Source organism: Phocoena phocoena, chromosome 20 (genome assembly GCF_963924675.1).
Source record: "Phocoena phocoena chromosome 20, mPhoPho1.1, whole genome shotgun sequence".
Taxonomy (NCBI): Eukaryota; Metazoa; Chordata; class Mammalia; order Artiodactyla; family Phocoenidae; genus Phocoena; species Phocoena phocoena.
The window spans coordinates 1,889,600-1,961,688 of NC_089238.1; the positions used below are offsets into that span (position 1 = coordinate 1,889,600).

Below are 72,089 nucleotides of genomic sequence, written 5' to 3' on the forward strand. Positions count from 1 at the left end.
CTGGAGGATATTATGAAACATTAAAACAACAATTAAAAACAATTACATAGTCTTCCTAAAAAACAGAACTTGGGAAGCCACTATCACCTTGACACCAAAACCAGACAATGACAGTAGTTAAAAACAAGCAAAGAATGACAACTACATATCATCAATCAAGAGATTATAGGAAAACCTGCTCAAAAAAATATAATCAAATGGAATGCTTTAATATATATTAAAAAATTTATACTCCACAACCAAGTGGGGTTTATTCCAAGGATGCAAGGCTGGTTTAGTATTCAAAACTCAATGTAATACACTATATCAATAGGCTAAAGAAGAAAAACCAGATGATCACATTAACTGATGGAGCTAAAGTATCTGACAAAATCCAACATTCATTCATGACAGCAAAAATCTCAGCAAATTAACAGAGGGAAACTTTCTAGACTTGACAGGAAAACTCTATGGAAAAAAAACCACCTTACAACTAACATTGTACTTGATGAAAAACTGACCATTTTCCCCCTAATATCAGAAACCAGTCAAGGATGTCCTCTCTTACTACTCTTACTCAACATCATACTGAGAGTCCTAGCTAAGTGCATAAGAAAAAGAAATAATACATATACAAATAGGAAGAAAGAAAACTATTTGCAGTTGACATTTCTATGCAGAAAATACCAAGGATTCTATCCAAAGAAATGGCTAGAAATAACTGAGTTCAGCCAAGGCTGCAAGATACTAAAATATCACCCCCCAGAACAATTATCTTTCTGTATACTACTAAAGATCATGTGGAAATGAAAGTTTAAAACAATGCCAATAGGGAATTCCCTGGCAGTCCAGTGGTTAGGACTCCTCGCTTTCACTGTAGGGGGCCTGGGTTTTATCCCTGGTGGGAGAACTAAGATCCCACAAGCCTCGAGGCAAAAAAAAAAAAAAAAAAAAGCCATTTACAAATCACTAAAAAAAAAAAAACCCCAACAACCTAGACATAAACCCTAACAAGAATGTACAGAACCTGTATTGATCAATGTTATAAAATGGTAATGAAATATCAAGAATTACTTAGATACATGAAACACCATACTATGTACTGTGTTCATGGTGCTGCTTTTAAACAAACTGCTCTACAGGTTTAAATCAATTTCTATAAACACGTGAGCAAGGCTTTTTTGCATCCTAAGATTTATATGGCAAGTCCAAGGAACTAGAAAGCAGAGTTAATTTAAATAAAAAAGTATTCACTTTACCCAATAAAAAGATTTACCGTATAGTTACAGAAATTAAACAACAGATTGAATCAATAAAAAGTCTGAATGTTTGGTGTTTAAAACCACCAAAAGAACCGTTTGTTTTTTAAAAAAACCAAAGCCTGAAACAGTCTTAACTGGTGCAATAAAACGTGCCCGTGTGTCATATGTGTATCTTTATCTACTTAAATACCTGGCTTCAAGTGTCTAACTCTCCCAATACTGGACAGCAACGAATGTATATATAAGACACATAAAGGGTCAAGGCCCTTTGCCTGTGAAATAACATTCCCCTCACCCCAAGTAAACTAAGGGATCCATGACAAAGTGCCATAACCTTGATAGAGAAGTCTCAAACTATGTTTGCATTTCATTTTTTCATCTAAGTTTCCACCTTCGTTTTATAAAAATTCCTGAGATAACACTACAGTGTAAACTAAGGGAAAAACGTAGCTAAAGTTTTCCTTAGTGCACAATAAACACTGGTCTCTCCCTCACAGATGAACTCTCAGATGTAGAGTAAGGCTCTAGGCTGGGTCAATTTCTACAATGCGTCTTTACACAACTACTGATGATCCGTGACAGGTTTTCTCACAGAGAAGATACTTGTGGGGTTTCTCTTTGGTATGTACGATCAGATGTAATGGTAGGTGTTTTCTCCTGCAAAAGATTTTCCTCGGTGTTTACATTCAAAAATTCTTTCCCCAACAGGAGTTCTCGGAGGGTGACTGAGGTTTGCCCACTGGTGAAGGTTCTTCCTACATCTGTCACACTGACAGGGTTTCTCCCAGTATGAATCCTTTGATGCTGAGTGAGGGATGAGCTGCGACTGAAGGCCTTTCCACATTCACTGCACTTATAAGGCTTCTCTCCGGTGTGGATGATGGCATGTCGAATGAGGTTTGTGCTCCAGCAAAAGGACTTCCCACACTCCATGCATTCATAGGGCTTCTCTCCACTGTGAATCCGCTGGTGCCTGGTGAGGCCTGACCTGCGGTTGAAGGCCTTCCCACACTCCGTGCACTCAAAGGGCTTCTCCCCAGTGTGGATGCTGAAGTGCCGAATGAGGTCTTTCCTAGTGCTAAAGGCTTTCCCACATTCTTTGCACTCAAAAGGTTTCTCTCCAGTGTGGGCCCGTTTATGCAAGATAAAAGTGGAGCAGTGGGTGAAGGCCCTTCCACATTCAGTGCACACAAAAGGCTTCTCCCCAGTGTGAATCCGCTGGTGCCTCTTGAGGTATGATCTGTGGTTGAAGGCCTTCCCACACTCGAGGCATTCAAAGGGCTTCTCCCCAGTGTGGATGACATAGTGGTGAATGAGGGCTGCGCTCTCACAGAAGGCTTTACCGCATTCACTGCACTCATAGGGCTTCTCCCCAGTGTGAGTCTGCTGGTGCCACACGAGGTATGACTTGTGTTTAAAAACCTTGCCACATTCAAAGCACTCATACGGATTCTCACCACTGTGGATGATGTGATGTCGAAGGAAACCTGGCCTATGTCGGAAGACTTGCCCACATTCTTTGCACACAAAGGGTTTTTCCCCGGTGTGTCTCCTCTTATGTAAGACAAAGTTGGAGCGGTGGGTGAAGGCCTTTCCACATTCATTGCACTTGTAAGGCTTCTCTCCAGTGTGAATCCGCTGGTGTTGTGTAAGGTAGGACCTGCGGTTGAAGGCCTTCCCACACTCTGTGCACTCATAGGGCCTCTCCCCGGTGTGGATCATGTGGTGCTGGAGGAGGTGTGTGCTCTTAATAAAGGTTTTCCCACACTCTGTGCATTCATAGGGCTTCACACCAGAGTGAATCTTTTCATGTCCAGCAAGAAGGTGTTTCTTGTTAAAAACTTTCCCACATTCGCTGCATTTAAAGATACTTTCCTCTTCCTGAATCATGTGATCATTACCAGATCCACATAAGTCATGGTCATGGACAGCACCTCCTGCAGGGACCAGCTCCTCTACAATCCTTGAACACACACCACCAGCTGTCCCTAAGCTGCCATGTTCAGGACTCATTTTCTCAGGAAGCTTCTCCCTCTGGGGGTCCATCCCTGGTCCCAAGTGTCCTTCCTGCATTTCCAACAGCCCATTCTGATCCTTGGCTTGTCCGAACTGGGAGTCCCCTGGGCCTCCTTGTATTAGTTCCTGGATAGAGGCTCCCTCAAATAGGGTTGGCTCACAAGTGGTAGGTTCTGTGGTCTTGGGTTTTCCTTTGTCAACTGAAAGAAACCCAATAAACAAGGCCCATTAGTAATACCAACAAGGAAGAAACAAAATCGGCATTTCAGTGAAAAAGATAAAGATGAAAACAGTGCCTCTGTGTCTGTTTTGCTACCTCTGAATCTCAACATTGTAACTTCTTTCTTTCTTGGTCATTAGACTGCTGACACCTTGAAAGCCAGACCCAGTAAGAGAGTCTGCAATGGACATAACGCCACAATTTCACAGGCTTGGCTGGACAGAGTAATAATGCCTCTGTGGGCTTTCAGTTTCCTTTAATCAAAGACATCCCATGTTGCTGTAAGAACACGAGGAAAAGGAAATTCCATAATGGTACAGTGGTTAGGACTCTGTGCTTTCACTGCCTGCCAGGCCCAGGTTCAATCCCAGGTGGGGGAACTACAATCCCGCAAGCCAAGTGGCACGGCTGAAAAAAAAAACACACAAAAAAACCCACTAGGAAAAGGCATCTAATGCAGCCCTGATAAAGGACAGAAAGTGTATAATGCCAATTCAACTATCTCCAAAGAGAAGTATGGTCCTTGCCCCAGCTCTAAGGAAGTAACCTGTAAACTGGGTATCTCCAGAGAGACAGGCATGTCTTTGTTGTTCATGGTGAGTCCCTAGGGATGTACATGATACTTTACGACAACAGATGACTCACTATGGGCCCCTAGATAGTTTATGCTAAAGAGATGACATTAGGTCTGGGTAAGGTCTGGGCACAGCAGAAAGACCAAACATGTAATTAGAAAGCTGGGGCTTTGAACCACGAGTTATCAGCTGGATCTCTGGAAAGGGAAGAAGGGTGGAGACTGAGTCCCATGTACAATGACTCAATCAATCATGCTTCTGTAATGAAAACTCAACAAAAATCTGGATACCGAGGCTCTGGTGAGTTTCCTGGGTTGGCAACACTCCGTGCACATACTGCCAGATATCGATTCCAGGAGGTAACGAGACGCCGAAGACACGGAAGCTTTGTGTCTGGAACACCTCCGGACCCTCTTCTACTCTGCATCTTTTGCCTGTAACAAACACAATTTGTGAGCATAACAGGTTTTAGGGAGTTTTGTGAGTCTCCTAGCAAATCACTGAACCTGAGGGTGGACTGGGAAACCCCTCGACTTGCAGATGGTTCACAACATCTGGGCAGACTTGGCAGTCCTGGAGTTCTGTATTTCTAACCTTGAGTTTGGCTAACTGTCTGCAGGAAGAGACCAGGGGAGTCCTACTGGCACCACTGGAGTTGCCAGAGAGGAGGTGGGAAGGACACTATAGCCTTAGGACACAGAATGTACAAAGGCCCCCCAGGCCATGAGGATGGTATTGACAAGAATCCAGGGAAACTGATTCCCATGGTTTTGATTTGGGTTACAGTGAGGACTCCCAGGACAGGGCTCATAAGGCAGGAGGTGAGCAGGACTGGGATGGACACATTAGGTCTGTTATGCCCCAACAGTTTGGTGAAAAGACTAGAAAAATACACATGATCTAGACGGAGAAAATATTAATAGTTTACTTGAAAACATTAAAGAGGAGCTATACCAATGAAGAATTTAACGTGGGGGGAGGTGAAATTGGAGAAAGATGGTCAAAAGGTACAAAATTCCAGTTTTAAGATAAACAAGTCCTAGGGATGCAGTGTACAACTCAATAACTGTAGCTAACACTGCTGTATGCTATAAAGAAGCACTGTTAAGAGAGTAATCCTAAGAGTCCTCATCACAAGGAGCAATTTTTTTTCCTTTTCTCTTTTCCTCTTTACTTTTTTTTCTATCTATATGGGTGTCAGCTGAACCTACTGTGGTAATCATTTCACAATATATGTAAATCAAACCATCAGGCTATATGACTTAAAACTTATACAGAGGACTTCCCTGGCGGCACAGTGGTTAAGAACCCACCTGCCAATGCAAGGGACATGGGTTGGATCCCTGGTCCGGGAAAATCCCACATGCTGTGGAACAACTAAGCCCATGCGCCACAACTACTGAAGCCTGCGCGCCTAGAGCCCATGCTCTGCAACGAGAAGCCACCGCAATGAGAAGCCCGCACACTGCAACAAAGAGTAGCCCCCACTCGCCACAACTAGAGAAAGCCCGCACGCAGCAACGAAGACCCAACACAGCCAAAAAAATAAAATAAATAAAAATAAATAAATTAGACAAGCCTCTTAGATAGCCTCATCCACCAGAGGGCAGACAGCAGAAGCAAGAACTACAATCTTGCAGCCTGTGGAACAAAAACCACATTCACAGAAAGACAAGATGAAAAGGCAGAAGGCTATGTACCAGATGAAGGAACACGATAAAACCCCAGAAAAACAACAAAATGAAGTGGAGATAGGCAACCTTCCAGAAAAAGAATTCAGAATACTGATAGTGAAGATGATCCAGGACCTTGGAAAAAGAATGGAGGCAAAGATCGAAAAGGTGCAAGAAATGTTTAACAAAGACCTAGAAGAATTAAAGAACAAACAAACAGAGATGAACAATACAATACAATAACTGAAATGAAAAATACACTAGAAGGAATCAACAGCAGGATAACTGAGGCAGAAGAACGGATAAGTGACCTGGAAGACAGAATGGTGGAATTCACTGCTGCAGAACAGAAGAAAGAAAAAAGAATGAAAAGAGATGAAGACGGCCTAAGAGACCTCTGGGACAACATTAAATGCAACAACATTTGCATTATAGGGGTCCCAGAAGGAGACGAGAGAGAGAAAGGACCAGAGAAAATATTTGAAGAGATTAGTCGAAAACTTCCCTAACATGCGAAAGGAAATAGCCACCCAAGTCCAGGAAGCGCAGAGAGCCCCATACAGGATAAACCCAAGGAGAAACACGTCAAGACACATAGCAATCAAATTGGCAAAAATTAAAGACAAAGAAAAATTATTGAAAGCAGCAAGGGAAAAACGACAAATAACATACAAGGGAACTCCCATAAGGTTAACAGCTGATTTCTCAGCAGAAACTCTACAAGCCAGAAGGGAGTGGAATGATATACTTAAAGTGATGAAAGGGAAGAATCTACAACCAAGATTACTCTACCTGGCAAAGATCTCATTCAGATTCGATGGAGAAATCAAAAGCTTTACAGACAAGCAAAAGCTAAGAGAATTCAGCACCACCAAACCGGCTCTACAACAAATGCTAAAGGAACTTCTCTAAGTGGGAAACACAAAAGAAAAGGACCTACAAAAACAAACAATTAAGAAAATGGTCATAGGAACATACATATTGAAAATTACCTTAAATGTGAATGGATTAAATGCTCCAACCAAAAGACACAGGCTTGCTGAATGGATACAAAAACAAAACCCGTATATATGCTGTCTACAAGAGACTCACTTCAGACTTAGGGACATATACAGAGTGAAAGTGAGGGGATGGAAAAAGATATTCCATGCAAATGGAAATCAAAAGACAGCTAGAGTAGCAATACTCATATCAGATAAAATAGACTTTAAAATAAAGAACGTTACAAGAGACAAGGAAGGACACTACATAATGATCAAGGGATCAATCCAAGAAGAATATATAACAATTATAAATATATATGCACCCAACATAGGAGCGCCTCAATACATAAGGCAACTGCTAACAGCTCTAAAAGAGGAAATGGACAGTAACACAATAATAGTGGGGGACTTTAACACCTCACTTACACCAATGGACAGATCATCCAAACAGAAAATTAATAAGGAAACACAAGCTTTAAATGACACAATAGACCAGATAGATTTGATATTTATAGGACATTCCATCCAAAAATAGCAGATTACACTTTCTTCTCAAGTGCACATGGAACATTCTCTAGGATAGATCACATCTTGGGTCACAAATCAAGCCTCAGTAAATTTAAGAAAACTGAAATCATATCAAGCATCTTTTCTGACCACAATGCTGAGATTAGAAATCAGTTACAGAGAAAAAAACGTAAAAAACACAAACACATGGAGGCTAAACAGTACGTTATTAAATAACCAAGAGATCACTGAAGAAATCAAAGAGGAAATCAAAAAATACCTAGAGACAAATGACAATGAAAACACGAAGATCCAAAACCTATGGGATGCAGCAAAAGCAGTTCTAAGAGGGAAGTTTATAGCAATACAAGCCTACCTCAAGAAACAAGAAAAATCTCAAACAATCTAACCTTACACCTAAAGGAACTAGAGAAAGAAGAACAAACAAACCCCCCCAAAAAAAAGTTTGCAGAAGGAAAGAAATCATAAAGATCAGGGCAGAAATAAATGAAACATAAACAAAGAAAACATTAGCAAAGATCAATGAAACTAAAAGCTGGTTCTTTGAGAAGATAAGCAAAATTGATAAACCATTAGCCAGACTCATCAAAAAGAGGGAAAGGACTCAAATCAATAAAATTAGAAATGAAAAAGGATAAGTTACAACAAACACCGTAGAAATGCAAAGCATCCTAAGAGACCAACTACAAGCAACTGTATGCCAATAAAATGGACAACCTGGAAGAAATGGACAAACTCTTAGAAAGGTATAACCTTCCAAGACTGAACCAGGAAGAAATAGAAGATATGAACAGACCAATCACAAGTAATGAAATTGAAACTGATTAAAAATCTTCCAACAAACAAAAGTCCAGGACCACGTGGCTTCACAGGTGAATTCTATCAAACAGTTAGAGAAGAGCTAACACCAATCCTTCTCAAACTATTCCTAAAAATTGCAGAGGAAGGAACACTCCCAAACTCATTCTATGAGGCCACCATCACCCTGATACTAAAACCAGACAAAGATACCACACAAAAAAAGAAAATTACAGACCAATATCACTGATGAATATAGATGCAAAAATCCTCAACAAAATACTAGCAAACAGAGACTCTGGGATGGCTCACACCAAGGAGTACTTCCCTAAACTTCTGCGGTCAGTGTCCTTGTCCCCACGGTGAGCCACAGCCTCTCCCTGCCTCTGCAGGAGACCCTCCAACACTAGAAAGATGGACCCCAACCTCCAAACTTGATTCATATGTTGAACCTGAAGACAGTTCACACACCAAGAGAATCTGACAGAACGTCACCACATGAGGGACTCCTGGTGAAATCAGTTTGTGGAAACAGACTAAATTTTCCATATTGGATCAAGGATGGCAACACGTTAAAAGAGCTGAACAAAGAAAGAAGACATGAGAGGAGGGTACAAAAGACAGACACTACTGGGATCACAATGAATCTGAGGTCACAAAACTCTACCCCATGCTGCTTCTGGGCCTTGGAGCTCCATGTTATTTTTCCAGCACACCACCTTCCATTCCTGATGAAGAATGCTACTCATCAGTATAAAGAAAAAAGGAGATGAGGGAACCGCATGGCCACCTAATGATGGTGGTCCTGAACCGAACATGCATCTCTCTGAAGTATGCCTGTTATCCCACCAATAAAAGAAGCCAGCATGACAGAAGTGGAAGCAAAAGAGATTTGAAAGTACAACCTTCAGAAATTATCTTGGGGAGAGAATTAACATTGAACACAGTAACTATAATTATGACGCACTGCAAAGTTTGACACTAGTAACCACCTAAACTTATCTCCCTCTTTTGATTTCTGCTCTTCCCCCAGCTCTTTAGTATTCTTTGTGTACTTCTTTTTTCATCTCCTTCAAGGTTTTACTAAGGGAACTTATAAATTGTCTCATTCGACCTCAAAAACAAAACAAAACACTAACAAACAGAATCCAACAACACATTAAAAGGATCATAAAAAAATTAATTTAAAAAAGTAAAAAAAAACCAAAAAACTGTATTCCTATCTCACATTATACTCAAATTCTACCTCAGACCAAAAAGAGTTAAATGTCAAGTGCCAAACTTAGAACATCTTAGAATAAAACAAGAATATATTTTTGATATTGGGGATAGAGCAGCATCTATAACTGATAAAAGTATCAAGAATGTACAAAAAAAATCCCTACAAACAAAAGAGAAACAAGGTAACAGAAACAGGCATTTTCCATGAAAGGACATTTCAAAGAAGTTGTTTCTCAGTATCCACAGCAGATTAACTGGTTCCAGAAACCCCCTGCTCAATACTAAAATCTGCAGATGCTCAAGTCCTTTATATAAAATGGTGGAGTATTTGCATATAACCTACACACATCCTCCTGTGTACCTTAAATCATCTCTAGATTGCTTATAATATCTAATACAATGTAAATGCTATATATTGATAAATAGATGCCAGCACAAGGCAAATTCAAGTTTTTTTTTTTTTTTTTGCAGTATATGGGCTTCTCATTGTTGTGGCCTCTCCCATTGCGGAGCACAGGCTCCGGAAGCGCAAGGTCTGCGGCCATGGCTCACGGGCCCAGCCGCTCCGCAGCATGTGGGATCTTCCCAGACCGGGGTACGAACCCGTGTCCCCTGCATCAGCAGGCAGACTCTCAACCACTGTGCCACCAGGGAAGCCCCAAGTTTTTGTTTTTTTTTTAATTTATTTTTTTGGCTGCACTGGGCCTTTGTTGCTGCATGTGGGCTTTCTCTAGGTACGGCGTGCAGGCTTCTCATTGCAGTGGCTTCTTTTGTTGCAGAGCACAGGCTCTAGGCGCACGGGCTTCAGTAGTTGTGGCACGCGGGCTCAGTAGTTGTGGCTCACAGACTCTAGAGCGCAGGCTCAGTAGTTGTGGCACACGGGCTTAGCTGCTCGGTGGCATGGGGGATCTTCCCGGACCAGGGCTCGAACCCATGTCCCCTACATTGGCAGGCAGATTCTTAACCACTGTGCCACCAGGGAAGCCCCAAATTCAAGTTTTGTTTTTTTGAACTTTCTGGTATTTTCTCTTCCCCCCAATGTTTTCAATCTGTGCTCAGTTGAATCTGCAGAGGCAGAACCTGCGGATACGAGGGGACAACTGTACAAATGGGCCTATAATCACATGATAAGGTGCTAAAGGTTGTGAATGAGGGAAATGCAAAGCAAGCTCACCTAAGATATAATTTTGTGTCAGTCTGTTAAGCAAAAATTGAGGAGCCTTACAGCATCAAGGACTGAACAGGACATAACTGGTGGAATCTGGAGAATTATAAATAGGTACATCCCTTTTAGAAAACATTATCACCTAAACTTGAAAATTTGCATAACCTATAATCCAACAATTTTACTCCAAGAAATAACAAAAGACAAGCCTAACCGTGTGCAAGATGACCAATATATATGAATGTTCTTGGCAGCACTGTTTGTGAGGGTGAAAAAATGTAAAAAATTAAATGCCTCAGAGAGTGGATGAATACAATATGAAATAGGAGCATTTTTTATTCGCTTCAAGTGTAAGAAACACGGGCACATTTTTACCTTGAGCAGAGCAAGGATGAAATTGCTAAACAAGCAGAAAGTAAGTGAAGAAATAATTTCCCTAAAAGGTGTACTCTAGACTATGGTTCAACAACTGGCCATGGCCTGGGCCAAGACCTCTTCCACTAGGTGAAAGGAAAACTATAAACTGAGAGTCTGAATGAGTGTGGAAGGGTAGAAGACCAAGCAAGACAAGGGGATAGATTTTTAACATGAAAACTTGCTGACACATGAGGGGTCACAGGCTGAGACACCTGTCCTGGGGAAGTGGTCACTGCGAGGATGGCCGGATGTAGGGGCCGATAGAGGTGGAGGGGTGAGGATACAGTCTCTGGGGCTGTATCCAGTCTCCAACCTGCCTAGACGGCAGGACTGTGCGCTCTAACTTGGGAGAGGAAGGAATGAGCATCGTGACGGGTTCCTTGCCAGGCATGCTGACTGGGTGCCTCTGAGATATTCAGGTGGAGAAGGGCAGAGAGCAGAGGGCAGAGGCTCGGAACTGCCTCTCTGAGGGGCTGTCGACGGGCTGCACACAGACACTCGCAGGCTGGTGGGGCCACCCGAGGGACTAGGAGGGAAAGAGCACGACTCTGCAGGGGTCCCATCACCACACACGGTGGCCCCAGTACCCTCAAGCAGCCCAGATGTGGGGCACAGCAGGACAAGTGTCACTGTCAGGTTTTACCAAACAGGAGGAGTAGGGAGACATGCAACAAGGGAAGGCTTCTTGAGTGTCTGGACGGACAGGGTGGGAAAGGGGAGGCAGACGAGAGCTGGAGAGGAGCTGGGAGAGGAAGGAAGGCCCTTTTCCTCAGAGGTCAGAGGGAAACGTGAGATGCATTACTCATTACGATACAGGGACATGAATGACACCAACGGCTTACTTCCCACGAGCCACTGACTGCGGCGCAGACGCTGTGCTAAGCGGTTTTATGCTTTAACGCGTTATGTGACCACGTCCCCAACAACCCGGAGACGGAGCAACTATCAGGAACAGACTGAGCGCAGCAGACCACACTTGCCAAACCATCTGCTCCTCCACCTGGACACATGGCTCAGCCCCATCTCCCAGCCCCGTCCCCCGAGTGTGGCCAAGCGCCTAGTGCCTGTCAGTGGAAGCGGGGGGCTGGTGTTTGTGCGAGTCTTCCTTGCCCTCTCACTCTCCTCTGCCTGCTGCAGGAGGTCAGGACAACCTTCAAGCCACATGCTGACGGCAGAGTGGACCCAGGTTCCTGAACAGCTGTGTGATGCACAGTCACACGGACCGGGTGTGCCTCAGAAAAAGTGCTTCCAGGGACATCCCTGGTGGTCCAGTGGTTAAGACTCCGAGCTTCCACTGCAGGGGTCACGGGTTCGACCCCTGGTCTGGGAACTAAGATCCTGCACGCTGCGAGGCATGGCAAAAGAAAGAAATACAAAAAAAGAACAAGTGCTTCCACATGCTGAGCACCAAGATGCTGAAGTCTGTCTGACATGGCAGCTAAGATTTAACTTAGTCATACGTATATATACAAAGACACAATGAGATCCCGAAGTTCACTAGGGCCACAGAGCTGGTGATCGGTGAAGCCCAGGCAGCTGGAGCCCAAGACAGCTTGAGGCCCAGGCAGCTTGAAGCTTGAAGCCCAGGCAGCTGGAGCCCAAGACACATCTCAGCTCATGCACCCCTATCCTCCAGGAGGACAGAGGGACCTGGGGTCAAAGGGCTCCGTGGCCTCCAGACCACCACAGAGGCCCGAACAAGACGCTTCCCCAAGGAACCAGGGCCAGCGACCTCCCCCTGCAGGGTCTCCCAGCTGCCCAAATCTTGGCTCCTACCTGGACAGGTGCTTCGGGAGAGGTCTTTCTTCACAGTCCACAGCTTCTGCCCCTGCTCCAGCTGGAAGATCAGCTCAAATCTGGGAACAGGACACCCTGTTCATGGAGAAAGGAAGAAGACACTAGGATTTCTGTGAAAACAAAGAAAACCCCTCGATCTAGTGTGGGACTTCAGGATGTGGACAAGACCTCTGAATGAAGCTGATTCCATCCACAGAAATCCTGACCTGGAACCTGGAAACCAAGGTCAAAAATACCAATGTTGCAGCTTCCCTGGTGGCGCAGTGGTTAAAAATCCGCCTGTCAATGCAGGAGACACGTGTTCAAGCCCTGGTCCGGGAAGATCCCACATGCCACTGAGCAACTAAGCCCCTGTGCCACAACTACTGAGCCTGCGAGCCACAACTACTGAGCCCGTGTGCTGCAACTACTGAAGCCCACATGCCTAGAACCTGCGTTCCCAACAAGAGAAGCCCACAATGAGAAGCCTGGACACCAGAACGAAGAATAGCCCCCGCTTGCCGCAACCAGAGAAAGCCCGCATGCAACAACGAAGACCCAACGAAGCCAAAAAAAAAAAAAAGAAAAAAAAAAACACCACCAATGTTGGGATCCAAAGACTTTAGACTGCAGTGCTGGTTGTGTAGACAACACCTATTCCCTTTGACCTCCATTGCACAGAGTTCCAACTCTATTCAGCTGCAGCCAAGAGACACAGAGAATATGACCGCCTCCTTCCAGAAGGTGTTTACTAATTAACCCAAGTGAATTTCAACCACCTGTGCATTAAAACCTCCTGAGATGTCTGGTTCACATCCAACTGAAACCAAATAGGGACTTCCCTGGTGGCACAGTGGTTAAAGAATCCGCCTGCCAATGCAGGGGACACAGGCTCAAGCCCTGGTCTGGGAAGATCCCACATGCCACGGAGCAACTAAGCCCGTGCGCCACAACTACTGAGCCCGTGTGCCACAACTACTGAAGCCCACGCACCTAGAGCCCATGCTCCGCAACAAGAGAAGCCACCACAGTGAGAAGCCTGCACACCACAACTAAGATTAGCCCCCACTCGCTGCAACTAAAAAAAAGTCTGTGAGCAACAACGACCCAACGCAGCCAAAAACAAATAAATTTATTTATTAAAAAAAAAAAGAGAAAGAAACCAAATCTCTGCAGATGAGGCCTGGATACCTACAGATTTAAAAAAACCATCCCAGATTCTGGCATCAAGGGAGGGCTGAAAACTCTGGTTTCCACCAACTTGCAGGTGACCTACACCAGCCCTCTGGAGGAGAAAGCTCTAGTCCAGGATGGCTGAGTGAGGGGACCGGCCAGTGCTGTAGTCCTGCAGCAGCCTGGGTCGCCTGTGAGGGAACCTGCCCGAGGCCCTAGACCAGGAAGAAGCAGACAACTGGGCTGGCACCCACCAACCCGGTAGCCAGCCCCACCTCTGAGCTTCCTACTGGTGAGATAATAAATTTCCTCCAGGGTGAAGACTGAGCCGGTGTGTCACATACAGCCAAACACAGATGCAGGGGAAAGACACACAGACTCGGCAGGAAGTCGACGGCAGAGGTGCCAGGACTCGCCGACAGCTTCTCTGTCAGGTGCAGGGTTCATCAGTCATCACTAAGCAATGTGCTCTCCTGTGTGCTCCGTGCTCAGCACGGGGCTCAGCGACAGCAACTAAGACCTCCCTTCAGCTGTCAGGAGTCACGTTCCCTAGGACCTCAGGGCCTTTGCACATGCTGGCCCTTCTCCCTGGAAGGCTGTTCTCTACCCACCTTGCTCCTTCCAGCTACTTCTCTTTGGGTCTCAGCTCAGGTGTCACTCCCTGAGAAGAGTCTGCTGAACAGTGGCTGAGTCCACATGCTTAACCAATCCACCACGTCACTATGAACTTTTAACCTTAATAATAATTGAAAAGTTAACATTTATAGGGTGTTACCATGTCCCAGGGACTGTACCAAGCAATTTAAATGCATTACGTTGTTTAAAATGGATGGAATAATTTAAAGAACTCACATATTTAAAATATTGACTCTTTTCGGTCAAAGTAAGGTATGTCTCCATTGAGCTAAGTCTTTTTTTAGATACCCAGCAAAATTCTGAAGAGCGCTCCTCCTGTCTAGGTCCGCAAGGGCTGTGAGTCCCTAGCTGCCACCTGATCTGGGAAGAGACGGAGCACTTAGTCTGTCTCGCCATTGTCAACACACCAAGTTTCTGGGCTGGTGACGCCGGGGCAACCAGGTAACTGGCTACTGCCTAACGCCGAGGCCCCCCAGTAGACGGTTGGGATTCAAGTGTGATCAACTGAGCCAACAACACTGAAGTCCATGGGGGGCTGCTCAACTGAGCTGCCCACCACCCTGTGAGAGACTGATGGCACTGCCTGCCCTCTGAGGGCACACCTGGCCAGAGTCCAGGCACTGGTCCCTGGAGCAATACAGGGATGCGAGTGGCATAGGGCACCCCCCTCACACATGCCATGGCACAGAAGAGGCTTAGACTGCTTCACAGGCAAACCTTGCCATGGCTGCTTGCCTTACTGTTGTTGCAGTTTGCCCCAACCACGTAGCGGATAAGAGATCCCATCTCTGGAGACTGCTAGTTCAACGTATAATGGGGGGAGAAATAAAGGAATAAGGAATATTGTTTTTGCTGCCCTCTGAGACACCTGAGGATGTTTCTCAACCTACTCCAGATTGTGTAAGCCTGGCCAGTGTGTCCGGCACTCGTGAGTGCTGCTGCAGACCAGCACGTGGAGAGCTCTTCCTCAACACCAAACTGTCACCCCGTCAGGACACTGCCACCACCACTGCTGTCCTGAGGCATGAGCCCCAGCCCCTCCCTAAAAAGGCAGGCTGCCACTCACAGTGGTTGCCACTTGGGACTGCTAAGAGCCTACCAGGTAAATACCCAAATAAAAGAAAGAAAAATGGTGGTGGTGGGGGCGGAAAGGTGACCCCCCCACCCCCCAAAAAAGATTTTGTTTGGAGGCAGAAAAAAAAGGAGTGGGGAGGAAGGGGCTCGTTATGCTGTGGACCAGGGCCATCCAGGGGAGAGGCTGCATCTTGGAGGCCCCAGGCCCCTCCACCCTTTCCTCTCCTCAGCAGGAGACAAACTAAAACTAAAAACCAGGGTTTTAAATGGCTGAAAAGCTCAAAAGGAAGAAAGAAGGGAAGGGGGCACATTATTAATCTTACATATCAAGCAAACGCCAGGTCTAGCAAACATAATACTGGTTCTAGACTACTTATTGATTTATAAGCAGTAACAACAACAAAAAACCCTAGATAACAGGGAGAGAATAAAAATTTAAATAACATACAACATATAACTAAGTTAGAACTCTGTCTATACTGACCCAATTGGAAATCCAAAATTTATATACTAAAATTTATATAATTATTATATAATAACTACATATGGTATAACAAAACTTATATATCAAAAAAATTTTATCACCAAAACAAAACAGAGCACTAATTGGTTTGTCTGACTCCACAACACAGGTTCTAAATTATCTTTAGAATTTGCTAAAATGCATCAACTGACAAAACTTCATGAATTTAATACAGGGCTCAAATCATAGTTATACCTGGGGATCCCACTAAAATGAAACACTACTCCACCACTGTAAAAAGTACCTAAATATTAAAGAGAAAAAATAGGTATATCTTACTTTGACTGTAGTTTTACCTGAATTTCCTATAGCCCTAGTACCCACTGTCCTAAAGTATCCCATATTGGGCATAGATGCTCTGACACAATACACAATTAAAATAATTTTTTGGCACTTACAAATTAATTGGCTTGATAAAATGGGACCCTACAGACCCGAGTTAAAATAATAATTCAGCCCAATGTAAGTTGAAAAGGGGCCTTTGGGGAATAAAACTTTTATGTAAGACCTAATTAATCAAGGGGTGGTGATCCCCACTGCTTCTCCACGTTGACAGCCCAGCTGTGCGTGTTCTTAAACCTAAAAAAACACAGGGCACCTCGCTGTGAGTTACTGCAATCTTAATGCCATGGTCCCATCTGTTAGGGTTCCTGTTACTGACTGAATTGTGTCTCCCTAAACTGCATGTGTTAAACCCTAATCCCCAGTGTGATCCTATATGGACTTAGGGCCTTTAAGGAGGTAGTTAAGGTTAAATGAGGTCACGGGGTGGGGCCCTGATCTGGTAGGACCCATATCCTTTTAAGAGGAAGAGAAGGCCTCTCCAAGCCAGATGAAAAGTCAGGTAAGGACACAGCAAGAAGGTGGCCAGCAAGAGATCCTTATCAGCAACTGAACTGGGACTTCCAGCCTCCAGAACTGTGCAAAAATAAAGCTGCTGTTTAACCATACAGTAATGGCAGCCTGAGCTGACTAACAAGATCCACACACCCAATACCCACTATTATTAGAACCCGGTAATTGCTCTTCAATTACAGATCTGGCTAACGTGTTCTGCTGGTGTGTATTTTGACAGCCTCTCAACCTCGGTTTGCCTTCGCTCTGAAGGCAAATAGGACTCCTCCCCAGGCTGCCCCGTGGGGTGGCTCAACAGCTCTGCCAACACCCACCCCCTCTGCAGCCAAGACCTCAGCTGCACCCACCCACCTCTCTCCAGGAGCACAGGCGATGTTATATCAATGACAACCTCGTCTAAGGAGATTCATTTGACACGCTTGTGACAGTGAGTCCAACACCTTTTAATCCTTTGGGGACTAGTTTTAGACAAAAATACTATTCAGGGGCTTCCCTGGTGGCGCAGTGGTTGAGAGTCCACCTGCCGATGCAGGGGACACGGGTTCGTGCCCCGGTCCGGGAAGATACCACATGCCGCGGAGCGGCTAGGCCCGTAAGCCATGGCCGCTGAGCCTGCGCATCCGGAGCCTGTGCTCCGCAGCGGGAGAGGCCACGGCAGTGAGAGGCCTGCATACTGCAAAAAAAAAAAAAAAAAAAAAAAATACTATTCAGTATTACTTTGGGTCTGCTGGCCACATATTCCTCATTTATAAATTTTATTTACTCTCCCTGATGCTGATACTTGCAAATCAGCCCGACTTAAATGGGACTCCCTCCAACAAAAGCTCTAAAATCTGCTCAAAATACTGTTAAATAGCCAGTCCCATCAGTGTCCTCAGAGACTCCTTCACCAAAGAGGCTTTGACAACCTCTTCTCACACCTCCTCGAGTTTCTGAATCACCTACCGGGGCCACAGATGCCCAGACTGTCCCCTCAGCTTGGTACTATATGCTACTAAAACAACAACTAACTATACACAAGGCTCTCCGGATAATGAAGGCTGTTGCAGACCCCGAGCCACTGACCGCCACACCCAGCTGCCCATCAAGCTTTGGATCATGGCAACAGCACATCACAAGCTCAGCACAGCTCCTGAGGCCCCAGGACAGGATGGAACCCAACCTGGGCCCTCTGACATATTCCTCTTGTAGGACAAGGTGGGTCCTTGCCAGATGCTGTGGTGCTGGAGGAGGGCACCCCTCCCCACAGCCCTTGGCTACCTGGGGAGCACCTTGGGATTAAGTGAGTGAACAGTTGTGGGAGTTTGTGGATCTCTTGCATCCACAGCACATGATGGAGCTCAGTAGATTGATGCTGCTTTCTATCCTGTAGCCAGAATGTCCAAATAAAAAATGGGATCTAAGAAACATTTCTTGGCCTATTCAGGGGGTCATCTTAGTACTAGATGCCCTGATCAACAAACGGCCTCCTCTTCACATTCATTATAAACTGCTGGGCCATTGCTTAAAAACTGCCTCCTTCAGGGTAAAGAAACTCTTGTCTCACCAACACCCCAAAAGTAAGTAAGTCAAAATCACATGTCCTTACATTTATAAAGGCCACAACGATAGGCCTTGCCAGGAAGCTCCTTACTCCCTTTGGAATTACAGACATTACTGACAATAACCAAGATACACATTTCACTTCTCAAATTACACAATGCTGGGCTCTGGAGAGAAGTAGTCAATAGAGCTTCATGGCCCCAATAGGCCCCAAATAGCTGGTTTAACTGAAAAACGACGATTTCCTTAAACAGCTCCTTTTCAAACTCCAGTCTGACAAACAAACCCCTCATTGGGCCTCTATCTCACCCCTTAGCCTTAACTCAAGGCTCCTTGAATCACATACCTTTAAAAATGTCCCACTGCCCTTTCCTACTCTGGAAGGGAATGTGCCTCACCTCTATGTACACAAAGACTCGTTCTACAGGAGGTCATTCACACTGTCTCCCCTGCAGTTACACACAGAGCTTCCCATCATTCCATGAGGCTGGAGACCAGAAGGAGGGAGCACACGCTCCCGGCACCCATTAGCCACAGACTGCCCCACAGGCCAGGCAGCTGGTCACCTGATACGGAATCCATTTGCCCTGAACTTCAAAACAAAACAAACCAAACCAAACCTTGAAGAGCAGCCATATGGCATTCTGGTAACTGTTGCTCTTACTATAACTGGTCTGGGTACTTTCATTGGTTTATAAGTCAGAGGCCTGAACCCTCTGAGGAAGCCACTGTTTCAACCAAACACGGCAAATACTGAGGCCCACATCAAGTCAAGTGCGTACGTACCCACTTGCAAAGGATACCCTGCCCCACGTCCCAGAGCAAGACCTCACTGATGAAGATGACTTCGCCTGGGGACACGAAAACCTTCACCCCAGCAGATACCCATGGACTTCCTCTCCTAAGACAGAAATCAGACCTGGGACCTTTTTGCTTTCTTCTATTAGGGATTCTATCATGTTCCTGAGCTGCTGTCTGTGACCCTGGTATATGCCTCAATCTGCCAAAAGGGAAATCTCCAATTTATAGCTGGTTGGTCAGGACAGGTTGTGAGGACTTGTGACTGACATCTGAAGTGGGTGGGTGGGTGGGAGGTGGAGGGGCTGTCTATGGGACTGAATCCTTAATAACCTGTGGAGTCTGTGCTAACTCCAGGTAGTTAGGGTCAGAATTGCCTGGTATGGAAAACCCAGACGTTTTATATCAGAAGTGTTATGAGGAAAAAAGATTTTGTTGGTTTGTTTTTTAATTAATTAATTAGTGGCTGCATTGGGTCTTCATTGCACATGGGCTTTCTCTAGTTGCAGCGAGTGGGGGCTACTCTCCATGGCGGTGCACGGGCTTCTCATTGCAGTGGCTTCTTTTGTTGCAGAGCATGGGCACTAGGCACGCACGTTACAGTAGCTGTGGCACACGGGCTCAGTAGTTGTGGCTCGCGGGCTCTAGAGCACAGGCTCAGTAGTCGTGGTGCATGGGCTTAGCTGGTCCTCAGCATGTGGGATCTTCCCGGACCAGGCTCGAACCTGTGTTCCCTGCATTCAGAGGCAGGTTCTTAACCACTGCGCCACCAGGAAGTCCCATGTTTGTTTATTTTTTACAAATACCACACTAACATGCACACACATGTATACATACAAAGCCATACTTTTAGCACACCTTATAACTCCTGAAAGATTCTCTTAAACACTCCCTAAATTACATATCGATTTTCTTGGCTAATGCTACATAAATGGGAAACTTAGTTATGAGCCTGCCTGCAAGGACTTCCTGTATCTCTACTTATGTTCTTCTTTTTCATTCTCAAAATGGTTTTCTATACTCTACAAGACAACTTATGCCATACCTTCTAAAACTCTCCACTATTATCCCCCAAAGTTTCCTTAATATGATGTGAAATATCAGAGCACACCCTTCATGTGCAAACCAAACAATCCAAAACCACACCCTTGCCCACCTCTTTAAACCTCACACACCAGGCCACTATTCCTCCTGCCTTAACTCAAGCAGATCCAGGTTCCAGACAATTAGGGACACCCCTAGTGCCCCAAAGCCTGTTGGAAATATTCAAATCTCACAGATACTAATTAATACAGTGGGGACCCTGTGACAATTTCAATGAGTGGAGCATGAATAGTGCCTGAACAGTCCTGACACCTGGTCAGGGCTCAGGGTACCTGCACAGTGACAGTTATCAATTGCTTATTAAAAGTGACCCACTTAATAAATGTTTTCTTAGATTTCTTCAAAAAGGGAATCCCGCATTACTCTGATAAATAGGAAACCCGGGGTCACTTCCGTTGATGGCAGGTCACCATGAAAAAAATGCAGAAGTGAAATCAAAACAGTGTTCTTAAGTTCCAGAGAGCTCAGATGCCTGCTGCTCAGGGCTCCTGGCCTAAGGCTACTGCCTCTGTTGACAAGGGGAAAGTAGCAACAGTCGCAGGGGTAGGGAGTGTGGGGAAGGCAGACTATGTTAGAAGGGAGCACTAAACAAACCCAGACTTCCCGTCAAACACATTCAGGAGGCAGGAAGAGAAGAAATGATGGAATGGTTACATCAGGCTGTATCGCAATGCCAGCTGAACAAGTGTCCCTGCACTCTCAGAAATAGGGTTTCTCAAGCTGACATGATAATTTAGGTCAAGATAATTCTTTGTTGGAAAGGTGGGGAGGAGCCCATCCTGCGAATTATAAGGATGGTGTAGGATCCACGTGCAGATTGTAATAACCAAAACTATCTCCAGATGTTGCTGAGTTTCCTCTGGGGAGCAACATCATCTCTGGTTGAGAACCACTTTTATGGTTATAAATAGGATGATGAGAGAAAGTGAGAGGGATGGGTGGACGGACACTCCATGAAGTCTGGTGGTCAGAACACAGCTGGTGAGGAGGTGGCAACTGGGCTGAGAAGGGGCAGCCATGTAAAAAGCCAAAACGGAGAGGGCAGACAGCAGAAGCAAGAAGAAATACAATTCTGCACCCTGTGGAAGGAAAACCACATTCACAGAAAAATAAAATGAAAAAGCAGAGGACTTTGTACCAGATGAAGGAAGAAGATAAAACCCCAGAAAAATAACTAAATGAAGTGGAGATAGGCAATCTTCCAGAAAAAGAATTCAGAGTAATGACAGTGAAGATGATATGATGCAGGACCTCGGAAAAAGAATGGAGGCAAAGTTCAAAAAGATGCAAGAAATATTTAACAAAGACCTAGAAGAATTAAAGAACAAACAAACAGAGATGAACAATAAAATAACTAAAATACAGAATACACTAGAAGGAATCAATAGCAGAATAACTGAGGCAGGAGGACAGATAAGTGACCTGGAAGACAGAATGGTGGAATTCACTGCTGCGGAACAGAAGGAAGAAAAAAGATGAAAGGACTTAAGAGACCTCTGGGACAACATTAAATGCAATAACATTCATATTATAGGGGTCCCAGAAGGAGAAGAGAGGGAAAAAGGACCCGAGAAAATATCTGAAGAGATTATAGTCGAAACCTTCCCTAACCTAGGAAAGGAAATAGCCACCCAAGTCCAAGAAGTGCAGAGAGTCCCAGGCAGGATAAACCCAAGGAGAAAAACGCCAAGACCCATAGTAATCAAACTGACAAAAATTAAAGACAAAGAAAAATTATTGAAAGCAACAAAAGAAAAACAACAAATAACATACAAGGGAACTCCCATAAGGTTAACAGCTGACTTCTCAGCAGAAACTCTACAAGCCAAAGGGAGTGGCATAATATATTTAAAGTGATAAAAGGGAAGAACCTACAACCAAGGTTACTTTACCTGGCAAGGATCTCATTCAGATTCCAAGGAGAAATCAAAAGCTTTACAGACAAGCAAAGGCTAAGAGAATTCAGCACCACCAAACCAGCTCTACAACAAATGCTAAAGGAACTTCGCTCAGTGGGAAACACAAGAGAAGAAAAGGACCTACAAAAACAAACCCATAACAATTAAGAAAATGGTAACAGGAACATACACATCAATAATTACCTTAAATGTGAATGGGTTAAATGCTCCAACCAAAAGACAGAGGCTCACTGAATGGATACAAAAACAAGACCCATATATATGCTGTCTATGAGACCCACTTCAGACCTAGGGACACATAAGACTGAAGAGGGGATGGAAAAAGATATTACAAGCAAATGGAAATGAAAAGACAGCTGGAGTAGCAATACTCATATCAAATAAAATACTTTAAAATAAAGAACGTTACAAGAGAAAAGGAAGGACACTACATAATGACCAAGAAATCAATCCAAGAAGGAGATATAACAATTATAAATATATACGCACCCAACGTAGGAGCACCTCAATACGTAAGAGCACCTCAATACGTAAGGCAAATGCTAACAGCTATAAAAGAGGAAATAGACAGTAACACAGTAATAGTGGGGCCTTTAACACCTCATTTACACCAACGGACAGACCACCCAAACAGAAAATAAGGAAACACAAGCTTTAAATGACACAGTAGACCAGATAGATTTAATTGATACTCATAGGACATTCCATCCCAAAACAGCAGATTACTTTCTTCTCAAGTGCACACGGAACATTCTCCAGGATAGATCACATCTTGGGTGACAAATCAAGCCTCAGTAAATTCAAGAAAATTTAAATCATATCAAGCATCTTTTCTGACCACAACGCTATGAGATTTTCAATTACAGGGGAAAAAACGTAAAAAAAAAAAAAAAAAAAAAACACATGGAGGCTAAATAACACGTTACTAAATAACCAAGAGATCACTGAAGAAATTGAAGAACTCAAAAAATACCTAGAGACAAATTACAACAAAAACACGACAATCCAAAACCTATGGGATGCAGCAAAAGCAGTTCTAAGAGAGAAGTTTATAGCAATACAAGCCTACCTCAGGAACAAGAAAAATTTCAAATAAACAATCTAAACTTCACTTAAAAGAACTAGAGAATGAAGAACAAAACCCAAAGTTAGTAGAAGGAAAGAAATCATAAAGATCAGAGCAGAAAAAAATGAACAAGAAAATAGCAAAGATCAATAAAACTAAAAGTTGGTTCTTTGAGAAGATAAACAAAATTGATAAACCATTAGCCAGACTCATGAAGAAAAAGAGGGAGAGGACTCAAATCAATAAAATTAGAAATGAAAAAGAAGTTACAACAGACACCACAGAAATACAAAGCATCCTAAGAGACCAACTACAAGCAACTGTATGCCAATAAAATGGACAACCTGGAAGAAATGGACAAACTCTTAGAAAGGTATAACCTTCCAAGACTGAACCAGGAAGAAATAGAAAATATGAACAGACCAATCACAGTAATGAAATTGAAGCTGTGATTAAAAATCTTCCAACAAACAAAAGTCCAGGACCACATGGCTTCACAGGTAAATTCTATCAAACATTTAGAGAAGAGCTAACGCCCATCCTTCTCAAACTCTTCCAAAAAATTGCAGAGGAAGGAACACTCCCAAACTCATTCTATGAGGCCACCATCACCCTGATACCAAAACCAGACAAAGATACCACAAAAAAAGAAAATTACAGACCAATATCACTGATGAATATAGATGTAAAAATCCTCAACAAAATACTAGCAAACAGAATCTAACAATACATTAAAAGGATCATACACCATGATCAAGTGGGATTTATCCCAGGGATGCAAGGATTCTTCAACATACGCAAAACAATCAATGTGATACACCATGTTAACAAGCTGAAGATTAAAAACCATATGATCATCTCAATAGATGCAGAAAAAGCTTCTGACAAAATCCAATTATGATAAAAGCTCTCCAGAAGTGGGTATAGAGGGAACCTACCTCAATAAAATCCATATACAACAAACAGTAAACAGCAAACATCATTCTCAATGGTGAAAAACTGAAAGCATTTCCTCTAAGATCAGGAACAAGACAAGGATGTCCACTCTCGCCACTACTATTCAATATAATTTTGGAAGTCCTAGCCACGGCAGAGAAGAAAAACAAAAGGAGTACAACTTGGAAAAAAAGAAGTAAAACTGTCACTGTCTGCAGATGACATGATACTATACATAGAAAATCCTAAAGATGCCACCAGAAAACTACTAGAGCTAATCAATGAATTTGGTAAAGTTGCAGGATACAAAATTAATGCACAGAAACCTATTGCATTCCTATACATTAATGATGAAAAATCTGAAAGAGAAATTAAGGAAACACTCCCATTTACCACTGCAACAAAAAGAATAAAATACCTAGGAATAAACCTATCTAGGGAGACAAAAGACCTGTATGCAGAAAACTATAAGACACTGATGAAAGAAATTAAAGATTACACAAACAGATGGAGAGATACACCATGTTCTTGGATTGGAAAAATCAATATTGTGAAAATGACTATACTACACAAAGCAATCCACAGATTAAATGCAATCCCTATCAAATTACCAATGGCATTTTTTACAGAACTAGAACAAAAAAATCTTAAAATTTGTATGGAGACACAAAAGACCCTGAATAGCCAAAGCAGTCTTGAGGGAAAAAAAACGGAGCTGGAGGAATCAGACTCCAGACTATACTGGACTTCAGACTATACTACAAAACTACAGTGATCAAGACAATATGGTACTGGTACAAAAACAGAACAATAGATCAATGGAACAGGATAGAAAGCCCAGAGATAAACCCACCTATGGTCAACTAATCTATGACAAAGGAGGCAAGGATATACAATGGAGAAAAGACAGTGTCTTCAGTAAGTGGTGCTGGGCAAACTGGACAGCTACATGTAGAAGAATGAAACTAGAACACTCCCTAACACCACACACAAAAATAAACTCAAAATGGATTAGAGACCTAAATGTAAGACTGGACACTATAAAACTCTTAGAGGAAAACATAGGTAGAACATTCTTTGACATAAATCACAGCAAGATCTTTTTTGATCCACCTTCTAGAGTAATGGAAATAAAAACAAAAATAAACAAATGGGACCTAATGAAACTTAAAAGCTTTTGCAAAGCAAAGGCAACTACAAACAGACGAAAAGACAACCCTCAGAATGGGAGAAAATACTTGCAAACAAATCAATGGACAAAGGATTAATCTCCAAAATATATAAACAGTTCATGCAGCTCAATATTAAAAAAACAAACAACACAATCAAAAAATGGGCAGAAGACCTAAGCAGACATTTCTCCAAAGAAGACATACAGATGGCCAAGAAGTACATGAAAAGCTACTCAACGTCACTAATTATTAGAGAAATGCAAGTCAAAACTACAAGGAGGTATCACCTCATACCAGTTAGAATGCTCATAAGAAAATCTACTACTTCCCTGGTGGCGCAGTGGTTGAGAGTTCACCTGCCAATGCAGGGGCACGGGTTCGTGCCCCAGTCCGGGAAGATCCCACGTGCCGCGGAGCGGCTGGGCCCGTGAGCCATGGCTGTTGAGCCTGCGCGTCTGCAGCCTGTGCTCCCCAATGGGAGAGACCACAGCAGTGAGCGGCCCGCGTACCGCAAAAAAAAAAAAAAAGAAAATCTACAAACAAGTGCTGGAGAGGGTGTGGAGAAAAGGGAACCCTCTTGCACTGTTGGTGGGAATGTAAATTGATACAGCCACTATGGAGAACGGTACAGAGGTTCCTTAAAAAACTAAAAACAAAATTACCATATGACCCAGCAATCCCACTACTGGGCATATACCCAGAGAAAACCATAATTCAGAAAGACACATGCACCCCAATGTTCACTGCAGCACTATTTACAATAGCCAGGTCATGGAAGCAACCTAAATGCCCATTGACAGACTAATGGATAAAGAAGATGTGGTACATATACACAATGGAATACTACTCAGCCATAAAAAGGAACGAAATTGGGTCATTTGCAGAGACACGGAGGGATCTAGAGACTGTCATACTGAGTGAAGTAAGTCAGAAAGAGAAAAACAAATATCGTATATTAACGTATATATGTGGAACCTAGAAAAATGGTACAGATGAACCGGTTTGCAGGGCAGAAACTGAGACACAGATGTAGAGAACAAACGTATGGACACCAAGGGGGGAAGCGGCGGGGGTCGGTGGTGGTGTGATGAATTGGGAGATTGAGATTGACATATATACATTAATATGTATAAAATGGATAACTAATAAGAAACTGCTGTATAAAAAATATATATAGAATTAAATTTTAAAATTCAGAAAAAAGGGGCTTCCCTGGTGGCACAGTGGTTGGGAGTCCGCCTGCCGATGCAGGGGACGCAGGTTCGTACCCCGGTCCGGGAGGATCCCATGTGCTGCGGAGCAGCTGGGCCCGTGAGCCATGGCCGCTGAGCCTGCACATCGGGAGCCTGTGCTCCGCAACAGGAAAGGCCACAACAGTGAGAAGCCCGTGTACCGCCAAAAAAAAAAAAAATCAGAAAAAAGAAAAGAAAAGAAAAGCCAAAACGCCCAAGCACACTCACCAGGCACAGAGAACAGCAAGTGGAGAGGCCCAAGGCAAGTATGTTAAGTATGTGCACAGGAAACAGCAAGACGCTGGCATGACCAGAGCAGACTGAGCTCAGGGAAAAGTGTGGGGAGGTGAGTGAAGGGTCAGCAGGGTCAGATAATGGGCCTTCTTATTTTTAAAATTTTGTTATAAAATATCTAAATATGTCAAACGTTTCCTAATTTTGTGTAACCTCTTCTCATTAACACAGAATACAATCCCAATTCTCTAAAAACAGGCATGTCTTACCCTATGCCCTGGATTTACAGCTCTCCTTTCCCTCAAACTGAGAGGTCTAAAGTGATTATCCTCAGGCTGCTGTTTCTCCACCTTGGCTCTCTTGCCCTTGTGGGCTGGATCAACCTTTGTTGAATGGGGCTGTCTCGTCCATCCTCAGGTACTAAGCAGCATCTCTGGACTCTAACCTGCTAGATGCCGGGACCACCCACACCCCAGGTGTGACAGTCAAATGTGGCTGCAGACTTCCAAATGTCACCTGGGGATAAAACTGCCAAGTACTGAGAAGCACTACTCTCTCTCAGCTTCTCTCTCTTGGACTAGCAGAGGATCTTGGCCAGGACTCAGGGAACAAGAGACAATCATGAAGGCACAGGAGAACAGAAAAGCCCCATAACCGAGATCCTGTGGTTTAGAACAATACCTGTTGGCACTGAAGGCAAACACCTCCCGAGGCCCCACCTGCCTCACCCTCTTCCTGGAGACCATCCCATCACTCACAGCCCTGTGGACTGGGTTGCAGGGGATACGTGAGCCCACCAGTCCCACCCAGTCAGCTCCCTGTCTGGAATGTGAAACAAGAACCTCAGACAGAGGCCAGTCTGTGCTGGGCACTGGGGTGGAGGCTCAGGGAAGTATGGGCTCAGGTGGCCACTCCTGCCTCAGGGACAACCCCCTAGAGCCCAGCAGTAGAAAAAGAAAAAGTAACAATGTTAAGTATGCAAAGAAGTAAAAACAAGGCATCTGGGGGCCACAGAGAGCAGGGACTGGGGTGGCCACTCCTGCCACAAACTTGCTGAGACACAAAAGCCATTCTGAAAAAACAGACATGAGCAAAGCTAGAGGGAGAAGTCAGGACAAGAGATCCAGAAGCCGGCATACTCCTGGTGGTTCCCAGTCCTTATTTCAGTCCCATGTGGCCCAACTGGAAATTCTGCCTTTGGGTTCTGAAGAACACCCCCATTTCCTTCCACCACCTTTTAGGAGCCAAAGGGGAACTGTTTCTTGCTCAAAGAAACACAGAGATAGCAGGCAGGAAAAGATGAATCTCAAAAATGACTGAAGCTGTAGGGGAAAGGGTAAGCTTCTCGATCAGCCGGGCATGGAGCCAGAGCATGTCTGACAAGGAGATAGCAGGTCCTCTGCATGGCAGAGTGGCAAGGCCTTACCCAGAGACACCAAGAGCCTGCAGTTTTCCAGCATCACCTCCTGGTACAGGGTCCTCTGAGCCGGGTCCAGCTGCCTCCACTCCTCCTGGGTAAAAGTCACGGCCACATCATCGAAAGTCACAGACACCTGTCAAATAGAGGTAGTAGTGCTGACCCTGGGGCTGTTGGATGGGATCAGAGCTTGTTTCTGGAAGGCTGTTAAAGGTGCAGAGAGATCAAGACCCTAACCACTTAGCACCTCCGGAGGGCCAAGCTCTAGGCTGGGCTGAAGTGGAAGTGGACAATGTTTTGGACATAATACAGTAGTGTAAGAAGAAAGAAGTCTCCTATGCCGGAGCCACTGGAAAGTCACACAAGACAATGGAAGTGATGTGTGGGCTGTCAGACGCAGACAGGAGAGGCTGTAGGACCTCAGAGGAATGAATAATGATAATAACAGTATCAATAATGGTAACAACAACAGTACCTGAGCCTCCCTGGTCCTGCTAGCTGCCTGCCTCATGGTGAGGGCTGCACTTCCTGGTTAAAGTGATTAAGAGTCCCCAGTTCTTTCTTCACTCTCTTGTTAACATCCCAACTCTTGAAACCTGACACTTAGCAGCTGTGTTACCTCGGAGACATCACTTCATCTCTCTGAGCCTTGGTTTCTGGATCAATACAACAATCGTTCCCACTTCACTAATATCAGTTGTGACATTTAGACAGAAATTATTCAATGTTCGGTGTGCTTGGGGATTTTCATTAATTGTCCCACAGCCCCTTAGGTAAACATCTCCATGCCAGCCGACGACACGAGACTAAGGGAGCTCCACCAAATCCACCAAGAGTCTTGTGTCTTACAAACGAGGAGCAAGATTTTAACACAGTTAACCTTGATACGCGGTCTAATAAAGTAACCCGACACGCTTCCATCGTCAACATGAATACTTAATGACGAAGTTGTGAAGCATTTACACCAATTGTGGCTGTTAAGTCCATTTCATCACGCCTGAAAATATTCCTGTGAACATGCACAGAGAAGCAGAGCCTTCATCATTGACCTCCCTGGAGAGACCCCTGAAGGGGTGGAACTACCTGGGTAATGGCAGGGCCTGGACCAGCTTCCCACACCCTCCTGGGTCTCCCAGACTCCGGGGAGGTTCCACAATGAACCATTAGCCGCTTCCTTCCTGAACCCTGACAGCACTTAGCCCTACGCCAGGAATACTTCAGGACCAGAGAGCACAAATGGCTAAAGATAACACTGGCTTTGGCCATGAGACTGGCCACAACGTCTGACCTGGCTGAAGGTGAGTGGAACATTCGACAACAGACTACAGGACCTCGCCCTCCCCAGACACGTCTTAACATTTAGGAGGCACCATGGCAACCTCACAGGCCCTCATGGGCCTTGTGAAACAACCAATATACCTTGGCTTTGTCCATGCGCTTATCTCTCCCTCCATTTCCCAAAGCCACCGGGTGGAGAAAAGCGGGGGCGGGGTGGGGGCAGGGTACATCCCTGCAGCACATGGCGGAGTTCGGGATTTACTATGATGGAAACCCCTGAAGGATACATCACTCATTTTTCCACAACTTACTGAGCATATGTCAGAGACCCAACAGCTTTTAGGACCAAAGATAAATTAAGTAGCAAAGCAGCTCCACACGCCAGACCACACGACCACGAAGACAAACCCAGGGGATGCCTCCCTTCCGGAACCGTCTCCGCCCTCGGAAAGAAGCAGCTCCGCAACCAGCGTCCACTCACCTGTGTCTTGTGGGTCGGCGCCGCCGCCATGATGGGACCCTGCGTTCCAGCCACGCTGGGAGAGGCGAGCACCGGGCGGCCTGCTGCTCCTCGCCTCCGCCCCGCCTTGGCCGGGCGACCTCGGCTGACAGCCGCTCTCCGAGAGAAAGGCGCACCAGACCTGGCGCCGCCCTCGGGAACTGCGGGGACGAAGGGCGGGTGCTGAGGGCCCGGAGAGGCCATGGCCCGGCGGGCGACCAGTGCACACGCCCGTTTAGGGAGTCACGGCCCGTTCCAAGGCACGAAAGGAAGTCCCATCCCCCTTTCCTGCTCAGTCCCCACGAAATGCCCTAGTAGCCACGCAGGCCAGCTCTCGGCACCTAGAAGCCACCCAGCAGCGAAAGGCTGAGGCAAATGGCGTCCTCTGAGAGAAACCGGAAGTCCCACCCACGTACGTGCGCCGCAGGAAACGCCTCTACGACTGGCCGTCATTGGCCAGCGACCTCCTCAGACGCACAACGCACACCTCTGGGTAATGTAGTCTCCCCTAGATCCGCAGAAGTGAGGAGCGCCTTAACTGGGGGGAGGGAGTGGGGCGGAGGGAGGAGAGGGAGTGGGGCGGAGTGGGGGGGAGGGAGTGGGGCGGAGGGAAGGGGTAAGGGGTGGGTCTTCCTCCACCTAAGAGCCACGGGAGGAGCTGAGCGCCGGCCCAGACCTGTTTCTTAACAGTGGGTTCAAGTGGAGAGGACTAGGCGGTGGGGGCGAGAGCGTCCATGCTGTGCCTCGGGGAAATTGAGGCTTGGAATGCTGGGACAGTCGCCCAGGTGGGTGCAAAGGGTGTAGGGCTGTGACTAGGCTCGCAGCCCGCATAGTGATTTTTCCCCCTTCCCCTCCTTACGCTTTCCCAGATCCTGTTCTATTTTTTAGGTCCCCAAACAGGGACCCAACCGGGATCCACAGAAGTGAAAGCACGGAGTCCTAACCACTGGACTGCCAGGGAATCCCCAAGAGCCTCTTCTTGAAACCTAGCAGGGCCCTGTGGAGCCTTCTCCCACCCCTCCCCCGCAAGCCTCTCTGCGTCCCCTACTTCTTGTCTGTGGAAAAAGCTTTAGCGGACTGGGCCTCCCTCAGTTCCAAAGAGTGGGCTCAAACAGTTAATTATTTAAGGGGCAGCAATGGGAACAAAGAAGAGGCATTCAAGGAGGGAAGGGGATAATAACTAAAGCAATAAGTCAACCTTTGGGATGGGGTCACAAGACCATAGTTCTCCTTAAGGAAAACAGTTAACAATGTCTGATGCATGTTCTTAAGTTGTTTTTATAGAACCCAGACTCCCACCAGGTGGAAACTGCTGACCTCAAACACATCAGAAGCTAGGCTGGTTGGAATCAGAAGACTGATGGTGAGATTCCTGAAACACCACCCTGCTACCTCACCACCAACCGAAAAGAAAATTGTCCATGAGCTGATATTGCATCCTAGGACCCTCTCCCCTAACGGTCTTTAAAAACCCTTTCCTGAAGCCATTAGGGTGTTCAGATCTTTTTGAGCATGAACTGCCTGTTCTCCTTGCTTGGCACCCTGCAATAAATGCTATACTTTCCTTCACCACAACCCGGTGTCAATAGATTGGCTTTGCTATGCATGGAGTGAATGAACCCGAGTTTGGTTTGGTAGCATTCTAGGGGAACAGATTTTTAAAAAGTAGCTTCCCTGGTGGTCCAGTGAGTAAGACTGGGCCCACTTACCCAGTGGGTAAGACTCCGTGCTCCCAATGCCTTTGCCCCCCAATGCCCCCCAATGCAGGGGGCCTGGGTTCAGTCCCTGGTCAGGGAACTAGATCTTACATGCGTGCTGCAACTAAGAGTCCACATGCTGCAACTAAGACCTGGCGCAGCCAAAATAAAATAAATAAATATTTTTAAAAGTCTTTTAAAAAAAAAAAAGGTAGCTTAAAAATTCTCCTGGGGAGGAAACCAGAAGGCCCATCTTGATACACAGCACACTTGTCTACTGCACCCTCCTGAGTCTTCTTTGGCCCAGAGCCTCCTTCATATGTAGTTGGCCTAGATCACCTGAGGAATGGATTTTCCATCCCCTGGGATGGGGAAGCCACATGTGGAGGAGACTTGGAGGGAAACTCAAGACTCCAGTTTTAAGCATGGTCAATTTGAAATGTTTATGAGACTACAAAGTATGTGTCACTTAATCATTTCAACCTATGACTGAACATTAGGAGAGAGTTCAAGCTTGGATATATAAATTTGAGAGTTGTTAGTTTACACTGTTATTTCAAGTCATGACTAGATGAGACTGTCAAGGGAATGAGTGTAGTCTGGAGAAGAAAATGATCAGAGCATGAACACTGGACCAGCCTGACTTCATTAAGTGGCTGATGACAGGAAACCAACAAACTCATGTCAGAGCTTCTAATGTCCACCCAGAGGTATATTAGGGAATTTTAGAAGTCCCCATCGATGATTTTTTTTCATAACTGTGGAGCTGAAAGAGTAAAACGCACTTTTTTTTTTTTTTTTTTGCGGTACGCGGGCCTCTCACTGTTGTGGCCTCTCCCGTTGCGGAGCACAGGCTCCGGACGTGCAGGCCCAGTGGCCATGGCTCACGGGCCCAGCCGCTCCGCGGCATGTGGGATCCCCCGGACCGGGGCACGAACCCGTGTCCCCTGCATCGGCAGGCGGACTCTCAACCACTGTGCCTCGAGGGAAGCCCGTAAAACGCACTTTTCATGATTTCAGTGTGCATACACATTGAGAAATGGAATCAGAGAGTGCAGAAAATGCCCTTAAGGGATTTAATTTTTTTTAAGATGAGAGAGAAGTATAGTGACATGATGTTAATTATGTCAAAGGAATGAAGAGTGTATGATATGAGTCAGTTCTGCAGAGAACTAGTGGAATTTACATATAAACATTTATGTGTGTATATATATGTACATGCAATATATAAATAAAATACATTATATATATATGAGATTTATTTCAAGGAATTGACTTATGCAGTTGTGGGGCCTGGCAAGTCCAAAATCCATAGGGTAGAGGACAGGCTGGAAACTCTGTAGCCAGAACTAATGCTGCAGTCTTGAGGCTGAATTTCTTCCTCAGGGAAACCTTACTTTTCCTCTTAAGGCCTTTCAACTGATTGGATAAGGCCCAACCACTTAATCAAAATAGAATCCTTTGCTTAAAGTCAACTGATTGTAGATGTTGAGCACATCTACAAAATACCTTCACAGCAACACCCTAGATTAGTGTTTGATCCAATAACTGAGTAGTATAGCCTAGTCCAGTTTACACATAAAACAAGCCATCACATTCCACTCCTTGTCAACTTGGCACCCATACATACTACCTAAAACCAGACTTAATCTCCAGATGAAGACATGCTTCAAGATCAAATCCAGTATTGATCCATTGTTATGATGGATCCTATTACATATGGTGGATTACATATGATGAATGTAATGTGAATCATATGTATCTATTGATTTAAAGCTAAATTCTCTGATATTGGAAATTTCTTCTGGTTGTGTAAGATAATGTCTTTCTTCTCAGAAAATACAAACAAATATTTAGGAAGAAAGAGACATTAAGTGTAAAGCTCTCAAAAGGTTCAGAAAAATATAAATTGATGGATAATGGGAAGGAGAAAGAGAATGAGACGATAAAGCAAATGTGACAAAATGTTAGTTGATAAATCTATTTTAAGGGTATACAGAGTCTCTTTGTGCTTTTCTTAAAATTCTCCTGTAATTTTGAGATCATTTACAAACAAAAAGTATGGTGGGGTGTGGCAGAGCGAAGTGAGGTGGGACTTTTCTCCACCTTCTCACTCCACTACAGTCTGTTCTTGCAGTAACCTGAGTGAGCCTCGTAAAAACGTGTGGAAGATAGACTCTAGGATGACCGGTGTGGGCCTCATCATTGCTGCCTATTGGTGTTCTAGCCTTTGTATGACCTCTCTCCTTGATTGTGGGCCAGACCTGTAACTTGCGTCTAGACATATAGAATATACCAAAGGTGATAGGTTATGCATGATTATGTGTACAGGGTGAGGCCCATCTTGCTGGATTCTCTCTATCCCTTGCAGTCTTGATGAAGCAAACAACCATGATGGCAGGCTCACATAGTAAGGAACTGCAGGCAGTTTTTAGAAGCTGAGGGTGACCTTCATCGACAGACAACAAGAAACGAAAGCCTTCGGTCCTACAACCACCAGAAAATAAATTCTAGCAACAACCTGAATGAGTTTTGAAGCATCTTGTTCCTCAGTAGAGTCTCTGTTGAGACTTCAGTCCTGACTGACGACTTGAGCACAACTTTGTAAGATCTTGAGGCAGGCAACTCAGTTAAGCCATGACCAAACTCCTAATCCACTAAAAATGTGAAATAATTGGTGTGTGTTGTTTTAAGCCATACATTTATGATAGCTTTTACATAGCAGTAGAAAAGTAATACACACATAAGTTTGGAGTATGTCTTCTTCTATACAGAATCCAACTGCAATGGCCTCATCATCCCAGAGTCAAAGTCAAAGTCCTCACAGTCTTTTACACCTTTCTGCTTTACTCCACATTAGTTTCCTGCTCCATGCACTGGCTGGATACACACTTGCTTTAAATCCTATGCCAGGACAGTCCCTGTCCCCTCCCATCTCCACATGGCTCACACTTTCACCTTCTTATTGACTTTGGTCATGTATCACCTTCTCCATAAGCTCTTCCCTGATTATCCTAATAAAAATTGCAAACCGATACCCCCAATTCTGGCACCCACGTCCACCTTACTGTTCTCTTCCTTATCATTTTCTTTGTCATAGCACCGATTAACTTCTGATATATCCTTTGCTTGTTTATTATAATTATTGTTTATTTTCTGTCTCCCTCTCTTGATGTTCGCGAGGTCAAGGCTCTTTGTTTTGTTCACTACTGTATACCAAAAATTTAAAACAATGTCTAGTACAAAGCAGACACACTACAGACGTTTCAGTAAGGTACAGTGGAACCCTGGTTCACAATCTTGAAAAATTATGTGTATAATTTTAAGCACTGCAATTGAGATTTTGAACTGAAAAAAAATTTTTTGTGCTTATGGCACAAAACCAAAATGATGGGACATCCGTGGTGGCGCAGTGGTTGAGAATCCACCTGCCAATGCAGGGGACACGGGTTCGAGCCCTGGTACGGGAAGATCCCACATGCCGTGGAGCAACTAGGCCCGTGTGCCACAACTACTGAGCCTGCACTCTAGAGCCTGCGAGCCACAACTACTGAGCCCACGTGCCACAACTACTGAAGCCCACGCACCTAGAGTCCGTGCTCCCAACAAGAGAAGCCACCACAATGAGAAGCACACGCACCACAACGAAGACTAGCCCCTGCTCGCCGCAACTAGAGAAAGCCCGCGCACAGCAACGAAGACCCAACACAGCCAAAAATAAATTTAAAAGAAAACCCAAAATGATATGACTCATTTATTTTGTAACTGGACGTTTATACCTCCTAACCTCCCTCACCTATTTCACTCATTTCCCCCACCCCATCCCTCTATGTTCTGGCAACCAAGTGTTTGTTCTCTGTATCTATGACTTTGTTTCTGTTTAGTTATGTTTGTTCACTTGGTTGTTTTTTTAAAAAATATATTTATTTATTTATTTATTTATTTATTTTTGGCTTGTTGAGTCTTTGTTGCTGCGTGTGGGCTTTCTCTAGTTGCAGAGAGCAAGGACTACTCTTCATTGTGGTGCGTGGGCTTCTCATTGCGGTGGCTTCTCTTGTTGCAGAGCACGGGCTGTAGGCGTGCAGGCTTCAGGAGTTGTGGCTCACGGGCTCTAGAGCACAGGTTCAGTAGTTGTGGTTCACGAGCTTCCTTGCTCCACGGCATGTGGGATCTTCCCAGACCAGGGCTTGAACCCGTGTCCCCTGCGTTGGCAGGCAGATTCCCAACCACTGTGCCACCAGGGAAGTCCCTTGTTTTGTTTGTTAGATTCCACATATAGGGGATGCGTACATTTGTTCAAGCAATGAAACCATATCTGGTACAGCAGGTGCAGTTGGAGTCATCACCTGGTGAAGCTTATGCTAATCCACTGACATTTTCCAAGATCCATCTGTCTTCTTCACAGGCTAAATAGGATAGCTGAATAGGGATGTGGTGGGAATCACCACCCCTGTACCTTTCAAGTCCTTGATGATGGCACTCTCTGAAATCTCTCCAGGAAAGTAGTATGTCTTTTAATTAGTTTCCTAGGTAGAGGTAGTCCTAATAGCTTCCACTTGGCCTTTCCCACCATAAAAGCCCTTACTCCACAGGTCAGGAATGTAGGAATTCTGCCATCTGCTATGTACGTCTATTCTAATTATGCATTCTGGAACTGTGGGAATAACCACAGGATATGTTTGAGGATCCACTGGACCCCACTATAAGACGGATCTGAGATAATACTCCATGGATCACCTGAACTCCATAACTAGTAGATTAGGGACATTTTGGGTCTCCTGGAATTAGTGTCAGTTCAGAGCCAGAGTCCAGTAGTCCTTAAAAGGTCTGATTTTATCCTTTTCCATAATGGACATTTACCCTAGTAAAAGGTCGCTTTGGAGAAGACCAGGAGAAGGAGTAACAATATAAATTTTCTGTGATGTACTGTGGTTCTTCCTCAAGGGGACCCTCCCTCCCCTTCATCTAAGATGTTCTGAGCTTACAAACTGGCTCAAGTCTTGGAATTGATTGAGGGGCATTTCTTGATTGGACTATTCCATAACCTCTAGGAAAATATATCTTCTCATAGCATAATTTCTTTCCTCAATGTGGTACAAGACATGTCTAATAAATTCAAACATCTTTAGTTTCACTCATGTAAGGAGACAAAAATAGGTAAATTTACACCTGTTTAGCAATTAACGTTCCAGTATTTTATCTTATTTGAAATGACCTGGATATTCATTGAAATCCCATCAGTTAACTTAACATCAAAACTCAAGCTACCAAAAATCTGGAGAAACTATTTTAGATAGACATACCCAAAGCATAATTATTCCTAAAAAGATCACCTGAAAACTCTTACCTCGCTTACCTTTATTTTATAACTTGTGAAAGTATCACCGTACCAAGTTAACTTTTTCTTGCTGACAAACTGCAACAGAAATAACACAAGCTTATTGACCTTTAGTTAACCTAGGTACAATAAAAGTAAGACATCTATATTGATTAAACCAACAAGCTTAAGTTAGCTTTAATACCAGGTATTAATTTAATATTGAATATTTCCTAGATCACACAAACCTGAAATTTATTCTGGCCAGTTTCCTTTACATTTAGAAATATTGAATTTGTAAGCATTTACCATTAAGTCAATTAAATACAGCTTTTTTAAAAATTAAATTTTGGTAACATTATACAGAGGTAGAGACATATCAAATGTATGATGTGTACACAGACATACAAACAGGCAAAATTAGAGTTCTCATAGCTTCACTTTAACACTTAGCTATGAATCAGGTATTACAATGTAAACTTACTAGCTTATAAATAACAGTTGGAATAAGTTAAATTTGCTTGCCCAGATGACTACGGCCTTATTATTTGTGGAAAAGACTTTTAAGATTTGTATTTTTCCTTGATAAACCCTTAAAGAGATGATGAATTAGATTTTAGGCTAGGGAGACTTTCCAGCAAATTCTTCCCAGCCTTTCAACTTAAAATAACCTATTCAGTGTCTAAACTGAACAAAATCATCCCAGCCTTTCAACTTAGGATAACCCACTCAATATCTACACGGAGCAAAAATCTTCCCAGTCTTTCAACTTAGGATAACCCAGGTACCTCTTTTTGAAACTAAGCTTCAAGGATAATCTACTCCAGAGTGGAGTTTAACACACCCCAACAAAACTTAGCTGCATCCGTCAAGAAGGGGAGACCTGAGAACCAGGAAAGATGTCTGCTGTGGGTCACTTCATTGGTAGTCAAAACTGTCAACTGAAAGAAAAAAGTACAACTTAAAAGTTGGGAATTGCAAAAAGACACATGCACCCCAATGTTCATTGCAGCACTATTTACAATAGCCAGGTCATGGAAGCAGCCTAAATGCCCAGCGACAGACTGATGGATAAAGAAGATGTGGTACATATATACAATGGAAGATTACTCAGCCATAAAAAGGAATGAAATTGGGTCATTTGTAGAGATGTGGATGGATCTAGAGACTGTCATACCAAATGAAGTAAGTCAGAAAGGGAAAAACAAATATCGTATATTAATGCATATATGTGGAACCTAGAAAAATGGTACAGATGAACCAGTTTGCAGGGCAGAAATTGAAACACAGATGTAGAGAACAAAAGTATGGACACCAAGGGGGGAAGCGGCAGGGGGTGGGGTGGTGGTGTGATGAATTGAGCGATTGGGATTGACATGTATACACTGATGTGTATAAAATGGATGACTAATAAGAACCTGCTGTATAAAAAAATAAATAAAATAAAAATTTTAAAAACAGTTGGGAATTGTATTTTATTCTGAGAATTTACTGAGGACTTATGTAAGGGATACAGCCTCCCAGCGCTGAGATACTGTTCCGAGAGGTAACTGAGGAGACAGGATATGTAGAATTTTTTGCGAAAAACAAAACAAAACAAAAATCCAGGTAGTTGAACCTCAAAAGATTACCGTTAATTAAAGAATACCAGAGGGGGCTTCCCTGGTGGTGCAGTGGTTAAGAATCCGCCTGCCAGTGCAGGGGACACGGGTTCAAGCCCTGGTTTGGGAAGATCCCACATGCCGCGGAGCAACGAAGCCTGCACGCTCTGGAGCCCTCACCACAACTAGAGAAGAGCCTGAGCGCTGCAACTAACACCCGATATAGCCAAATAAATAAATAAGTAAATAATTTTAAAAAAATACCAGACATCTCAAGTTAATGAACTTAGTGCATTTTTACATATGGGAAGACACAGGAGTCTGGGCTTCTTGAAATTATTCCTTTGATATACACCTTAACTATCTAGGGCCAGTATACTGTTCTCGTCTATCCTGAATCCCCTCAGAGATACTTTGTGTATGTCTATAAACACCCCACACCATGTATTTATTCTCAGTGCTCTCTTTACTACTAGAAAGAGAGCCATCATCATCTTTAAATCTAATGTGATTAGAGAGCCAATTCTAGAAACCCAAAAACCAATTCAGAAAACTCATCCTTAAATTCTCTTCCTGTAGAACCACTCTTGGTTCCCAAATCTGTGTTAATCCGGGGTCTTCAGAGAAACAGAAGGAACAGAAAAGATATATAGATAGAAAGGGATTTATTATGAGGAATTGGCTTACATTCTTATGGAGGCATCTTGAGGAGGGGTTTGTGCCTGAGTGGGTCCTCAATGCTGCATACTTGTAAACGACAGTTAGTTAAGAGGAAATTTATGAGAAAATATTCATGGCAGAGGCTCATGCCTAGAAGCAGTTATTAGCTTACACCACTCAAGGAGATTGCTTTAGCTCTCTAAGTGGTTTTCTCTACTTACTAGATGGCTTAGGTGGCTCTATAAGGGACTGAGTTTTTGTTTTTTTTCCTTGGCCACAGCGCTGAGGCTTGCTGAGGATCTTAGTTCCCTGACCAGGGATCAAACCCAGGCCCTGGCAGTGAAAGCGCAGAGTCCTAACCACCGGACCGCCAGGGAATTCTCATCAGCTTCTTTACATTAGTTTCCATGGTCGTGTTTTCATCTCTTAAGTGCATCATCGCCCTTGTGGAACAAAGGTGCTGCTTAAAGTATTGGGCCTCCTTGGTAGTGTCACCTGACACTTTGACGTCTCCTGAATCACACAAGCTTATATGGGTAATAAATTAAAATTTCTCTTTTATTCTGCAGTGCTGTGGAAGACAGCTATAAACAATTGAACAATCTTGTCAACTTCCCTCAGGACTGATCAATGACCTTGAGAAGACTGCAAAGGAAAGCAATTACACGTATGCCCTCACATGCATAATTCCTGCCAGTGCAGGATAGGATCCTGTTTTTATTTATAATTTTTATATTTTGTAAACATGGGCTTTTTGCAATTAATTTTTTAAGTATTGCATTCAAATATTATTTATATTTTTTTGCTTTTTTCTTTTCCTGTTTTTCTTTTCATACAATTGGTTTTATTTTTTTGTAATTAGTTTTTTTAATTGAAGTAGAGTTGACTTACAAGGTTTTGCCAATCTCTGCTGAACAACAAAGTGACTCAGTTTTACACATAAATACATTCTTTTCTTTACGTTCTTTTCCATGATGGTTTAACACAGGCTACTCAGTATAGTTCCCTGTGCTACACATTAGGACCTTGTTTATCCATTCTAAACGTAATAGTTTGCCTCTACCAACCCCAAACTCTCAGTCCATCCCTCCCCCACCCCCCTCCCCCTTGGCAACCACAGGTCTGTTCTCTATGTCTGTGAGTTTCTGTTTTGTAGATAGGTTCATTAGTGCCACAAGTATTATCTACCTTGATCACAGAATTTTTAGCACCTCCCTTAAACATTGCTCCCTGGAAATGAGAGCCTCACTTGCCTCACCCTAATCCTGGTACCAGTTATTAATTTAATAAGAAAAGGCTACCACTTCAAAAGATAAGTGAAGGGCTTCCCTGATGGCGCAGTGGTTGACAGTCCGCCTGCCGATGCAGTGGACACGGGTTCGTGCCCCGGTCCGGGAAGATCCCACATGCCGCAGAGCGGCTGGGCCCGGGAGCCATGGCCGCTGAGCCTGCGCGTCCAGAGCCTGTGCTCCGCAACGGGAGAGGCCACAACAGTGAGAGGCCCGCGTACCACAAAAAAAAAAAAAAAAAAAAGTGAAGACCATGAAAAAGCAATTTCAAAAAGAATATGTATGTATATAATAAACATTGGAAAAACAAGGCGTGTAAATGCAATAGTACTCAAAAGTGTGCTTGTTCAGGTGTAGAGGTTGGTATAAATGATTAAATCTCTATCAAGGGAAGAAAAGAAAATCCTATCTAGTCCTTCCTAGATTAAGTGGGTGTATGCCTAAGTAAGTGGGAGGGGCCGTTCCAGCTCATCATATAAAGCCAGCCTCGCCAAGGCTGTTTATCTCTCTTTTGGTGGAACCAGGCTTCGGAGCTCCCTTCCAAGATGACTGAAGACAATTCTCCATACAGTAAGTTCCTCACACATCAGATTGCAGTTGTGGTTTCCTTGGTTTGGGGCGGTGGGTTGGGCTGAAAACATAATGGGCTTGTTAGAAGTTGTGGGAGTCCCATTTTTCAAACTTTCAAATAACTGTGCTAGGGTAAGGGAAAATCAGTTTCTTTCATGTAATATGAAAATATGCTGTTTTCTGTGCATCTGAGCATTGGGAATTTCAGAAAGATGCAGGCATGTAAGAACTAAACAATACAAATTATTGTTTAGGGGAGGGAGATGGGAGGAAAAAATAGATGGGAAGAAGAAAAAGGAGAGAAACACACTAAAAGAAACTAAGGGAGGCATCAAAAAGTCCTGAGACCAGAATGTCTTTGGAATCAAGGTAGCTTCCTGATTTCTCTCTCCAGACTGAACTTTTCTCCTGAACTTCCGGCTTTGTCTACATCTGCTTACTCGTCTGTAACAGGCATCTCAAACTCAACATGTCCCAAACTGAACTCCCGATGTTCAGACCCAAACTCTTCCTCCTACTGTTTTCCTTGCACAAGAAATGTCAATTGTTCATGCCAAAACCCTAGGAAACATCCTTGACCTTGTCTTCCTCTCATAACCTATATCTAATCAGGCTGAAAATTCTGTTGGCTTTAACGAAATATTTTAGGGATCTTCTGACTATTTCTTGGACTGTTTCCACCATCGTCACTGGATTATTTTTTTAATAAATCTATTTATTTTATTTACCTTTTTATTTTATTTTTTAAATTTTCGGCTGCATTGGGTCTTTGTTGCTGCACGCGGGCTTTCTCTAGTTGCGGCGAGTGGGGGCTACTCTTTGTTGAGGTGCACGGGCTTCTCATTGCGGTGGCTTCTCTTGTTGCCAGAGCACAGGCTCTAGGCACGCGGGCTTCAGTAGTTGTGGCTTGTGGGCTCTAGAGCTCAGGCTCAGTAGTTGTGGTGCAGGGGCTTAGTTGTTCCACGGCATGTGGGATCTTCCCAGACCAGGGCTCGAACCCGTGTCCCCTGCACTGGCAGGCGGATTCTTAACCACTGCGCCATGAGGGAAGCCCTTGTCACTGGATTATTGCAAGAATTGATCTCTCTGCTTCCATCCTGGCCCTGATTTAATCTGTTCTCAACCCTGTAGCCCGCGTGATCTTATCAAACTGTCTGATCAAGTCTTTTATCTACTCCAAACCCCTCGGGGACTTCCCACCATACTAAGAGTCAAAGGCACATGGTTGGAAGAGGTCCTATATAATCTGCCCTGCCTGGGAGGTCTAGGACCTCATCTGTTTCTGCTTCGTTTTCTCTTCTCCAGACTTATAGCCTTCTTGCTCTTCCTATCTATCTTATTTCTCTGTCATTTTTTCCTCATTACTTTGGTCTTATGCATAAAATTCTATCACGGGAATATACCACATTTTACTTATCCATTCTCCTAGCAATGGGCATTCAGTTGCTTCAGCTGTTACTACAAACAGCATTCTGAAAAATGTCATGCAGATGTAGGCAAGAAATGGATTGCAGGGTTACAATTACTTACTATACATAATTTAAACAAGCATACCCTGATTGCCCTACAGATTATCTTAAATAAATTACATTCCACCCAGCTCTCAAGAAGGGTTCTGATCTCCCCATCTTACCCCACCCCCATCATTGCAAGCTGCTGACTTTTATCTGGTTTTCTACCTTTTTGAACTGAAGGTTTCAATTACGATATCATTAGTTCCAGCAATTTTTCCCATTATGCATTTTGGTATCTTATTTTGTATATAACTTTTTCTATCTCAGTGTAACATAGGTTTTCTTGTACATTATCTTTCTATTTTTAGCTTTCATATGTATTTAATTTTTTGGCATTTATTTTTATATACTGTATACTGTGTGACCCAACTTAATTTTTCTTCATATAGTAAGTCATTTTCTGTATCCAACACTACCCTTTCACATTGATTTTGGAGGCTATAGCTATCCCAATTCTAAGTGTGGACTTTAGTTACTAATAATGTATCAATATTGATTCATTAGTTGTGACAAATGTACAGTACTGATATAAGATGTTAATAATAGGGGAAGGGCTTCCCTGGTGGCGCAGTGGTTGAGAGTCCGCCTGCCAATGCAGGGGACACGGGTTCGTGCCCCGGTCCGGGAAGATCCCACATGCTGCGGAGCGGCTAGGCCCATGAGCCATAGCCACTGAGCCTGCGTGTCCAGAGCCTGTGCTCCGCAACGGAAGAGGCCACAGCAGTGAGACGCCCGCGTACCGCAAAATAATAATAATAAAATAGGGGAAACTGGGTGTGCAATATATGGGAACTCCCCATACTGTTTTATTTGTTAAATGATATTCATTTATTTATTTAAATTAATTAATTCATTTATTATTTTATTTTTGGCTGCGTTGGGTCTTCGTTGCTGTGCGCGGGCTTTCTCTAGTTGCGGCGAGCAGGGGCTACTCTTCATTGCGGTGTGCAGGCTTCTCACTGCAGAGGCTTCTCTTGTTGTGGAGCACGGGCTCTAGGCGCACAGGCTTCAGTAGCTGTGGCTCGTGGGCTCTAGAGCGCGGGCTCAGTAGTTGTGGCACGTGGCCTTAGTTGCTCCGTGGCATGTGGGATCTTCCCGGACCAGGGATCGAACCCGTGTCCCCTGCAGTGGCAGGCGGGTTCTTAACCACGGAGCCACCAGGGAAGCCCCTCACCTGCATTTTCTTGACTCATATCTTTCCTGATCCATATGAACAGAACACATCAATTTTTCATGTTGTTTGAAAACAGAAGACCTTGACTTCCTAGTCATGGCATTCAGATCAGCTGAAGAAGTTCAAGAATCACCCGTGTTCTTAAGGGCTTTATAGTTGAGAGTTCTTTCCTCCTGGGTTCTCATGGATTCAAAATGAAAAGAAGAAATGAGAGACAAGCTCGAACCTGAAGTTGGAATACATAAAATGGCCTATTTAATGCTTCTCTCCTAATCTTTCCACAGAGGCCGTGGCAACAAAGTGTAGACGCAGCCGCACCAAATTCACAGAAGAGCAATTGAAAATCCTCATTGATGCATTCAACAAAAAACCTTACCCGGGTTATGCCATCAAACAAAGACTTGCTTTGGAAGTCAACACCGAAGAGTCTAGGATCCAGGTAAGTTACAAGTTCTGTATCTCCAAGACAAGAACTAGAAAGGGAGGGGGGAACCATTCAGTGAGCACATATCATGTGCCAGTGTGACAAGGGCTTTTTTTAAAACAACATTTGTTATTTATTAATTTGGTTGCACCAGGTCTTAGTTGTGGCACATGGGCTCCTTAGTTGCAGCAGGCGGGCTCCTTAGTTGTGGAATGCGAACACTTAGTTGCAGCATGTGTGCAGGATCTAGTTCCCTGACCAGGGATTGAACCTGGGCCCCTTGCATTGGGAGTGCAGAGTCCTAACCACTCTGCTACCAGGGAAGTCCCGTGAAAAGGGCTTTGAGTGGCATGTCCTACTTGACACTCAGAATGAACTCCCAAGAATGTTGCTCTTAATCTCACTTCGTGAATGTGGATACTGAGGGTGAAGGAGCTCCCAGGAGTGGGCAAGAAATATGTAGGTACACCTCCAGAAAAGAGGAAGTATGTGATGTGGCGGCACACTTATTCCAGGGTGTGAATCCAAGTAAGTCATTATAAGCAATGTGGTCATAGATAGGCAAGTGTCTGATGACATGGTAATATTCCAGAGGAATTGTGGGTGATGTGAGGGTTAACCTTCCCCTTTCAATGAAATACAATAGACCAGAGAGTAGTGGACTGGTGTGCCATTGCAGATTTAGGCTGGAGGGGGTTCTTAAATACATAATAATTGCAGCATTTATTTATTAACTTAAAAAGATTATTAGAGTAAGTCATGTTGGAACCAGGTCATGAAGATGCTAAATGCCAAGCCTTGATCTAAGACTTAGTCGAATGTGACAGGGATCAGTAATAGTAACCCTGAGCTTAGGGCTCATAAGAATCATTCACAACCCCCTATTTTTTTGGCCACGTCGAGGCATATGGGATCTTAGTTCCCCAGCCAAGGATTGAACACTTGCCCCCTGCAGTGGAAGCACAAAGTTCTAACCACTGGACTGCCAGGGAATTCCCAGAATCACTCCCTTTGGAGAAAGGCAGCAACGGGGCTGAGATGACATAAATATGCTTAATTCTCTCATTTTCTTTTCCTCTTGTAGATATGGTTTCAGAATCGAAGAGCTAGGCACAGTTTCCTGAAAAGACCTGAGAAGAACTTAGACTTAAGACAAGACCGAGCTTACCCTGAAGAGAACATTCAAGGTGAATAGCCTGCTCGAGTCCTGCTACCCAGCAGAGCCTCTTGGGTACCCAAGTGCCTTTTTATAGTGAAGCCAACCACTGCTCTGAGTGGGAAAAGAATGTTTTCTCCTTCAGGGCCTCCTGTTCAGGGTCTTTGGTAGCAAAGGGCTCAACATGGCCCCTGGAAATTCTTCCCCACAAGGTCCAGGGACCTTCTGAGGCTTACCTGATTTGCACCGGAGTCCAGCAGCTCAGCCAAATATTGCCTCTCCTCTAGAACCTTCTGTCTTGAATAGGCTGGGACAAGGCCCTCCCAAGGAGAGGCAACATGTTCCAAGTTAGATGGTGGGACGTGTTTGGGTTCCTTGTTTGAACATGTAAACTGATCTCAAATGTTCCTCTGCCTTCAATCTTTCACCTCCTCCAGGTGTGAGAGACAGACGATGTCGTACCAGCTATACTTCTTCCCAATTACAAACTCTTATGAATGCGTTCATGGAAAACCCTTATCCTGGGATTGATTCCAGAAAGCAACTTGCTGAAGATATTGGGGTTCCAGAGTCAAGAGTCCAGGTAAGTGATAAGGAATTTGATATTGGTAGGAACATATATAGTGAGACATCTCGGAATGACTTCTCCAACAGGGATTAATTCTCATAGATATCATAAGCAGGACAGATGGGAAAATGGGATTTCTGGTTTGGATAGGTGCAGCTCTTCCAAAACAATCAATCATTTATCTGTAGAGTGGTATCAATATATGCCTTCAGGAAGGAGGTCAAAGTTCAGTGCTATTAGGTGACTTTTCTTTTTTTTTTTAAAAAAAAATTTATTTTAATTAATTTATTTTTGGCTGCGTTGGGTCTTCATTGCTGCACGCGGGCCTTCTCCAGCTGCAGTGAGCTGGGGCTACTCTCCGTTGCGGTGCACGGGCTTCCCATTGCGGTGGCCTCTCTTGTTGCAGAGCACGGGCTCTAGGCACGCGGGCTCAGTAGTTGTGGCTCGGGGGCTCCAGAGCGCAGGCTCAGTAGCTGTGGTGCACGGGCTCAGTTGCCCCGCGGCATGTGGGATCCTCCCGGGCCAGGGCTCGAACACGTGTCCCCTGCATTGGCAGGCAGACTCCCAACCACTGTGCCACCAAGGGATGCCCAGGTGACTTTTCTAAAGTCTGGTTTGGGGGCTCCTACAATAGACCTGTGTTTAAAAAAAAAATAGACCTGTGTTTATTCTACTTGGAACCTCTGAAAACCAAAAGTAGTAGCTGTGAAACATGAGGGGTGTGTGTGTGGGGGGGGGGCACAAGCAAGGGGTAGCAATTAATGACAGCTTATGGAAGGAAAAATGTCTTCCTTGGGACTTCCCTGGCGGTTCAGTGGTTAAATGTCTGCGCTTCCACTGCAGGGGGTGCAGGTTCGATCCCTGGTCGTGGAACTAAGATCCTTCATGCCATGCGGTGCAGACAAAAAGAAAAAGAAAAAAAGAAAAATGTCTTCCTAGAAGATATTACTCTATCCTGCATCATGGAATAAAAATAGGTGTTTTAGGGAGGAAGAAAAGAAGTGGAAAGAGAATTCTAGGCAGAGGAGAGTGTTGCAATATAGGCATGGCACTTTAGGGAAAGACTAATACTTGTAGTGAGGGGATCGTGGGGACTTTCAGGATAGGAAACCCATCACTAGATCATAAAGGGACTTGGTACAAGATTCAGAATCTTGAGCTTTATCTTGAGACACGATAGGCTTTCCCAGACATATGGAATGTCAATGATTTGGGAATTCAGCCTAAAAGAAGCCACCTCTTCCTCCCCTTTGCCTTATGAGAAGAGCAATGGTGAGGCTCGCATGACATCGTTTTCATTAAATATCTTTGTTTTACCCACTTAGATTTGGTTTCAAAACCGAAGATCTAGACTCCGTATCCAGAAAAAAAGAGAACCCGAAGAAGCTTCAGCCCAAAGACAAAACCAGGGACAAGATCTCTGAGATGGGAGCATTCAAGGTACCAGCCTGTTGTTCCCAATCTGGCTCACAAGCGGAGTGTCCTGAGTGCTCAGTCCTTCCACATGGTGTGGTCAACTCCAGGTTCCTCTCAGGAGGTGGACGACGTTTCCACACATGTGCCTCCAGAGAGTCAGGGGCTTGATTGGTCACAGCCCCTGAAGGCTTTTCCCAAATCTGTGGTCCTCCCAAGGAATTCCACTGCCCACTTTTCAAGCTCTGAACTGGAACCCAGACAACCCATTAGTATGTGAACTTCGTTCATTGATGTTTTCCCAGTGCCTGGCACATAGTAGACAATCCATAAACTTTTGTGGCAGGTATGACCGAGTGAACGGAGGAATGAATCCTCAGGCGTGTTCTGCCGGGGGCCGGCTAATGCGTGGCTTTCCCAAGAGGTAGGAGGTTCCATATTTGACTGGAAGGTGGGAAAGAGCTGACCTCCCTTTCTGTATGTATAAATTGGCTTCTTCGATTTTTCTTTCCCTTTCCTCTTTAGGTTTACAGAATGGCACTCCCTAGTGACTGTTTTATTTCCCTGGAGCCAGAACAAGGTGAACAGAGAGACAAATTCAGTGTATTTGATGTCATCAGCCTGGACTCCAGATCAGTTCTCTTCCTGGCAACATACCCTTCCAAACATACTTTCACCTTCTTCTTCATCTTCTGGAGATGGTAAACAGGACTTCAGGACTCAGAGGCAGATGATACAAAGTACCACACAGCCCTAGTGACTGAACCTAGATTTAGAGTTCAACAGATCTCGAGGACAATGAAAGTAAACTTATTAACACCATTTTTATGGTCATACAAATAAATGACCGATTCAAGTAAAAATCACCAAAACATATGTGGTATTGTGACTTTGATCAACTGTGCTGATGTACTGAAGCCTCCATAAAAACCCAGAAGGATGGGGTTCAGAGCTTCTGGGTTAGTGAACGCGTGGCGGAGAGGAGAGCGATGTACTTGAAGAGGGCATGGAAGCTCGAGCCCCTTCTCACATACCTCGCCCTATGTATCCATCTGGCTGTTGACTCATATCCTTTAATATCTTTTGTAACAAATCTGTAATCTAGTGAGTTTCCTGAGTTCTGTGAGCCACTGTAGCAAATTAATCAGACCCAAGGAGAGGGGTTCGTGGGAGACTCTGATTTATAGCCTGGTGGTCAGAAGTACAGGTAATAACCTGAACTTGAGATTGGCGTCTGAAGTCGGAGGAGTTGTAACGGAGCAGGAGCTTATGGTGATTTCCCAGGACAGATCCCCCCACCCCCATATCCTCTGCCTGCTTTTTGTCTGTAGAAAAACTTTAGCTGAAGAATAAATTTAATCAGAGAAATGAGAAAAATGCAGAAATGAAGGAAAACAGTCAAACAAGATGAAATAATAGTTCAGCTATTAAACAAAGTCAAGGATCTTTAGTTCCTTCTCAAGGCTATAGATCATATTCTGAGCCATATCCTTTAAGCTGTTTTGTAGATACTGAAACCCCACCAGAAGCAAGAAGTTAACTACATGATGACCAGACTGTAGCCACAACATAAGCTTCTCCATCTTACACAATTCTGAGAACTCACCTCAAGGAAGTGGGAACAAACTGACCCTGGAATTGAAGACTAACCGTACTTAAAACAATCCAGATGATGCTGACCAGACACCGTGTGAACAACTTCAAGATGACTGTCAGAGATGACTGCTACTCTTCACGCAGCCACCCCGCCCCAGACCTGTGCATTCCTGAAATTCCCCTTTAAAATCTCTTGCCCTGGATCAGCAGTGGAGATTTGTTTTTTTTGGAACATGAGTCTAGCTTCTCCCCAGGATGGTCGGCTTCCCCAATAAAGCCATCTTTGTTTTCACTCAACACTTGTCTCTCTGTATTGGATTCTTGAGTGATGAGCAGCAGAAGCTGAGTTCAGCAACACAGGGTCTCAGGACTGAGCCCCTAACCTGTGGAATATGATACTATCCCTAAGTAGATAAGAGTCAGAATTGGGTTGAATGGTAGGATACCCAGCTGGTGTCCCCAGCATTGCTTGGTAGTGTCAGGGGAACCTCCCCCCCTCCACACATTGGAATTGGGTCCAGAAGCCAAATAGGATGCCCAATAGAGTAGCCACAAAAAAACAAAAATCAAAACAATATAGTAGCCACAAGCCACAATGGACTTCTGGGCACTAGAAATGTGCTAATGTGACAGGAACTGAATTTTTAAATTCAATTAATTTTTAATTAAAATTTATTTAGCTACATGTGGCTAGTGGCTATCCTATTGATCAGTGCAGATCTGGAAAGCGTCTTAGTAACCATTTCATTCAAGAATACATGAACAGGGCTTCCCTGGTGGCACAGTGGTTGAGAGTCCGCCTGCCAATGTTCGTGTGCCGGTCCGGGAAGATCCCACATGCCGCGAAGCGGCTGGGCCCGTGAGCCATGGCCGCTGAGCCTGTGCGTCCGGAGCCTGTGCTCCGCAACGGGAGAGGCCACAACAGTGAGAGGCCCGTGAACCGCAAAAAAAAAAAAAAAAAAAAAAAAAAAAGATGGTCAAAGATTCTTTTTCTTTTTTACTTTAATATGTGTAGATCTGCCTTATTTCAATGCATTTTTAAAAATTCTTCTCCTAGATACCTCCTCTTCCCCTCCTTTTGTCATAAAATTTTGCAGATTCATTAACATTTCATGCCTTAGTTCCTTTTCCCTCCATTGACTTGAGTCTCATATCCCCCTGCATCTACCAAAATATTCATTTGAAAGTCACCATGTTCGGGATTTCCCTGGTGGTCCAGTGGTAAAGAATGCACTTTGCAATGCAGGGGACACTGGTTCAATCCCTGGTTGGAGAACTAAGAGCCCACACGCCGTAGGCAACTAAGCCTGCGTGCTACAACTACTGAGCCGCGTGAAGCAAATTACTGAGCCCATGCGCTCTGGAGCCCCGTGCGCCACAACTAGAGAGAAGCCCGCATGCCGCAACTAAGAGCCAGCACAGTCAAAATATTAATTAATTACTTTAAAAGACACCATTTTCTTTCTCCTGGCTAAGTTGTTCTTGACTTTATCAAACCCAGGGGTCACTTTTTATAACAGATATTTTATACCTCTCCATGTACCATACTGAGAGAAACTCCTATTTAATTTTGCCTTTATAGGGAATTCCCTGGCGGTCCAGTGGTTAGGACTCCGTGCTTTCACTGGTGGGACCCCAGGGACAATCCCTGTTCGGGGAACTAAGATCCTGCAAGCAAAGAAAACAAAACAAAACGAAAACAAACAAACCCAAAAAACTGCCTTTCTAGATGCATAATATTAAAACATCAACATAATGTTCTGACTATTGATGGAAAAATAAAAACAAAGTCGTTTATAATAAAAAAGAATGTGTACTTCACTGTGTAAGTGTTCTGGCATGATTCTGCTTGAGGTCAAACACAAGTAGCTAAATTACCTGCTCAGCTGTAGATTGACCTTGACACAACAGATGCAGCGTATGTATTGGCAACTCAGATGACCTGCGTGGCATTGCTTGGAGGTGTTATGATTTTTGAAATGATGTCCCCCACTTGGCAACATCTCAACTAAAGCAGTGTTCCCTCATATCTTGATCATCAATATCTCTTAGGAGTTTCAGCATAAATTAAAGCATGGAAAAATGCTCAGTGTTTATATGTAAAATAAGGTTCAGTTTCAGTTACTTATCAACAGGATTTCCACCCATCATATCTACCTGCATGAATGTCCAACAGAACATTCAAAGGTTATGTGTTTGTTCCTTCATTTTCTCTTCACCTTCATCTTTATCCCATCACCTTCTCTGCCTCCACAACTATTTTTGGGGGAAGTGGGGGCCGTGCTGAGCGGCTTGCAGGATCTTAGTTCCCCGATCAGGGATTGAACCCATGCCCCCTGCAGTGCAAGCGCAGAGTCTTAACCACTGGACCACCAGGGAAGTCCCAACACAACTTTTCTCCATTGATTAGTTCCTCTTCCTTTTGACTGTTTTCCTCCCTCCCCTCTTCCCTCAGCCTTAAGTCTCAGCTCCTCAAGCAACAACAAAAAATTCTCTCTACTCCTCCACTTTCTGAGACCTGGCTGCTCCCACCCCATTCTGCTGTCTTGCGTTTCTCCTTCCCAGGCAAGCATTGCCTCTGTTCTTTCTGTACCCCCTCACCTCCCACGATCCACTGCCATCAGACCTCTACCAACACCTCCCCACTGAAACTGTTCCCAAAACGTCACCAGTGTTCCTCCCTTCGACCAAATCTAAGGGAAGTTTTCAACCCTTAGTTTACTGGATTTCTGCTATATTTTATAGGGCTGACTACTGCTTCTTTCTTAAACTGCTCCTGTCCTTATTCATCTGGTCCTCAGACCTTTCTGGCTGATCCATCTTTTTTTTTTTAATTCGGGTATAGTTGTTTTACAATGTTGTGTTAGTTTCTACTGTACAACAAAGTGGAGTTCCCTGTACCATACAGCAGGTTCTTATTAGTTATCTATTTTATACATATTAGTGTGTATATGTCAATCCCAATCTCCCATTTCATCCCACCCTCCATCTGGCTGTTCCATCTTGATTATTTCAAGCATGTCTCTTCCTCTCTGTAAGCACTGTGAATCCCTGGGCTTCATCTTTGCAGTAGTCTGATTTCCTTTCTGCAGGCTCTCCCAGAGAGAGTTTATCCATTCCCTTCTTTTCCTAACTACTGCTTTTTGTAGAAGATAGATAGACAGATAGTTACAGATAGATCTCTCTCTCTCTCTCTTTTTACTAGAATGATTTCGAGCAACACAGGATTTGCTCCCTCAATATATTGGGGAAACTTTCTATAGCAACAAATACTTCTATCCCTTATCCTTAGTTGTGGATACACATCATTCCCTTGTACTTTGTACAAAAAGAACTTATTGAGTCAGATTCTTAAAGATGGATAAACTGTTTCTGATGTTTTTACCCATGAGAAACAGTGCTGTGATACGTGTGTTAATGTATTTTGCATACTCTCTAACATATAAATTGCTAAAAGTGTAACTTGGCTGGTAAGAGTAGGCTTTACTGGAAGATTCTCAATAGATATTGCCAAGTTGCCCTCAAAAAAGGATGATAACACATTACAGCCCACCACCTCTGTTTTCACAAGGACAGTTTCAGGAAGCCCTGAAAAGGTCATCCAGCATCTTTACTCTTCCTGTTTATGATGATAAAGTGTGTATGGTGTGAATACTTTCATTTTTTTTACTCCTAGTGAATGCAAACTTTCTTTAATGCTTATCTATCCCTCCCCTCCCTTTTTTGTGGGAAGGGGTGTACTGCACAGCTTCTGGGAACTTATTTCCCCAACCAGGGATTGAGCCTGGGCCCATGGCAGTGACAGCACTGAGTCTTAACCACCTAACAAGCCAAGGAATTCCTTCCCCTTCCTTTTTTGGTTCTTTTGTGAACTGTGTTTATATCCATTGTCAACTCTTCCATTGGAGTACTTAGGGTTTCTTTGGGATTTTTTAATGAGCACTCTTTCAGTGTGGCTGTATTTGGAGATGAGGCCTTTATGGAGGGAATTAAGGTTAAATGAGATTATAAGGGTGGGGCTCTGATAGGATTAATTTCCCTATAAGAGACAGCAGAGGCCCTCTCACTCTCCCCCTCTCTTTTTCTCTGTTTCTCTCTCTCTCTCTTTTGCTATTATCTTGTATTTATTGCACCTGCTGCAGTGTTCCATTGAAAATGACGTACCTTTTAAAATGTGTTTTTGATACAAGTAGATATTATCATACTAAGTGAAGTAAGTCAGAAAGAGAAAGATAAATACCACATGATATCACTCATATGTGGAATCTAAAATATGACACAAATGAACCTATCTATGAAACAGAATCACGGACATAGAAAACAGACTGGTGGTTGCCAAGGGGGAGGGGTTGGGGGAAGGATGGAGTGGGAGTATGGGATGAGCAGATGTAAGCTATTATACATAGGATGGATAAACAACAAGGTCCTACTGTGTAGCACAGGGAATTATATTCAATATCCAGTGATAAACAATAATGGAAAAGAATATAAAAAAAGAATGTATATCTATGTAGAGCTGAATCACTTCACTGAACAGCAGAAATTAACACATTGTAAATCAACTATACATCAATAAAAAAATAAAATGCGTTTGTAAAGTGCACCTATTTAAAGAAAAACTGTTACGCAGAATCGGATGACATGGAAAACTGTGGTGATGGTGTTGAAGTGTCTAACTTGTGGGGCTTCATGATTTAACGGGGCGGGGCGGGGCGGGGGCCCAAACAAGAGTGTAAATTTCTCGCTGGAGACAAAACTAAAAGATCACTTTATTACTGGTCTTCTATCACCACCTAGTGGTAACACATAGCAACTGCCACAGAAATTCACGGACCCAGGCTCACACATGTAGACAAATAAAATAAAATACAATGAAATAAAATAAATCGAAGGAGGCATTTGTGTGCTCAGGAATGCTGAGTTATTGCTCTCTCACAAACTGCATGCACATTAAAGGCTTAGCAAAATGCAAACGTCCCACTGGGCTCTTAACTAGCCCCATATGTTGATTTAAATACTTCCGTGCACAATGAAAGAAACTTTTATTTTAAAAAAAGAAGAAAAGGAAAGAAATCCTGATTGTTTAGAGTAGGCACTTCTCAAGGTAAGGTTCCCAGACTTCCTGAACCAGGATCTCTAGTTTTGGGGCTCAGCCCTGTGTTTATTCTCCCCACCTTGTGGGATCCACTGATTTAGAGCAGTGGTCCTCAACCAGGGGCGATTCTGCCTCCTAGTGGACATTCGGGGATGTCTGGAGACATTTCGGTTGTCACAAGAGGCATGAGTTGGGGGCCGGAGGCCAGGACACAGGACGTCCTCCTGGGACAAAGAATCATCTGACTCCAAATGTCAATAGTGCCAGGTTGAGAAAGCCCACCGATAGTACGGAATTTCCTCCACGCCCCAGCCACTGCCCCACCCTACTTTCTTACCTCTGCCAACTTTACTCGTCCACCTGATGTTCATCCGTGCGCTCGACCCTGATAGGCAAGGAAGATATTCAAAATGTGTAACCACTGTGTGAGCATTAACCCACCCTCGTGGGGCCCTGACTAACTGTACGAGCCCCTGCTTCTCCGTTCATCAGTCCTGCCTGCGGGCATTTGCCTTTTTAACCTTTGCTTAATCGTAAGTATGTTTCAGATTTATAATTTAGAAGAACCAGGGGGATTCCCTTTTGGCGCAGTGGTTGAGAATCCTCCTGCCAATGCAGGGGACACGGGTTCGAGCCCTGATCTGGGAAGATCCCACATGCCGCGGAGCAACTAAGCCCGTGCGCCACAACTACTGAGGCTGCGCTCTAGAGCCCGCGAGCCACAACTACTGAAGCCCGCGTGCCTAGAGCCCGTACTCCGCAACAAGACAAGCCACTGCAATGAAAAGCCTGCGCACTGCAATGAAGACCCAACGCAGCCATAAATAAATAAAAAGTTTTAAAAAGTAAAATAAAAGAACCAGGGGCACAGCATAACCACAGTTGAGGGGAACACATGTACACGATGGGGAGGAAGCCAAGACGGTGAGAAATTTTCTCATATTGAGGTATGGGGAAGTCATTCTGGCTTACACATGATTTAATTTACCACCAGCCGTTCTCAAAACAATATCTACTGATAGTTGCCAGCTGCAACCTTATCGTCTCAAGGTCTCCCCTGGTAACTATGCAACCATTTCAGACCCAGCCAATCCTTGTTTCACAAGCACACATTTTTCTTGCCAGATCCAATGATAATTCTGGACAAACAACTTGTAACATTTTGGGTTTTGCCTTTATAAGGCTCCCCCATTTTGTAGTCCAGTGGAATACAAGTCCAGTGCTTCCTGAATCTGTATCTCCTGGGCTATAGTCTTCAGTTTGGCTCAAATAAAACTCTTTTCTATTCCTACTATAGATTTGTGTGTGTGTGTGTGTGTGTGTGTGTGTGTGTGTGTGTGTGTGTGTGTGTGGCCTGCGGGCATGCGGGATCTTAATTTCCCGAGCAGGGATCGAACCTGTGGCCCCTGCAGTGGAAGCCCGGAGTCCTAACCACTGGACCGCCAGGAAAGTCCCTTCAGTTCTTTTTTGTTTGTTTGTTCCCTGGACAATAGTAACATCCACACCTGTGCACATTCAGCATTGCCCCTTAATGAGACTGGAGAAGATGCCTCTGTTTTCCTTACCTGTTAAATGCCACTAATGATGGTAACCTCCTGCTAGAAAACAAAAGTGAGCAAGATGACTTACAATTGTGATAAATGCTCTGAAGGCTAGACAACGATTGGGTGAGAGAGACAGTGCGGTGCCTGGCAAGGTTACTCTGCTTGGGGTGTCCACGGAAGGCTTCTCGGAGGAGGTGACATTTGATATGAGGCTTGAGTGATGTAAGGGAATCAGGTCTGTGAGAACCTGGGGTAAGAACCTGAGTCACGAAAGAGTGACCCCAGCCCTAGTTAAGGAATAAATTCTGATGGGTCTGATCCAGTCATGGAGGCCCCCATCTCCTTGCTAAGGATTGGATTGGGGTGGTTACCATGACCCAGATCAGGCCAACGGGACAGGAGATCGTGTCTGCTGAGAGAGGTGTTCAGAGAAAGTTTTCCTTACTCCTGAAATGGCTTCCTTTAGACTCTGGACGCTTCTGTGGCTGGAGAGGGTCCTTTAAACCACAGCTGCCATCGTGCAACCACCCTGGGCGTGTGGCTCCCTCTGAGGTCCGTGAGTTGCCTGCGGTTCACGGAAAAGACCAGGTTTTCCTCAGACCTCTGCAGTCTGCTGCTTCTGGGGTTTCTGCTAGAAAGAACGAGGCAGAGAGGGAGAGAGAGAGGGTGGAGACAGAGAGAGCAAGATACACGCAGAGAGGAGAGAGGCAGACATGGAGAAAAACATAAATGGGAAGAAAAAGAAAGTTCATTTTTTGTTTTTGTTTTGGTCTATTTTCCCTTAAGGGGGAGTGGAGGGAAACAAATAGAGGCCAGAGGAAAATAATTTGAAGAAAGGGAAAGGGCAGAGCAGGGCAGGTGAGATTGAAATGCTAAGCTGAGCCCTCCCCCCACTACACACACACACACACACACACACACACGCATTGAGGCATCCCATGCCATGTCTGTGTATTATACGGACATAAAAAATGAACAAGAGTATTTCACAGCGTACCAAATTTTACTTATGCAGATGTGGGACCACCACCAGCAGGGATCCCTTGCTACATTGGAAAAACAAAAGGACCTTTCCACAGCCCAGCCCCCCCCTCGGGAATGCAGTGCCTTTGTTTGTTTGCCTTTACTTATCCATTTATCTCATAAATATTTATTTTATTTTTAAAATTGGTGTCCAGGGACTTCCTTGGCAGTCCAGTGGTTAAGACTCCGTGCTTCCAATGCAGGGGGCACCGGTTCCATCCCTGATTGGGGAACTAAGATCCCCCATGCAGTATGGTGTGGGGAAAAAAATTTTTTTTTTGGTGTCCAGTTTGGTTTTATCTGAGTAATTGTGTGTGTGTGTGTGTGTGTGTGTGTGTGTGTGTGTGAACTCTCTTAGCAAATCTCAAGTATATGACACAGTATTAACTACAGTCACCATGCTGTACATTACTGTACGTTAGAGCCCCAGAATTTATTCACCTTGTAACTGAAGGCTTCTACACCTCGGCCAGCATTCTCCCATTCCCCCGACCCCCACCCCAGCCCCTGGCAACCACCTTTCTACTCTTTCCATGAGTTCGATTTCTTTTTTTTTTTTTTTTTAATAAGATTCCACGTATGTATAAGTGAGATCATACAGCATTTGTCTTTTCTGTCTGGCTAATTTCACTTAGCCTGACGCCCTGACGTTTCATCCATGTTGTCACAAATTGCAGGACTTTCTTCTCAGGGCTGAATAATATCCCATTGTATGCTTTATGTTTAATTATTTAAATAAGTATACTTTAAGCCACTGGCACTTTCAGGCTCTGCCAACTAGAACCTGGGATTTCTTTAGCATCTGCAAAAGACTACAAAGCCATTTTATTTTATTTTTGGCCGTGCCAGGCGGCTTGCGGGATCTTAGTTCCCCAACCAGGGACTGAATCCAGGCCCCAGCAGTGAAAGCATGGAGTCCTTACCACTGGACCGCTAGGAAACTCCCAAAGCCATTTTATTTTCTATCCTTTTGTAAAGACTATAAGTTTAAAAAAAAAAAAAAAAAAAAAGACTATAAGTTTTCATTTTAATAGCAGCAAAAGCATCCATGATATACTTCTTAGGGCAACTGGAGGTTTGAGCCTTTGCTCAACCCTTCCCTTTCCAGCCATGCTGGTCTGGCATCCACCTCTGCTATGGACTCAATGTGTTTGTGTCCCCCAAATTCATATGCTGAATCCTAACCGTCAGTGTGGTGGTGTCAGGAGGTGGAGCCTTTGGTGAGTGATTAGGTCACAAGGGTGGAGCCCTCATGATGGGATTAGTGCCCCTGAGAGCTCCCTCTGGAGGACACAGAAAGAAGATGGCCATTTATGAACTAGGAAGTCGGTTCCTCACCAGACGCGGAATCTGCTGGCGCCTTGATCTTGGACTTCCAGCCTCCGGAACTGTGAGAAATAAACGTCTGTTGTTCATGAACCACCAAATCTATGGGTATTCTGTTATAATGGCCCGAAGGGACTAAGACAACGCTACCCTCTTCAGGTCACAGAAGCTCCCTCCCACCTGGGTGAGGCGAGAGGCTGTTGCCATGGAAACCAAGGCTGGCAGCCCAGGAGGAGGGGTCGGGGAAGGGACAGAAGGAGCCCCAGAGACTGAGATTTCCCGGGCTTTGCAGACTTTGTGCGATCCCAATCACAACCTATCCACGCAGGAGGTGTGCAAGGTATGAATACAAAATAGAGAAACTCTGCAAGCGGCTTTGCCTCTCCAAGCCCCAGCTTCCTCTTCTAGAGCACAAACTACAAACGTTCCTTGATCATGAGGTTGGTGTGAGCATAAAACAAATCATCTTATACAGTGCTCAGCACCAGATCTGACTCCTTTTAGCCTGTGTTCCTCCAAGTGGAGCCCAGAGACCATGTGCCTCAAGGCACTTGGCTGGAGGGGGGGTTGTTGTTAAAAATGGAGAATCCTGGGGTCCCTAAAACTAAGGAGGCAAAAGCTTTTCCTCTTCACTTGTTTAAATGTTTTAAGAAGTTAATTTATTTTATTTATTCATTTTTTTTTTTGGCTGCATTGGGTCTCCATTGCTGTGTGCAGGCTTTCTCTAGTTGCCGGGAGCGGGGGCTACTCATTGCGGTGGCTTCTAGGCGCACGGGCTCAGTAGTTGTGGCACACAGGCTCAGTACTTGTGGTTCGTGGGCTCTAGAGCGCAGGCTCAGTAGCTGTGGTGCATGGGCTTAGTTGCTCTGCAGCATGTGGGATCTTCCCGGACCAGGGCTGGAACCCATGTTCCCTGAATTGGCAGGTGGATTATTAACCACTGCGCCACCAGGGAAGCCCCGTATTCATTTTTAAAATATCACCCTGCTTCATTTTCCTCAGAGCATGTGCCCATATCCAGAATGAGTTTTGAAAATTGGTTCATCTGCTAATGATCTGTCTTCCTGCACTATGGTGTGAGCTCCAATACAGCATAGAGCCTGTCCTGTTCCCCAGGGTACACCCCCACCCCCGATCCTCCCACCTAGAGCGGGTCTTACAGCTTAGCTAATCTTCAGTGTATTCTTTTTTTTTTCAGTGTCCAAAATTAAAGTTTTATTGGAACACAGCCACACCAAGTAATTTCCATATTGTCTGTGCCTGCTTTCCCCTTACAATAGCGAGAGAACTATGGGCCACAAAGCCTAAAAAATGTACAACCTGGCCCTTTTCAGAAAGTGTTTGCTGATCCCTAAAAACAGAGAACAACAGAGTCAGACATGCTTTACAGGGGGTAATCTGGGAGGACTTCTCCATGGAGGTGAGGTTGAAGTGGCAAAGAGTCAGGAGGCATCTGGGACAGTCTGAATGTGGGTGAACCGATCAAACCAATGTTAAATATCCTGAGTGTAAATTTAACTACTCTAGGTACCCCATATAGGTGGACTCCTACAGTATCTGTCCTTTTGTGACTGGTTTATTCCATTTAGCATAACGACCTCAAGGTTCAGTCATGTTGTACATATGTCAAAATCTCCTTCCTTTTTAAGACTGAATAATATCTTATTATATGGATACATTACATTTTGTTTACCCATTTATTAGTCGATGGACACTTGGGTCACTTCCATGGGTCAGCTTTTGTGAATAATGATGCTATGAGTATGGGTGTACAAATCTTCAATGTATTCTTGTTGAAAGGGTGGAAATACCAGAAACTTATTTTGAAAGAGGGCAGATCTATGGGATCCTAAAGTCATAGGGAAGAGTCCCTGCCCAAGGTGGTAAGGGAGAGGGACAGAGGGAGCTGGCGAACTGCAGAGTAGCCAGGAGTGAGGTGGTCATGGCTGGGATGGAGACATCAGGTGAGAGAATGCCTCCATCCAAACCTGGACCAGCCAGAAGAACGACAAGTGGGTAGAGGGGCAGTCGGAGGTGCCCCTCCCCCGGTGGAATCAGCTCACATATTCTCAGCTACTTCTGACCTGAGGGACAGGGCAGGGACTACATCTCAAACGAGCCAGGACCAGGCCAGAAACGCAAGAACAAAACTCCCCCGATTCCCGCCCCTTGGTTCAGTCGCTTCCGGTTAAGGCGTCGCGCTTTGGCACCAAACATTCACCGGTGATTGAGGTCAACTGTCAAAAGAGGGTGCAGATTTATTTCCACATTTATTTCAATCCATTTTTTTTGTCCCCAAAAGAGGGAAATCAGTTCCCAGAGGGGAAACACATGAACTTAGAGAAGAAGGCAGGGGAGCGAATTCCACCCACTGCCTACGTGTCATGGCGCCAACACAGCAGCAGGGCCCAGGAGCAAGAGCTCCCAAGGTTGCATTTACAACCTGGCTCCGCTACTTAAGGACTGTGGGCCGTTGCCCAACTGCACTGCTGCCTCTGAACTTCAATTTCCTCAGGGATATTTCTTTCAAAAATTCGTGGAGCCCTTGCTCTGCCAGTCAAGGAGTCCTCAAGGAGCTTATGTTCTAATGAGGAGGCAGACAGTAAATATGATAAAATGAAATATACAGGCTGTTAGTGTTGGACGTTAAGGAGTGTCAGTGCCCCAAGCCAAAGATCACCAGGAAGACACCTATAGTTGGTTATTGTTAAAATGAGGGAAAAAGCACACAATAGGAAACTGTGAGTAAGATGGTGTTAAAAAAACTATTATAGGATTTGGATTTGAGTTGGGGATTTTGAGGAGAGCTTACGGAAGCTGGGCTCTGTTCTAGATTGTATGTCATCAGGAAGCGAGGTTACTTCTACGACTGAGTTTCTTAATACATCTTCTGGAGAAGGAGGGTCCGCCAGAGTAAGACTAAAGTTGTAATTGGTTAAGACGCAGCATCAGCCGGGAGAGAGGACTGTTTGGTCATTTTCGTGGCTTAGATGATGTTCGTGTCTTGTCTGTGTTCAGACATGATTACAGAGTGGTTGTGTTCTGTCTTGATCTATAACGATTACTGAGTGGCCTTTTCTGAGGTTGATGTTCTGTGAGAACACTTTTTTTTTTAATTGAAGTATAGTTTTGTGTGTTTGTTTGTTTTTGTTTTTGCTGTGTTGAGAATAGACTCAGGAGGACAGGACAGAGGTTGGGAAAACATATTGGGGGTGGAGGGTTCTTGAAATCATTCAGCTAAGAGCTGTTGGTGTCATGGACCAGGGCAGTGACATTGGTCATGGTGAGGAGTTGTTGAATTTTTGGATATATTTTTAGATGAGGATTGGACCTGATTTTTCTGATGGACTGGCTATGGGATGTGAGAGAAGGAATTGAAGATGGATCCCAGGTTCTAGGGCCTGGGCAACTGGAGAAATGAGATACCATTATAGGAACAATGCAGGAGTTGTTGGTTGAGTGGGTGAGGGTGGACATCAGTGGCTTAGTTTTTTTTTTTTTTTTCGGTACACGGGCCTCTCACTGTTGTGGCCTCTCCCGTTGCGGAGCACAGGCTCCGGACGTGCAGGCTCAGCGGCCATGGCTCACGGGCCCAGCCGCTCCGCGGCATGCGGGATCCTCCCGGACCGGGACATGAACCCGTGTCCCCTGCATCGGCAGGCGGACTCTCAACTACTGCGCCACCAGGGAAGTCCAGTGGCTTAGATTTGAATTTATTATTTATTTATTTATAAATTTATTTATTTAATTTATTTATTCTCAACCACTACGCCACCAGGGAAGCCCAGGATTTGTTATTTATTTATTTTTCCTTTTTGGCTGCACCCTGTGGCTTGTGGGATCTCAGTTCCCTGACCAGGGATCGAATCCTGGCCCTCAGCAGTGAGAGCACGGAGTCCTAACCACTGGACCACTAGGGAATTCCCTGGATTTGTTATTTTGAGACGCCTGTTAGATGCTCAAGTGAAGATGTAAAAAATGCAGATAGAGGGCTCCCCTGGTGTTGCAGTGGTTAAGAATCCGCCTGCCAATGCAGGGGACACAGGTTTGAGCCCTGGTCCGGGAAGATCCCACACGCTGCCGAGCAACTAAGCCCGTGCGCCACAACTACTGAGCCCGCGTGCCACAACTACTGAGCCCGCTTGCCTAGAGCCTGCGCTCGGCAACAAGAGAAGCCACCGCAATGAGAAGCACACACACTGCAATGAAGAGTAGCCCCCGCTCACCGCGACTAGAGAAAGCCCGCGCGCAGCAACGCAGACCCAATGCAGCCAAAAAAAAAAAGTTTTAAGTATGTGTCAATATTGCATGAGACACATACACTGAAAAAAATTACTTTTTGTGGGGAGAACAAATTTCTTGTACATAAAAATTCCAAATAATTTATGTAGATACTCCACCCCCAAGGAGGTGGAGCATAGCTCTTTACTTTTTAAGAGCAGGTGACTTCCTTTGAAAGAGTATAATATGGAAAGGGAGAAAAAAAGAATAACTTTACAGTAGAGAAACCTGACACACCTCATCGTGGTAGTAACCACGGTTACCAAGAGTAAACTTGATCACAGTATGTACTCGTGATACGGTGTGATAAAAGTGGTATTTTTCCTCTGGTCTTCTTCCACAAAACCCATAACCCTAGTCTAATCATGAGAAAAATATCAGACAGCCCTAAATGAAGAATATTCTACAAAATACCTGACGAGTCCTGAAAACTGTCGAGGTCATCAAATACAAGGAGAGTTTGAGAAACTGTCACAGCCGAGAGGAGCCCAAGGAAACATGATGACAAAAGGCAGGGACTTCCCTGGCGGTCCAGTGGTTAAGACTCCACGCTCCCAATGTAGGGGGCAAGGGTTCGATCCCTGGTCGGGGAACTAAGATCCTACATGCCGTGTGGCGTGGCAAAAAAAAATGTACCGTAGGGTCCTGGATGGGACCCTAGAACAGAAAAACGGCATTAGGTAAAAACAAAGGAAATCTGCATAAAGCATGGACTTTTGTTGATAATATTAGTTCATTAATTGTGATAAGCCATATTAATGTAAGATGCTAATCAGAGGGAAACCAGGTGCAGCCTCTACGGGAGCTCTGTCTACTGTCTTTGCAGCTTTCCTCCAAAGTGAAATCTATCTTAAAATTAAAAGTTTATTCAAAATTAGTAGTTATCTGAAATTCATATTTAACTGGGCACCCCGTATTTTCACAACTCTATTCTGAGTTATCTAACTCAGTTATGCATTTTGGAGCCATCAGTGTGCTTGTGATCAAAGCCAGGAGCCTGCATGTGGGTCACCAAGGGAGTGTGTGTGATTAAAGGATACAGTGTCAGATGTTGGTGGGAATGAAAACGGGTGCAGCCACTGTGGAAGACAGTATGGAGGGTCCTCAGAAAACTAAAGATAGAGCTGCCATAGGACCCAGCAATCCCAGTCTGGGGCATATATCCAGACAAAAGTATAGTTCAAAAAGATACATGCATACACCCCTATGTTCATAGCAGCACTAGTCAAAATAGCCAAGACATGGAAAAAACCTAAATGTCCATCAACAGATGAATGGATAAAGAAGATGTGGTACGTATATAAAATGGAATATTACTCAGCCATAAAAAAGAACGAAATAATGCCATTTGCAGCAACATGGATGGAACTATGATCATACTAAGTGAAGTAAGTCAGAAAGAGAAAGACAAATACCATATGATATTGCTTATATGTGGAATCTGAAAAAAATAGTACAAATGAACTTATCTGTGAAACAGACTCGCGGTCATAGAGAACAGACTTGTGGTTGCCAAGGGGGAGGAGAGTGGGTGAGGGATGGACTGGGAGTTGGGGATTAGCAGTTGCAAACTATTATATATGGGATGGATAAACAACAAGGTCCTACTGTATAGCACAGGGAACTACAGTCAACATCCTGGGATAAACCATAATGGAAGAAAATATGAAAAATAATATATATATATATGTATAACTGAATCAATTTGCTGTACAGCAGAAATTAACCCAACATTGTAAATCAACTATACTTCAATAAAATAAATTTTTTAAAAATTGAAAAAAAAAATAGTGCCAGGAGGTGGAAACACAGCTAGAGGAGGTGTTAGGTGTGGTGTTAGGTGTTTGAGCAAAGTGTTTAAGGGCGTCCATTCACTGCTGTGTGACTCACTCTCTCTAAGCCTCAGTTTCCTCACCTGTAACATGCAGTTTAGAATTGTGCCTGCCTTTTGGGCTCCTCTGGAGGAGAAAAGGAGATGACCTTGATAAAACATTTAGCATCCCATCCGGTGCACAAAACCCAAACAATGAAAGTTGACGTTTACCCTCATTTATCAACCCAATCTTCTTTACGGATATGCCTCTACATATGCACATACATACATGTACTTAGGTAATATGAAATAGATGTTTATTTATTTTAAACATTTTACTAGTCCTATTTAATTAATTTATTTTGGGCTGCATTTTTGGTCTTTGTTGCTACGTGCGGGCTTTCTCTAGTTGCGGCGAGGAGGGGCTACTCTTTGTTGTGGAACATAGGCTCTAGGCACCCGGGCTTCAGTAGTTGTGGCATGCGGGCTCTAGAGCGCAGGCTCAATAGTTGTGGAGCACGGGCTTAGTTGTTCCGCGACATGTGGGATCTTCCCAGACCAGGGATCGAACCCATGTCCCTTGCATTGGCAGGCAGATTCTTAACCCTTAACCAACAGGGAAGTACTGAAATAGATGTTTATATATTCAAAAACAGGGTACACATTAGGTAACGTGAAATGTTTCACTCCTGTTGACTACATTAGGGAAATTGATTCCAGAAGCATTCCATCGTGCATTTATTGTGTGCCAGACACCATGATTAACACTTCCAAATAAATAAAGCCTGCAGATTATAAAATTCAATGTTGTCAGTTCCCAAAATTTGGATGAAAACTGGTGGAGGATTGAATCCAGGGATAATTTGCTAAACAGGTGGGCATTCAGACAAATGAATGATTTTAAACAGATGTCTGCAGAATACTGTCCGCATTGTTTTGTGTCTTAGAGAAGCCTTCCCTATTCTTAATTACACCGGTATGTATATCATTCTTGGAATCCAGCCTGGCCTTTAGCTCAGTGGAAAATTCCGCTGGTGATTTATGAGCTGTTTCATCTGGCCATTGGAGAGTCAGTAAACATCCTCGCTGCTTTTCCTCACTGAGTACACACTCTCTGTGCTTTTATTCTTTTCACGTTGTCTCTCAGTAATATCCCTCCAAATCTTTCTCCATTTCCACCGCCCCTGGCCTAACCACACCCCCTACATATATTCCCTGGGTAATTCTTGTAGCAACCTCCACCTCTCCCTCTTGTGTCCCAGGCTGGCCCATGTCAGTAAATGTTGTCGTGATCCACCAGGTTGCTCGAAATGAAAACCCCGAAGTGATGCCTTATTTATCCTCTTCTTTGGAACCCCTGCATCCAATCCATCTGCAGATCCCACTGAATCAGCTTCATCTTCTCTCACTGTCTATGTATGTCTCAAAGATATTGTGTACAGAAAAAAAAATTAACCGAAAAAAAAAAGGAAAAGACTATTGTGTACATATTTCTCTCCTCTAGACCAGATCACCATCAACTTAGGCCTGTGTATTAGTCTGGGTTCTCCAGAGAGACAGAACCAACAGGAATGATAAGTAATTATAAAAATGTAAATTTATGGGAATTCCCTGGCGGTCCAGTGGTTAGGACTCAGCTGGGGCCCCAGGATTTGATCCCTGGTTGGGGAACTAAGATCCTGCAAGCTGCAGGGTGCGGTTGAAAAAAAAAGTAAATTTATATTATAATATAAATATTATAATATAGGTATACAGTTCTATGTAATATGTCATAGATGATATATTTCTGTGTCATATATTATACAATATAATGTATTTTATATTACAATATGTTGTAGATGTGATTCAATAATCAATTGACTTAAAGCCAGTTACCCTCCACCATGTGGGTGGATCTAATCTAATCGGTTGAAGGACTTTTATTCTGCATTATCGTGTTTATAAAACTACATTGGTAATGAAGCAAAGGGGGCAAAATGTTCATAAAGAGCCAATTTGGGTAAAGGTGTGTAGGAATTTTTTGTTCTGCTTTTGCGACTTTTCTGTAAGTTTGAAATTATGTTAAAAATTTAAAGTTACATAAACTGCATTGACAACCTGGAAAAAAAAATAATGAGAGTGCAAGATTGCCTAGCCCCTCCCTCCTGGCTTCCAACTTCGGGAAAAGCAGGTTTACAAGATAATCTAGGGATAATAATTTTGCAAAAACAATTACCATCGCTTGGGTGTGGAAATGGGCACCTGCACACTCTTATTCCATTTTTTAGGATATTGATGGATCTGCTGCCTGGAATCAGGCCTGGCATTTAGCTCAATGGAAATTCTGTGGAATTCTGGGGAGATGAGTGTCCATCAGCCACTGGACCTTGTGTGAAAATTCTAATGGCTTCTTCTTCCTGGCCGGTCACACTCACTCAGAAGTGCATTTGTTTTTTATTTTTGATGTGTCAGAGGTTTTATTAGAGTGGAAAATGGCAGGTCCGTCTCACAGTAAATAGACATGTAAAAATTCTAAACAGAACGTTGCCACATTTATAACCCATGGTCTATAAAAGAGTAACACATCATGAACTAGTTGACTCATCAGGAATGCAAAAAAAAAAAGAGTTTATTAAATCCGTCATCCATTATCGATGAGGACATTTAGGAGACTAGCAATAAATTACAGCAAACACGGAAGAACAGTGAATATTGAAAATATTTCTTAGGAGATTGGGAGTAAAATAATGATGCTTCCCTAACTGCTTCTGCTAAATGTTGAACTTGTCCCTCAATCTTGCCAACTTGTCTGATTATTGTACTGTATTGTATTGTATTGTATTGTATTTTGGCCGTGCCACACGGCTTGCAGGATCTCAGTACCCCAACCAGGGACTGAACCTGGGCCACGGCAGTGAAAGCCCAGAATCCTAACCACTAGGCAACCAGGGAACTCCGTGATCAATTTTAATAATTTTTAGGTAGATCTTTTGGGTTCAGAAGTGGATTTCTTTATTTTATTTATTTATTTATTTAAGAAATACTCCGGGTCTTAGTTGCAGATCACGGGCTCCTTAGTTGTGGCATGCGAACTCTGAGTTGAGGCATGCATGTGGCATCTAGTTCCTTGACCAGGGATCGAACGCGGGCCTCCAGGCCCCCTGCATTGGGAGCACAGAGTCTTAACCACTGTGCCACCAGGGAAGTCCCCAGAAGTGGATTTCTAATTGTTCTCCCTTTATTGACCTCGCTTCACCCCTTATTATCTCCCTCTGCTAAAAAAAACCCCTACTCAGTCCGTTCTCCAAGCCCTCTGCCTTCATCTTGGTCCAGCCCACCATTAAATGCCCCTGGTGACAGTGACAAACTCCCAGGAGCCCACCTCCAGCTCCCCCATCTTGCCTATCTCTAATGGTCACCACCGGTCACCACCACCCACCATGTGACTCAAGCCCCACACCTCTTGACTCAGCCCCTTTCCCTAAATCCCCAATCCCAAGTCCTGCTGACTCTTACCCTCTCTCTGCAGCTCTCTCCCAAAGCTCCAGTTTTCTTTTCTCCCACACTCGACTGAAATACTGCTCAGGATTTGTAACACATCTCCTCACCTCTTTTCAATCCCCTGACCGATGTTTGCCTGGCATGTGACATGCCCCCACTGATGTTCTCTACAGATTAAATAAAATGCTAGAGAGTTCCTTGGCGGTCCAGTGGTTAGGACTCGGTGCTTTCTTTGCCAGGGCCCGGGTTCAATCCATGATTGGGGAACTAAGATCCTGCAAGCCATGTGGTGTGGCCAAATCCCCACCCAAAAAAAAAAAAACCCCAAAACAAAACAAAACAAAAACAAAGCTAGACACATGACATTAAATAACGTTTGAATCAGAAGAAGAAAAAAATTCCCTTTGCCGTATCTTTGGGGCCGTCATATCACATAAAGGATAGTGTCTTAGATTGGTCTGAATGTCTTTAACAATGTTATTCACCAACATCTCCTTTGAACAAACAGGCGAACAAAAACAGGTCCTAGGCTCGAAACCCTGGCTGGTAATTGCATCTACTAATGTGAAACACCATTCTTTGTGTGTATGTTTCCTTGTATGACTATTTTTATTTTCCACAGTAAGAGAAAATGGTGTTTCCATTCACAGTCATGATTTAAAATTTCCTTCAAAGGGAATTTACAGTTCAGGTATAACAGAGAGCAATTTAAAAGGAAAAAAAAGTATTGTCTAATAATACAGCAAAGACACCCATATGGCAAAATTCATGAAGGTGGTACATAAAGGGCTATATATTTGGAAACACTGTGCTCACCAGTCCATCTTCTACCCGCATAGCTGAAGTGGCCTCTCTAGAATGTAAATCTGACCATATCACTCCTCAGGATAAAACCTACTTTCCCCAGGGAATCCTCCTACACTGTTTGTAGGAATGTAAATTGGTGCTGCCACTATGGAAAACAGTATGAAGTTTCCTTAAAAAACTAAAAATAGAGCTACCATAGGATCCTGCAATCCCACTCCTGGGCATATATGTGGATGAAACTATAATTTGAAAAGATACATGCATCCCTGTGTCATTGCAGTGCTATTTACAATAGCCAGGTCATGGAAGCAACTTAAATGCCCATCGACAAACAAATGGATAAAGAAGATGTGGTACATATATACAATGGAATACTACTCAGCCATAAAAAAGAAGGAAATAATGCCATTTACAGCAACATGGATGGACCTAGAGATTATCATACTAAGTGAAGTAAGTCAGACAGAGAAAGACAAATACCACATGATATCACTTATATGTGGAATCTAAACTATGACACAAACAGAAACAGACTCACAGATCTAGAGATCAGACTTGTTGTTGCCAAGGGGGAGGGGTGTGTGGGAGGGATGGATTGAGAGTTTGGGATTAGCAGATGCAATCTACTATCTATAGGATGGATAAACAACAAGGTCCTACTGTAGAGCACAGGGAACTGTATTCAATACCCTGTGATAAACCATAATGGAAAAGAAAATGAAAAAGAACATTTTATATATATATATACACACACACACACACACACACATAAAACTGAATCACTTTGTTGTACACCAGAAACTAACACAACATTGCAAATCAACTATACCTCAGTTAAAAAAAAAAAAACCTCCTTTCTCAAACATAACTTACGTTTGCCCTCACATCCTGGTTTCCAAATACCATTCTCCACTCAAGGGGGGCCAGGGCTCCTTGAAGAAATGGCTGATTCCAGAGCTGGGCAAGAAAAGCAGAAGATGAGCCTGGAATATCTTGTGTCTGAAAGTAAGGAAAGACTAAAAAAAATAGTCAAAATGACCCAGATGTCAGCTTGAAGGGATTCTCACTATCAAAACTGGAATAATTCCAGGAAAAAATAAATACAAATGATAACTCATAAGCCAAAGTTAGAATCCATAAATCAACACTGAATCAGGGACTTCCCTGGTGGCGCAGTGGTTAAGATTCCACGCTTCCAATGCAGGGTCCCGGGTTCGATCCCTGGTCAGGGAACTAGATCCCACATGCCTGCCACAGCTAAGAATTCACATGCCACAACTAAGGAGCCCGCAAGCCACAATTAAGGAGTCCGCCTGCCACAACTATGACCCAGCGCAACCAAGTAAATAATAAAATAAATAAAATTAAAAAAAAGATAATTGGAGAATATTGGAAACAATTTTAAAAAGACACTGAATCAATAAATATGGGAGAAAGGAAAGCACAGTGTTGGTGGCTGGTGAGGGTCCGCTTCCTGGTTCATTGATGTCCATTTTCTTGCTATAACCTCACATGGCAGAAGGGGTGGAGGAACTCTCTGGGGCCTCTTTTATAAGGACACTAAATCGATCACGAAGGCTCCACCCTCATGACCTAATCACCTCCCAAAGGCCCTACCTCCTAATACCATCACATTGAGGACTGGGTCTTAACATATGAATTTTGGGGAGACACAAACAGTCTGTAGCATTGACCTGAGACATCACCCCAGTCCACCAGCCACCCAACACCTTCCACATGATGTGACAGAGGTAGCCTATGTCTACACATATTATTTATATATTTTGTATATTGTATATCTTATAATTATTGTATAATGTAATATATTGCATTAAATTATTTATATTTATATATATATATAATATGTTCCCTCCCCCCTCTTTTACACAATGGTAGCAACCCTTCATATCATTATACACCTTGCTTTCACTTCACTGTGTATTTTGCTTTCTCAGTTCCTAAAGGACGTCCTGAGAATTTTGCACAGTAGCCTCAAATTCCATCGAATGCACTCATCAGAATTTATTTAGCCAGCCCCCTCTTGAAGACTACTGAGTTTGCTTCGAGCTATGGTATAATAAGAACTAGAGTTGGTAAAAATTTAAGTTTTCGTATGACCAGGCAGAGGGATGCCAGCAGGAATAATTCATGTGTTTCAATGTCCCTGGCTGATTATGACTCCCCAGTACTCTGGGTATTTCAAAATATTTACCTGTGTGGGTGTTTGTCATAATCCCTGAATCCTTTATTGTCTGTCCATTCTGTTTAGGACTGTGGCATAAATTCTGTCTGAGGATAAGCACTTCCAGTTCATTCCCCACCAAAACCTCTACACAAACTCTCCTCTGTAAACTGCCATCAGAACTTCCCTGGCAGTCCAGTGGTTAGGACCGTGTGCTTTCACTGCTGGCTCGGGTTCAATCCCTGGTCCGGGAACTAAGATCCTGCAAGGTGCAAGGCCAAAAAAACCCCACAAAAACCAAAAAGGAAAAAACCGCTACCATCTATTTAGGACCACATTTTAGAGCCAGAATGGCCACGCTTTTGAAAAAAAACAAAAAACAAAATATAACAAACCCCAATCTGTGAAAAGGCCCATAGTCATTAGAAGAAAACACTGACAGTTTATACAGTTTCATGGAAAAAAACCCCAAAACAGAACAACAACAAACAACAAAACAAACATTTGCTCAAGCAGTTGTTCAACCCTTTGTCCCCCATACCATCTGCTTCCCTTCCTGAGGCATCACGTTACAGTGAATTTCCCCAGTCATCAAAAGTTCCACCGGGAGGCACCTGTCCTGAGATTCTGCATTGTGATGAATAACTGCAGAGTCTCAAAATAAACCATCACTTTCTGAAGGCACCGACAAAGACCATCTCCCTTTTACCACCCCCACCCCGATCCTGTAAATAATGTAATTTCAGTCATGAGATGTGGTTGAGTCTTTGGTTTCATTCAAATTATTGTTAGCTTTGTGGGGGTACTTGGGTGATGATGGGGACCAGAAAACATGTGCCCAGCACCTTCTGGAAGAAGGCTGAATGGAACCCTCCCACTTGTGTTTGTTGGGGGTAAAGATGCTTGAAGCTTTTGAAGCCCAGCTTGCCTATAGTCAGGGGTGTCTCATAATTGCATTCAGGCACCCACAATGTCCCAGGCACTCAATCATGTGTCGCAGGAAGAATGGGATACGGTTGAATGGTCAGGATAGACAAGGGCTCTGTCACCAGCACCTACAGCAGCTGCTTAATGGCGAACCTAAGATTTCTTTAAGTCAGCAGCAGCTTGCACGGCCAATTTCATGTTTGTCCTTCTGCAAAAACCCCATTCGAGGAGACCTTTTAACGAGCACGAAGGCTGGAGTGACCGGTAACATGGGTTGGGGAGGGATTGCAGGATAACCAACCCTCCCGGCACCCCCACCCCCACCCCACGCCCCGTCACACCATCCCCAAGTCCAGGCTATTCTGATGTTGACTAGATTAACCCTCGGTCCCGTCAAGGGTACTTAACATTAGCGACTGAAACTGTTGCCATGGAAACTATAGCTGGAGCGGGAGACAGGGGTGATGAAGGTGCAGCCGGAGGCTTGGAGACTGGAATTTTCCAGGCCCTTGCATCATACAATGTGTGGATGCAAAATCCCTGTCTAGACACAGAGCAGCT

At 44.0% G+C, this 72,089-nt stretch overlaps 2 protein-coding genes across 2 annotated transcripts; one reads left to right on the forward strand and one right to left on the reverse strand.

The window, feature by feature from the left end:
* Positions 1 to 1,829: 1,829 nt before the first annotated feature.
* LOC136140169 (zinc finger protein 264-like) lies at positions 1,830 to 28,427 on the reverse strand. Its single transcript, XM_065898238.1, has 5 exons — positions 28,304 to 28,427; positions 12,614 to 12,709; positions 5,132 to 5,140; positions 4,343 to 4,471; positions 1,830 to 3,457 (listed from the first exon to the last, which is right to left on the reverse strand). Exons 1-5 carry the CDS (start codon positions 28,335 to 28,337, stop codon positions 1,830 to 1,832), a joined length of 1,896 nt encoding a protein of 631 aa, XP_065754310.1. The 5' UTR covers positions 28,338 to 28,427.
* Positions 28,428 to 44,170: 15,743 nt separating this feature from the next.
* DUXA (double homeobox A) lies at positions 44,171 to 47,465 on the forward strand (the record flags this gene model as incomplete). Its single annotated transcript, XM_065899583.1, has 4 exons — positions 44,171 to 44,332; positions 45,402 to 45,504; positions 45,911 to 46,056; positions 47,367 to 47,465. Coding segments are annotated over 4 exons (510 nt in total), but the record flags the coding sequence as incomplete, so codon positions are not given.
* Between the last annotated feature and the right edge of the window lie 24,624 nt (positions 47,466 to 72,089).

What these genes read in the sequence shown, in the direction of transcription:
- LOC136140169 (XM_065898238.1), bottom strand. Translation starts at nt 28,337, where the DNA reads ATGCTGGAAAACTGCAGGCTCTTGGTGTCTCTGG. An exon ending in CAGGCTCTTGGTGTCTCTGG is followed by an intron (nt 12,710 to 28,303) that starts GTAAGGCCTTGC and finishes CTCCATGAACAG; the next exon opens with GGTGTCCTGTTCCCAGATTT. An exon ending in GGAAACTCACCAGAGCCTCG is followed by an intron (nt 3,458 to 4,342) that starts GTATCCAGATTT and finishes GGTTTCTTTCAG; the next exon opens with TTGACAAAGGAAAACCCAAG.